Source organism: Chenopodium quinoa, unplaced genomic scaffold (genome assembly GCF_001683475.1).
Source record: "Chenopodium quinoa cultivar QQ74 unplaced genomic scaffold, ASM168347v1, whole genome shotgun sequence".
Classification (NCBI taxonomy): Eukaryota; Viridiplantae; Streptophyta; class Magnoliopsida; order Caryophyllales; family Amaranthaceae; genus Chenopodium; species Chenopodium quinoa.
Genome location: NW_018743697.1, coordinates 857,613 through 909,243, shown reverse-complemented (window position 1 = coordinate 909,243; position 51,631 = coordinate 857,613). Strand labels below are relative to the sequence as shown.

Here is a 51,631-nt window from a genome sequence, read left to right as displayed (position 1 = left end):
AATTTTTAAGGTTTCGGGGCCCGGTGGCGAAAAAGAATTGAGACCCTAAAGCTGTCAAAAACTGACCTGACCCAAGGACCCAACCTTGACCGATAATGTTCTGAACCCAACCTGTACTCGAATAATGGGGTGGATTATAGCTTTCAATTTTGCCACTTTTCGCCACCGGGCCCCAAAACCTCAAAATTTCCTTAAAAAGCGTGAATTACAACCTTCAATTTTGTAATTTTTTGACCTTTTTTTGCCCGAAAATAAAAATTGCCGAGATGTTTACCATGGTCCCTAATACCCTCCAAGAGTCCAATTGGGTCGGTGGAACCATCCAATATGCCCTTAACCGGTCATTTTACCCGTTCACAACTTGTAGTGATTTTGTAAAATCAAGCCTACCAAGGACGTTTATGACAACATATAATGATCATATGTGGTTTCAAACAGAATTATATGACCTGAGATGTATCCCTTAGGGTCTCAAGGCGTTTCGCCACCGGGCCCCGAAACCTCAAAATTTCTTCAGAAAGCGTGGATTATAGCCTTCAATTTTGTAATTTTTTGACCTTCTTTCGCCCGGAACTAAAAATTGCCAAGCTATTAACCATGGTCCCTAATACCATCCGGGAGTACAATTGGATCGGTGGAACCATCCAATATGTCCTTAAGCGGTCATTTTACTCGTTAACAATTTGCAGTGATTTCGTAAACTCAATCCTACCACGAACGTTTATGACAACATATAATGATCATATATGGTTTCAAATGGCATTATATAACCCCGAGATGTATCCCAAAGGGTTTCAAAGTTGTTTTCCACCAGGCCCCGAAACCTCAATTTTCCTCAAAAAGCGTTGATTATAGCCTTCAATTTTGTAATTTTTTGACATTTTTTCACCCAGAAATAAAAATTTTCGAGATGTTAACCATGGTCTCTAATACCCTCCAAGTGTCCAATTGGCTCGGTGGAACCATCCAAATGCCTTTAAACGGTCATTTTACCCGTTCACAACTTGAAGTGATTTCGTAAACTCAAGCCTACCACGAACGTTTATGACAACATATAATGATCATATATGATTTCAACGGAATAATATGACCCCGTTATGTATCCTTTGGGGTCTCAAGGCTTTTCGCCACCGGGCCCCTGTAGGCGTCGTTTGAAGTGCGCCTACGTAAAAGCATGGTGTAAATATGCTTGACACTCATAGGAAATGGGAAGTGACATATACGATTAGGGACAAGGAAAGTAGGGAGTCGCCAACAAGTTTTTAAGGAATTTGTAAACCGTTCACGGATCATAAAAGGCAGCCACGATTAAGGGACAACGATAGGCAACAATGATTGACCCGTGGAGGTTACACCCCATTCATAATCCATGAGATTACTAACTCCATATGGTTCGGAACCATGAAAGAAGGATCGGGGATGATGGTACGAAGTGAGTCATGGAGTCACATTCGCCCGTATTGGCCTCTACTCGATTCTTATTGTGAAAAGTGATTCCTGCGATCTCAAAGGCATACAAACAAAGATTCAATTTGCTCTAAACTATTATTATGCTAAATTGGTTGAATATTAATGCAACATATAATTCTAAAATATTGTGATCACTTGATTAAACAACAAGATTAAAAAGGAACCTAAACCGGTTGTCCAAATTATCTTATTAAGCGTTATTTTCAATTACATATTCCCTTTAAACATGCAATATGGTGATCATAATAAATATAAGAATAAACATTAATATTGGAAGCAATTCAACAATAATAGCGTTAGTAAAATCAAATCATAACTCTAATCATGATAATAGCAACAAGAATAAAAATAAGAGTAACTAAGTATATTAATTACTCACTTTCGGTGTTTCCTTGAATTGCTACATCATGAATAAATTGTTAGTAACTTCAATAAAAATAAATCAAATTGAAATAATTAAATTAAATAAAAGTAGAGTTGATTTGGTCCAAACCCTCAGTTATTTATACCTTCCGCGCCTTGGTTTAAGGACGGAACCTCGGGTTAAATATGGACTTCCTAGAGTGCTTAAGGGAAATATTATGGAAGAATATGGTGGCTAGAATTTAGGCTAAAGAGGGGAGAAAGAATGATTTTTTGGTGTAGAAGAGAGGAAGAGAGAATGATTTGGTGATCAATCTTGTTGATGAATCAAAAAGGAGTGATATGACCTCTATTTATAGGGAAAAAAGAGGGTCGAAGAATCAAGAAAAGATCGAGTTCGAATCGGAATAAAACTCTTGCGATAGACAACAGTTTTTGCGGTTTTTGTTTTTATCATATCTTTTGATCCAGAAATTGGAATAAGATAAATAAGATATAGTTGGAAATCTCTTGAACTCTACTTTCTAACCCAATTAGAATCAGATTAAAATATTTTTTAGAATAAAAGATATGGCCGAAATAGTGGGACGGTGTCAGTTTTGGATAGAGTTTCGTATTTCTATCTTATTTTTTTCGTTATAGCTCGGAATTAATATTATAATATATCATTGGAAAGATAATTTCAAAGGCTATCTAACCATCTAAGATTTAGATAAAAACTATGAAGCACGAAAATAATATCTGACTATCTTTGAACGTCTTTCAATTCGAATAGATTTAGGACTTTCAAAAAGATTAGTTTTATTCAATTTTAAACTCTTTAATCTTATCTTTTCAAAAAGGATAATTAAGATATTTTAGAAACTCATAGAAGCTTATAATTAATCCTAATTGGATTAGAAGTGGGATTAAATCTTTTGGACCCTCCACATGATCATTGGGCCGTAGGTAAGGTGGGCTTAGGTTCGGTTTGGACTCAGTTTAGTATTTTGGCCATAACTTATTCGTTATAACTCAAATTTGGGCTTATAATATATCGTTGGAAAGCTCTTTTCAAACCCCATCCAAATATTAAATTATCGGAACCATATTATGGACCAAAATAAACTGGTCTAAACGTTTTATAAAAAGGACACGAAATGAATGATTTTTAATGGACACGAAATGAATTATTTTGGTTTTAAAGGCACGAAAACAAAAAAATAAGTTATGGTTTGGGAAAATGGGCTAGGAATTGGTTTGGTTTATGAAACGTATTGAGATTGAACTTGGATTTAAGCACTCCAAAGATTACATACTCAACCCGACCAATAATGACGGTGAAAGGTTGTTCATCATCGGGTTTGGTTTTGGGGAGACATTTTTAGGTGTCTACAGCCCCGAAATCTCAAAAATCCATAGAAAGCGTGGATTATAGCCTTCAATTATGTATTTTTTTGACCTTTTTTCGCTCGGAAATAAAAATTTCCGAGATGGTTACCAAGGTCTCTAATATCCTCCGGGAGTTAAATTGGGTCGATGGAGCCATCCAATATGCCCTTAAACGATCATTTTACCCGTTCACAACTTGTAGTGATTTCGTAAACTCAAGCCTACCACGGACGTTTATGACAACATATAATGATCATAAATGATTTCAAACGGCATTATATGACCCTGAGATGTATCCCTTTGGATTTCAAGGCTTTTCGCCACCGGGCTACGAAACCTCAAAATTCCTCAAAAAGCGTGGATTATAGCCTTCAATTTTGTAATTTTTTGACCTTTTTTCGCCCGAAAATAAAAATTGTCGAGATGTTTACCATGGTCCCTAATATCCTCCAAGGGTCAAATTGGGTCGTGGAACCGTCCAATATGCCCTTAAACGGTCATTTTACCCGTTTACAACTTGAAGTGATTTCTTAAACTCAAGCCTATCGCGGACGTTTATGACAACATATAATGATCATATATGATTTCAAACGGGATTATATGATCCTAAGATGTATTCCAAAGGGTTTCAAGATTTTTCGCCACCAGGTCCTGAAACCTCAAATTTTCCTCAAACAGCGTGGATTATAGCCTTCAATTATGTAATGTTTTTTACCTTTTTTCGCCCGTAAATTAAAATTGCCGAGATGTTTACCATGGTCACTAATATCCACCGGGTTTCAAATTGGGTATGTGGAACCGTCCAATACGCCCTTAAATAGTCATTTTACACGTTTCACAACTTGTAGTGATTTTGTAAACTCAAGCCTACCACGGACGTTTATGACAACATATAATGATCATATATGATTTTAAACGGCATTATATTTCCCCGAGATGTATCCCTTTGGGTTTCAGGACTTTTCGCCACTGGGCCCTGAAACATCAAATTTTCCTCAAAAAGCGTGGATTATAGCCTTCAATTTTGTAATTTTTTGACCTTTTTTCTCCTGGAAATGAAAATTTCCGAGATGTTTACCATGGTCCCTAATATCCTCCGAGAGTTAATTTGAGTCGTTGGAACCGTCCAATATGCCCTTAAATGGTCATTTTACCCGTACACTACTTGAAGTGATTTCATAAACTCAAACGTATCACGTACGTTTATGACAATATGTAATGATCATATATGGTTTCAAATGACATTATAGTCACCGAGATATATTCCCTAGGGTCTCATGACTTTTCTCTACCGGACCCCAAATCATCAAATTTTCCTAAAAAAGCGTGGACTATAGCCTTCAATTTAATAATTTTTTGACCTTTTTTCGCCCAGAAAAAAAAATTGCCATGATGTTTACTATGGTCCCTAATATACCCCAGGAGTAAAATAGGGTCGGTGGAACCATACAATTTACTCTTAAACAGTCATTTTACCCGTTCGCAACTTGTAGTGATTTCGTAAACTCAAGTCTACCACGGACATTTATGACAACATATAATGATTGTATGTGGTATTAAACATCATTATATGACCCCGAAATGTATCCCTTAGGGTTTCAAGGCTTTTCGCTACCGGGCTACAAAACCTCAAAATTCCTCAAAAAGCGTGGATTATAGCTTTCAATTTTGTTATTCTTTTGTAATTTTTTGACTTTTTCGCCCGAAAATATAAATTTTCGAGATGTTTACCATGGTCCCTAATATCCTCCTGGAGTCAAATTGGGTTTGTGGAACCGTCCAATATGCCCTTAAACGATCATTTTACCTATTCACAATTTGCAGTAATTTCGTCAACTCAAGCCTACCACGGACGTTTATGACAACATATAATGATCATATATGGTTTCAAATGGAATTATATGACCCCGAGATGTATTCCAAAGGGTTTCGAGGTTTTTCGCCACCGGGCCCTGAAACCTCAAATTTTCCTCAAAAAGCGTGGATTATAGCCTTCAATTTTGTAATTTTTTGACCTTTTTTCCACCCGTAAATAAAAATTGTTGATATGTTTACCATGGTCCCTAATATCCCCCGGATTCAAATTGGGTCTGTGGAACCGTCCAATATGCCCTTAAACGATCATTTTACCCGTTCACTACTTGAAGTGATTTCGTAAACTCAAGCCTACCACGGACGTTTATGACAACATATAATGATCATATATGGTTTCAAACGGCATTATATGACCCCAAGATGTATCCCTTTGGGATTCAAGGCTTTTCGCCACCGGGCTCCGAAACCTCAAAATTCCTCAAAAAACGTAGATTATAGCCTTCAATTTTGTAATTTTTTGACCTTTTTTCGCCCGAAAATAAAAATTGCCATGATATTTACCATGGTTTCCTAATATCCTCCGGGAGTCAAATTAAGTCTGTGGAACCGTCCAATATGTCCTTAAACAGTGATATTACCCGTTCACAATTTGCAGTGATTTCGTAAACTCAAGCCTACCACGGACGTTTATGACAACATATAATGATCATATATGGTTTCAAACGACATTATATGACCCCTAGATGTATCCCTTTTGGTTTCAAGGCTTTTCGCCATCGGGATCTGAAACCTCAAAATTCCTCAAAATGCGTTGATTAAGCCTTCAATTTTGTAATTTTTGACCTTCTTTCGCACGAAATTAAAATTGATAAGATGTTTACCAAGGTCTCTAATATCCTCCATGAGTCAAATTGGATATGTGGAACTATCCAATATGCCTTAAACGGTCATTTTACCCGTTAACAACTTGCTGTGATTTCGTAAACTTAATCCTACCACGGACGTTTATGACAACATATAATGATCATATGTGGTTTTAAACGATATTATATGACCCCGAGATGTATCCTAAAGGGTTTCAAGGTTTTTCGCCACCAGGCCTGAAACCTCAAATTTTCCTCAAAAAACGTGGATTATAGCCTTCAATTTTGTAATTTTTTTGTCCTTTTTCACCTGTAAATAAAAGTTGCCGAGATGTATACCATGGTCTCCTAATATCCTCTGTGAGTCAAATTAGGTTTGTGGAACCGTTCAATATGCCCTTAAACTATCATTTTACCCGTTCGCAACTTGCAGTGATTTCGTAAACTCAATCCTACCACGGACGTTTACAACAACATTTAATGATCATATATGGTTTCAAACGGCATTATATGAACCCGAGATGTATCCCAAAGGGTTTCAAGGTTTTTCGCAAACATGCCTTAAAATCACAAATTTTTCTCAAAAAGCATGGATTATAGCCTTCAATTTTGTAATTTATTGACCTTTTTTCGCCCGTAAAGAAAAATTGCCGAGATGTTTACCATGGCCCCTCATATCCTCCGAGAGTCAAATTGGGTCTGTAGAACCGACCAATACGCCCATAAACGGTCATTTTACACGTTCACAACTTGTAGTGATTTCGTAAAATCAAGCCTACCACGGACGTTTATGACAACATATAATGATCATATATGGTTTCAAACGACATTATATGACCCCAAGATGTATTCCAAAGGATTTCAAGGTTTTTTCGCCACCGGGCCCTGAAACCTCAAATTTTCCTCAAAAAGCGTGGATTATATAGCCTTCAATTTTGTAATTTTTTGACCTTTTTTTCGCCCGTAAATAAAATTTCCGAGATGTTTATCATTGCCCCTAATATCCTCCATGAATCAAATTGGGTCTGTGGAACCGTCCAATATGCCCTCTAACGGTCATTTTACCCGTTCACAACTTGAAGTGATTTCGTAAACTCAATCCTACCACGGACGTTTATGACAACATATAATGATCATATATGGTTTCAAACGACATTATTTGACCCTGAGATGTATTCCAAAGGGATTCAAGGTTTTTCGCAACCGAACCCTGAAACCTCAAATTTTCCTTATAAAGCGTGGATCATATTCTTCAATTTTGTAATTTTTTAACCTTTTTTCGCCTGTAAATAAAATTGCTGAGATGTTTACCATGATCCCTAATATTCTCCGGGAGTCAAATTGGGTCTGTGGAACCGTCCAATACGCCCTTAAACGGTCATTTTACACGTTTACAACTTGTAGTGATTTCGTAAACTCAAGCCTACCACGGATGTTTATGACAACATATAATGATCATATATGGTTTCAAATGGCATTATATGACCCCGAGATGTATCCCTTTGGGTTTAATGGCTTTTCGCCACCGGGCCCCGAAACATCAAATTTCCCTCAAAAAACGTGGAGTATAGCCTTCAATTTTTTAATTTTTTGACCTTTTTTCGCCCGGAAATAAAAATTGCCGAGATATTGACTATGGTCCTCAATATCCTCCGGGAGTCAATGTGGGTCGTTGGAACCGTGCAATATGCCCTTAAACGGTCAATTAACCTGTTCACAACTTGAAGTGATTTCGTTAACTCAAACGTATCACGTACGTTTATGACAACATTTTATGATTATATATTGTTTTAAACAATATTATATGACACCGAGCTAGATATAATTCCTAGGGTCTCAACACTTTTCTCTACCGGACCCCAAAACCTCAAATTTTTCTAAAAAAGCGTGGATTATAGTCTTTATTTTTGTAATTTTTTGACCCTTTTTCAATCGGAAATAAAAATTGTCGAGATGTTTACCATGGTCCCTAATATCCTCCGGGCGTCAAATTGGGTTGGTGGAACCATCCAATATGCCTTTAAACAATTATTTTACCCGTTCATAACTTGTAGTGATTTCGTAAACACAAGCCCACCACGAACATATATGACAACATATAATGATCATATATGGTTTCAAACGGCATTATATAACCTTGAGAGATATCCCTTAGGGTTTCAAGGGTTTTTGCCACCGGGCCCCGAAACCTCAAAATTTCCTAAAAAAGCGTGGATTATAGCTTTCAATTTTGTAATTTTTTGACCTTTTTTTGCCCGGAAGTAAAAATTGCCGAAATGTTTATCATGGTCCCTAATATTCTCCGGGAGACAAATAGGGTCGGTGGAACCATACAGTTTTCCTTCAAACGGTCATTTTACCCGTTCACAACTTGTAGTGATTTCGTAAACTCAAGTCTACCACGGACGTTTATGACAACATATAATTATCATATGTGGTTTTAAACGACATTATATGACCCTGAAATGTATCCCTTAGGGTTTCAAGGCTTTTCGCCACCGGGTTTTGAAACCTCAAAATTCCTCAAAAAGCGTGGATTATAGCCTTCAATTTTTTTTATTTATTTGACCTTTTTTCGCCGGAAAATAAAAATTTCCGAGATGTTTACCATGGTTCTTAATATCCTCGGGGAGTCAAATTGGGTGCGTGGAACCGTCCAATATGCTGTTAAACGGTCATTTTACCCGTTCACAACTTGCAGCGATTTCGTAAACTGAAGCCTACCACGGACGTTTATGACAACATATTATGATCATATATGGCAACACTGGGATTTCATCCCCAACATAGTGGATGAGTTTTAGGCTGGAACAGTTGATGAAAATCTATTTCGGACCACCACCTTGAAACTTGAAGCACTCCAAATTTGGACAGACAATATCGATCTTCTTCTGTTGAAGAATAAACCTTCCAAGTAAGTGTCCCACATTGATTGAAGAAGAGAGAGTTAAACATTTTTTAAGGCTAAGGGGCTACTTCTCCTATTGCTATATGGTTTTGGGATGGAACCTATTTGGATTTATGAAGTTAACTCTCTCTCTAATTGGTTTGCAGGTACGGTCTAGACCCGTATTTAACATCTTCACTTGAATAAAATGTGCTACAAATACGTAAGTTTAGCGACCGTATTTGATCTTAACTCAAAAAAATAATAGAGCACACATCAACATCCCAAAAATTCATTTAACTTCATTTTTTTGTTTAAATTTTTTTTTGCATTTTCCGGTTTTTTCTCTCGTTCCATTTTTTTCTCCTAAATTTTCTTTTCTTGTTCTTTTCTTTTCTTTGATACTAATTATTCTCTTTTAAAATGGCAAGAATCGAAAATTATAGAGTAAATTTGATGATTTTGGTTGAAGAAATCAGTCAAACTAATGATTCGTTTCAACCCTTACAAGGGTGTGGATTTGTTGTCAAGGTCTGTTTAACTACAATTTTTTTTTTTCTGATTTGTTTATTTGACGTAAATTTTGATAAAGATTTTCTTTCTTACTTGTAGTTGAATTGTTCAATTTTCCATAACTCAATCTATGGGTATTAGGGCTGGTGAGTGCACAGCGGAAGCAAATTACAGATGTAGAGTTTGATAAGATAAGTAGAAGAAAGATAAAGGCAAAATAAGTACTCCCTCTGTGTTTTAATAAGTGTTACACTTACCAAATCCGGTCGTGTTTTAATTGCTACACTTCTTTTTTTTGGCAAAAAACTACATTAAAATATTATATTTCTATCCTCTCATGGTCCCCACCCAAACTCACTACTACTTTTTTTATTATATTTTTTTTTCACATTCATTACTTTTCAATAAACTATTAACCCTATTATCTTTCTTTTACAATTTTTTAATACTTCAACTACCCCACTGACCTCTTATTTTATTTAAGTCAATTAATTTGTCTAAAACTATAACTATGTGCTCAAACTATAACACTTAAAAAAACACGGAGGGAATAGTAGAGAATTAGACACACAATATTTAACGTGCGAAAAATTATCAAAAAACCCACCGACGACAAGCACTAAAAAATAATCCACTATATGAAAAATAGGAGAGTACAAGTATCACCCGTAATTTAATAGGGTGAATAGTAATACATCAATAACTCTCACTATAATAATTAAACTCACAAAGAAGTATTACAAATTTACAATGAATAATGGACTATGTAGAGGATTATTACAAGGATAATTGTTAGAAAGGCTTTGGTATGTCTGGCTTTTAATTTTGTGAATGCCTCAATTGAAAGTCCATTGCCTATATATAGAGAGTTATGCTTGGTGGTGGAGTAATGTCGGTGATCATTCTCTAGAATAGTGTAGATTGCTACTAATGTCTTGATGATGTCATGATATAATTTTAGAGCATTATTCACCTCAATTAACCAACATTTACTTTAGTGAACATGTTAGATTTATCTAGCAAATTTTCACATAATTAGGCTATAAAATTTGATCCATAACTAAACCCAACAATGGGAAATTTAATCCAAATGCACCCGTTGTTCCCAGAGAAATTGGAATAAACTCTTCATTTTATATTGAATGTTCTTGTGATCTCAGGTGCGAGAGCAATTGCAGTGGATTATGTGCATGACGAGGGTTCTTTTTTCCGAAACGAGCTCAACTCGTTCCCGTTAATACCTTTACGATGACCCTACGTTACCAACGTGCACCACAACTTATATCCCTTACAATTTACTCTTCGGCAGCAAGAGGGACTGATTTACCTGAAGAAATGCAAAGAGAAATCATCAAAAAGTGTTTGAATCACCTTATTTCAGGAAAGATAAGTTTAGATAAGATAAGTTCAAAAAAAATAAGTACATTTTCCCATGTTATGATTTTTTTCACTGAATTGTTGATATCATTATGTATCTTGCAATGTAAAACAATTAAATTAGCGGTAGTGATTTTTTTTTTCTTAATTAGGTGATAAGGTAGTACAAACCTTTAGAGCATCCCAAGTATTCATTTTACTCTTTTTTTTTTTTTTTTTTTTTTTTTTGTCTCGTTACAAAAACAAAACAAACATGTATTTTCCGTTTTTTTTCCCTATAAAACTTGTCTTTCATTACCCATTTTTGCTATTTTTTCCCACGTTTCTTCTCAATATAATAATCGTCTCCTTTATCTCTTCGTTCCTAAAATTTTCAATCTTCATCTCCTCGTTTTTAAAATCTTCAATCTTTATCTCTTCTTTTCTTGTTATTTTCTTTTTCTTTCATGTAATTTGTTTCATGTAAAATGACAGGAATTGTCGAAGATTACAGGGTGAATTTAATGGTTTCGGTGGATGAAATTAGTCAAACCATTGATACGTTGCGACCAATATTAGGATGACATAATCTTGAATTTGTGGTTAAGGTTTGATCTTCAGAAGTATTTTTTTTTACCCTAAACCCTTGGTTAGCGTTAACTAAGTACAATTTTTTTCTTTTTACAATATGTATTTTAATGCAAAATTTAATACAAATTTTATTTCAAAAAATAAATAAATTTAATATAGACTTTGTTTGTTAATATAGGTGAAATGTTTGGTTTGTTGTAACAAGATTTTCAAAACATTTGATCCTAACGCACCAATTGTGCCCAGTCGGAATCAAATATCCATTCTTTATTCGGTGTCCTTACGGGGTTAACAGTGGTGCTGAAGCAATCACCGTGCATTCCGTACACGAAGAGGACATATAAATATGACACAGGTAATTTTGTCGAGACGATTTGTGTATAAATACACAAATCGCCAACAGAACGCTTGGGTTAAAGGAATAAAGGCAGAAAAAATCATGATGTAAGTCTTGGACTATTACATGTCACGTGCTGACTCTTTGCCCCAAGTCCTTGCACGCGTCCTACTAGAATTACCCCTGCAATTCTAGTCAAGGATCCTAAAGCACCTTAGCAAAGCTAAATACGATGCTCAAAGTTAAGTGAGTGAAGCTTGGAAATGGCTAAGTAAGCAAGTAAGAGAGAGAACAAGGAAGATTGCTTAATAATGCTTTGTATTTCTTGAGAGACTTTACAATTGTGTGGATGGATCTACAAATGAGGGGGAAGCTCTCTATTTATAGTGCTCCCCAAGACATAGAGAATTCTATTCTAGAATGTTCTAACCTCCTCAAATGGAGAGTCTTAGAACAAGGTCAATCTAGAGAGTTCTACACGATTTCTAATATACTTCTCTCTATGTACACCGTCCTGGAATGATTTAGGCTACTCTAGTTTACAAAGAATATACAAGATTGTCCTAGAAGATTCTAGGATCTCCCGCAAGGCCCACGAACCTTGTAGCGCAATCTAGAACGTTGTGAGGCCCATCTCCAAAATCTTCCTCGACCATCGTCTTCATTGGATCCAGAAACGGTGGGCTCCCAAGTTTCATCCCGTCTGAGTTTTATTTGGGCCCCCAAATGGCTTATTATTGCATTATTGTCAATCGGGTGTTCACTAGGAAAATAGTCCTTGGGCTAAATAAAGCTCTATAGGGGGAAGGTGCTTAACACCCATGGGCATCTCCCTTGGCCCGATATGTTGCCTAGTGCTCAATCGACGTTGATGTTGCCTTTGTGGGTGTGGGGACATGCTCCCCCACCCAAGTCTTGACGACCCCGTCAAGGCCGTCCCTCAAACTCGAATATCTGGAAGCTTACAATGTCTCATTTTGTAAGAGTGGGTCATTTTATCTGTTTCCTCTATCACCTCCTCTAAAGAAGCACATGTCACATTGAGCTTCTTTTAAATCGATTTCCTTCTAATCCTTCACTTTGTTGATCTGGTTCATATAATCATTGGTTCATTTTTTTTTTTTGAATAGTAAAAATATTTCATTAATTTAAAGTCATACGACATCTACAATAGAGATTCGACGTTAACAAATGCATAAGATATTGAATCAAATAGAATTTCCCTTCATAAAAACTACGATCGTCGAGTAAATCTTGCACTGCGGAGCATCTCCCGCTTATATCGCTGAAAATTACAGCCTTGTTGGAGAGACAATCTAACGATCCTTTGTAGCCGTGAGGATGTTTTCCTTCTGTTTCATCTGTCCGTATTCGAAAACTTGATAACTTTTTCACCAACGAAATAATTTCACGACAATCCATTAGATATGCTACCATGAAATCAAAACTAAGAAATTTCTCCCTCGAAAAGAGGAGATAAACCTTGTTATTCGAAGGAGGTCGAAAAACCCTTGTCTTTCGAAGGAGATCGGAAACTCTTTCTTTCGAGGGAGAAAAGTTCCTCCCAAAAGGAGGAAGCATTATTAAAAACCTAAAAAACAATAAAGAAACAAGGATTGGGGCTTTTCACCGATTAAAATCGATGGAAGCCCCTTCAAAAACCAACAATGGAGGCTAGGGTTTTTGGAGAGAGAAAGGAGGAGAGAGAAAAGATTTTTGCTTTCTTGTTATGCTAATATCATTGGTTCATATAATCATATCACACTGGGTGTAATTGTGAAAATACCGTATTTTGAGCGGAAGGTGTTTTTTTTTTTTTTTTCAGAAAATAAAAAGCTTGTGGGCAATGTAATTCTGACACGTGTAATAGCGCCAGCTTTTAAATCATGCTTACATTTAAAAGTTGAAATACAACTTCTAATTATTACTTCCTACAATTTAAGTTTTATAATCCAACTATCAATCTATATTCTATCATAGCCGGCATAAACATGATTAAGATCAATAAATGAGCGAGCTCATTTAGAATTTACCTTTTATTTAAATATTGAGTTTTCAATTTATTATAATTTTTGCTTGACACTCTCCAGAAAGTTAAAGGACATACAAAACTTAAGAACGAACATACTCAGACCAAAACTATAGAAATCAATCATAGGAACAAGGCTCGTAGCAACGTGCACCACAAGTTATATCCTTTACAATTTACTCCTCGGCAGCAAGAGGGACTGATTCCACCTAAAGAAATGCAAAGGTAAAACATCAAAAAGTGTTCGGATCATAATGAAGGTAATTTAGGAGCTATCAGATACAAGAAATTGTAAGATGACCCTGAAAATAAAAGTAAAGAGTACCATTACGATTTGCTATACTACTGCTGAAGACGGATAATAAGTGTCATTAATTCTAATTTGGTGTATGTTTGTAATAAAAAATTAAATAGAGGTTTAGATCCCATATAGATGAGCATAATCAACTTACCAACTTGTTATACCCAATGGCCATCAACATCTCAATGTAGCGATTAGCCTTGCTCTTATCAGGCTTAGAAGTATACTTCGAAAAGCCATAAACCCCAGCGAGTGTGAGCAGCTTCTTTGAGTAAATTTTCCATGTATATCTGCATAATTTCGAACAAATCAGATGCAAAATGAGAGTAGGCATAGAGCAATAATGAAAGTAGGGAACGAAAACAATTAAACAAATTGCATTGTGCATAAATGTTGGGCTTACTTCTCCTGGATTCGTTCTAGTCCACCCTTTGAGATAAGCTCCCAATGGGTAGGATCAACCTTGCACTTCTCAAAGAAATCAACTATTAGTTCAGCTGCTTTACCACCTTGGTATGGATCAATATGAAACCCGGACTTGCCATGAGTAATAATCTCGGCAGGACCACCATTACAAGTAGCAAAAGTTGGCAATCCTGAGGTCATTGCTTCAATGACAGTCAACCCAAAGGCTTCGTAGAGAGCAGGCTGAACAAACGCCCCCTTTGTATCTGCTATGTACCTATAAAGTTCCCCATTTTTCATCCTGCTCATCTGAACAGAAATCCACCTAAACTGCCCATTCAAGTTGTATTTTTCTATGAGTTCATACATCTTCTTTAGCTCCTCCCTTTCCTCATTGTCCTGAGACTCTTTACTCCGGTCTCCAGCCACTATTACAAGGTTAACCAATTCCTGAAGCCTCTTGTTTTTTCCATACCACTCAACAAGTCCTGTGATGTTCTTCACTCGATCAAGTCTTGCCATAGAAAATATGATTGGCTTGTTTCGGTCTTTGAGCACACCCCTGTGTCAGATAATGACTTTCAGAATCTAAATAAGTAATGAGATAAGTTTTGTTAAGTGTTGGGGGAAAGATAATTTTACATGTATTCCTTGTTCTCAACAGAGCCATAAAGCATTTCTTCAAGTCCAGGGTGTAGTTGGGTAAATCTCAACTCCTTTTCGGTGTATGGAAAGTATATTGACACATCAGCTCCTGGTGAGACGATGTTGAATTTGGGATCAAAGACATTAATTCCATTGACAACTCGGAACAATCCAGGAAGAGTGAACGCCATGTGAGACTCATACTGTCCTACTTTGTTCTTACTGCGAAATAAAAGGGCATAGATATTATGATATAGCTAGAGTAAAAAAAATTGGTACAGAAGAAGTTGCTCAGAAATGTTAGAAATGAGGGCATTTACTTTCCAGCAATTTCTTGAAATGAACTAGTAATGATGAAATCCGTGTAGTTCATGGCTATAAGATCAGCTGTGAACTGACAGGAAAAGTGGTACTTGTCCTCGAATTCCTTCCAATACACGTCTGAATTTGGATACTTTGTCTTCTCCAGAGCATGAGCAATCGTGCACTTCAAAAATATATATAACAATGATAGATGAGAGAAAATATTCCAACAATAAGTCTATTAACAAAGACAGGATCATATAATCAAGGGAACACACCATAGTAACTCCTAGTTTATATGCCAAAAGCATGGCAACCATGTTCCCATCACTGTAGTTTCCAATTATCAAATCAGGCGTGGTTTGCAGCTCCTTGGAAAGTTCATTTGCCACTTCCTAAGGTTAAAAAAATATGATTCTATCATTAAAGTTTCTAAATTTGAAGGGTGTAAAGAGAAAAAATAATATGAATGATTTATATATGCTATATACCTCAGTGAATGTCTCTAGGTAAGGCCATACTTCAAATCTTGATATCCATTTCTTAACCATTCCTTTCTTGGTTCTGAATGGCACACGGATGATGTCAGAGTTCTGAGTTCCATAAACCCTCTCAAGGCGCTGCCCACAGGTGGTACCAGCCACATTTGGTAGCAGACGAGTGATCTGTTATACATATCGAATTTAGCAGATAGGAGATATGAGCAAGTAGTTTGTATATATTAGGCCAAGAAATACGGGAACTAAAACATAAACGTACAATAAGGATTCGTGGGATTATGTCTAGTCCTTGCTGCTTAATGCGTAGTATCATTTCAGCCTCTAATGCACGAACTTGATCCAAGATATATACCACCTACAGATCATACATAAGAAATACATGAACTGAAAAATATAAGAAAATGTAATACAAAGTATTTATCAATTGATTCTTAGTTGTGATGATGAACCTGGCCACCAGTGTCAGGATAACCTAAGACGTTTTCCTGGGCAAAGTAACCATGAGGAGATAGAATTACGAGGTTGAAAACCAAAGGGATTCTGCTAAGAAACTTCTCGAGACTGGATGGATCAGGAGCATTAATAAGGTCTAGAAGCAGGCTGATCATGCCCAAAGAACGCTCAGCATTGTCACCCCATCCTCTCTCAAATCCAATCTCCTGGAGCTTCTGCTCAAAGTCAGAGTATGGAATAGAAGGAGGTTGGGCGAGTAGATATTCCTGTGCGTTAAGCAATGCAGACTTAAGAGCATTCAGGTCCTCAATTTTGTCATTCAACATCAAAGACTGCACCCAAAAGAAGAAAATCTTAATCAAACATCAAACTTTGGTTAGCCAATAATTAATGAAGTAGTGGGCTTCAATGTTACCTTCCCTTTATAGTGATGAACTCGGAGAAAATCAAGAAGATTATCCATGCCTTTTCCGTCTTGGAACATCTTAGCAGAAAGGTTGCAGTTGAGGAACTCAGCGCCATTCCCAATTGACTGGGGAAGAGAGGGAAGTTTTAATGATCCACAGGATGGTTCGAAATCCAGTTCGAGTACAAACTTTTCCTTCAAGCTGCATTATATTAAACCAAGATTGGCAAAACAATCCTTGTTGAAAAGGAGGTTATAAATAGTGTAATTGACTGTTAAAAGTAAATAATGTTTACTTCTCATCGACCACCATCTCTTTGAGTCTTAGAAACTCTGCCGTTGTCAGTTCCTTAAACACACGACTCTTGATGTCAAAAGAGATGTAGTTCCAGACACCCAGATTCTGACGAATAACAAGAGCAATTGATGGAAGGAAAACTATTGCTTCCTGCAAAGAAAAATAAAATCAGAAAAGCAATTGCTTTCAGCATACAAGAAGGGATCAGTAAGGTTGTAGCACCTGAGTGGACCTAATAACTTCAGCAAAAAATCCATCAGCAAGATTCAGCTCTTCAAATTCAGCAAGCAGTTGCTGACGCTGAAGGATTGCTTTTCCATGGGTCTCAACTCTGCATCAAAGTTTCATTATTTAATAAGCATTATTAAGCATCAAATTTAAACTCATATTATATGCATTAGCATCACAATTATGTAAAGTACTAAGTTGATACAAATATACAATTTATGCCACCACACTACCCTCCCTCATCCCCTTCCACCCCCGTAACAAGATATGCAAAGCAAGGAAAAATCACCTCGAGAAGAACATGAGAATCTCATTTTGGTGAGTAGATAATGCTTCATCTAAACGAGCCTTAAGATTAGCAGACATTTTTATTGACTGAAGAAGGGGGAAATAATAGAGACAGTTGAAATTATAAGTGGCTAAAAAAATATGTATGAACAAGGATGAAAGATTGTAGATTTTATAGCTGATGAGTCCTTTGTCCGAAGAAAACCATCAGAAGTATTTTTGGTAAATTTCTTACCACCAATGCTGACATGCTCTGTATGTGATATTTTAAAGATATTTTATCTACACAGCAAGAAAACTATACGTGTAAATTTTCTACCAAAAAGCTAAAATCTAGTCGGATAATAATATGAAAGTTTCCATATATGCATATATTCCTTTGAATATATTGCCCAAGAGGATTCACTGCTATAGTGCTATCCAAGAAAGAGATAATAAGTCGTGCAAATCTCAATAATTTTTCTATTATTTCTGTCAAAAACTACTTTCCTGTCATGGAGATTTTGCCCTATGTTACTCGAATCCTAGGGGTGTCAATCCTACACCCGAGTGTAATATCACACCTCTCACGTTCTCAAGCTCACATGCATTGTACATGAGCAAGTGAGCTTTTTAGTTTGGACATACCTTTTGGGAGGGCCAAGGATTCAATGGTAATTTTGCCTTCACTGGTAAACTGCTTGGCTGCTCATACATAGCTGACATGTTTATAAAGTAACTTATAAAAAATGATCAGCATAGATTAGTAAATTTTGACTAAGAGAGGCGGTTTCAGATTTATACCAACAGCTTGACAGAGTTTTAGAAGCTAACCAATGATAAAACAGAATGCAACTTTTGACTCAGAAAATCAGTGCACTTCTGATTCATAGCAGCTTTACATACCTGGAGAATCTATGCAATTGATCATTGTCATTTGCATTTTTCACGCAACTTTGAGCAAAATGCTTTCTACAAACGAGCTGCATTCTGAAATTGAAATATGAACATACTGTCATAGAATTAGCACTGAAAGGTGCATATGGTGCAATGGTGTACCACTAACTAGTAACCACAGAGAATGTTTTAGCAGACTTATCAAAGATAATTCATTACCTCACATAAAAAATGTGACATAAATGCCCAAAAAACTCTTTTCTGCTAGCTTGTCTTAGATCAGTTAGATATCGGCAGAACCACCAGGACTGAATGCACTCTGGAAGATCCACATAAGATGGCAGCATCCAGAAACCAAAAAATAAAAAGATAAAAAGTAATCTAGGCACAGGAATCACCAGGTAACTATCAAAGTCACCAATAAGGCAATAATCCTATAAACCAAATAAAAAGACAGCATTGAATTCATGAATTGTCAAACATTTTGAAAGGGAAAATCTGAAAAGGTCAGTATCTTATAGATTTTAATTCAGATTTACCAGCAACATTACATGACTTTGAAATTACTACAAAAAGTTTTGAGTAATTTTGATTTCAGCTATTACTCCTATATTCATTTCTGATGCAGCAGAATGATTAACATATTTTTGGCATTGAATCACAACAGAATAAAATAACATGTTAATGTTCACTTTGATCATTTAAGTAGGTTTCCAACAGGATATGGCAAACAAAATCCTTCCTTTCCAACCCTGAACCAACCAATGCCTGTCTTGCTCCACCATAAAATCCTTCTGGTAATTTGCTCTTACCATTGCCCTTGCTTTATTTACAATTCCTTGATCCAGTGGTATCTGCATGAATCCAGCCCTCTTGTGGCGCACCTGCCACTGCTTGTATGTCTCTGGTCTCTCAATTCTCTCACTCCCCTCGCACGCTACTATGTTCATGGCATCTTTACCATATAAGTAATTTTCGATCAGTTGCCTTTGCTGATCTTCACGAAGCATGGTAGCTTCAAACACATCAAACAAAGAAGAGTAGTGGTAAAGTGCTTCCCTGAACCGAGTGATGAAGAAGGGAGCATTGAATGTTCCATTGACAACACCATTGATGAATAGATCAGGATTTAAGCTCCTTACCAACTTCAAGAAAGTATCCCGCGGGCTGCCAGCATCAACAGTCTCATCAGGCAGCCTTCTTGACTTATAAAGACAGGAAACTACTACAAGCTCATCCTTTTCAATGTTGAAATCTTCTGGCTTTATGGTATGCCACCGCTGTGCAATGGCCTGAAACTCGAAAGGCACCCCAAATCTCTCACAGTAACCTGCTAATCTTCTACCTGTCTCTTCAACTGTCTGTGCAGGTTTGAAACCACTCTTGGGATTATCTACTCCCGTAATTTTAAGCCTTGGAGGGCCAAGAGGTCTTCTTGAGAGAGTTTGAATTAGGCAGGGCCATTGGAAACCCATAAAGATGCCAAAATCAATAATGTGTATTTTCGGTGCTTTTTCAGCCAACTTTGCTATTGTCTGATTGGCTACATAATGAGTGGTCCGTTGGAAAGGGAGAGCAGAAACATATAATCTGTAGCCTCTCAAGATATCATAGGATGAAAATCGCTTCCAATCAGAAGCTTTGTATAGCTCTGAGCCTGTACCGGTCATACGTGCTTCAAGGCCATTTGCAAAATAATGTGCTATCCTCTGGACACTATCACCAAATGGCGTAGCATGCTGCCTAATTTGCTTGAGTAGCTCATTTGCAGTTCTAAGCTCAGCACATGATACAGCTTCTGCACACTGAATGAGGAGAGTCCTAAGATCCACCACTTCTGTACTAGTCTTTTTCTTACCACGCTTAGCTCTACGCTTACTCTTGGACCCTTTTGGTTCTTCTTCCTGCTCTGAATCCTGACTGGCATCCTTAACCGCGTTATTGCTGATACAGGTTAAAATATCATTGTTTTCTTCCTTACTAATCATCAATGCATCATCAAACTTCTCCATTTCCGAATATTCCTCATTGTTAGTAGCTAGTTGTTTTGCACTCCTTTCTTCCACCTGACCAGAATTTTCTCTATGAAGATTCTTCCTTCCCCTAGATCCATAACCCAGTTCTTCCCTACTATCTCCAATACCCTCATAATTCTTCTCCTTACATGCCCGACTAATCCCGGAATTGACTACAGAACTCAACTCATTGACAAATAGTGTGCTGACAGGAGAGTCTGCAACCCCATCTTTCAAATAATTAAAGCTACTGCTAGAGCCAGATCCCTCTGAAGTTGACTCCAACACATGATGAGTATCATCAATGTGTTGAAATCCTTCTGACAGACTTTGATGGATCAGCCAGTTGGATTCAACACCGACACCATAGCAACCACTACTCCCTTGATTGCTGGAGTTTGTGTTGAGATCATCTGACAACGGCCTTTGATCGGGACAAAGCGGGTATGTCTCCCCTGCAAGAACATCATAGAATGACTTCTCAGTGGCTTGGAGTGCATGATAATCCTGCAAAGTAGCAGGGTTATCATCCATATCCTCTTCCATGAGAATATCATTCATGTACTTAAGACATGCATCAGAAAAATCGGGTATCTCTGAATTTTCTTCATGGGTTTGATAGTATTGATCATATAGTGGGTCATTTACAGAGATGGGTTCTTCGTATAAACCATAGTTTTGAAAACACCCATTTTCATTGACACATCTTTCAGAGCTTGAAAAGCTTGGATACTCTTCTTCAGGAACAAAATACATTTTTTTTAAAACCAAAAAAAAATCAATACTTTTCAGAAAATCACGGAGTTTCTAACAGACAAAATATCAAACAGTTGGTGTGCAATGAAATAGCAAAACCAAAATCCAAACTAACATAAACATCAACAGGTAAAATCAAGTAAGAAGATGTTTAAATCGATAAAAGGGGGGAAATTGAGTAAAGTCAAAAGATTAACAACAAAAGATAAAGGTATAAATCTCAACAGAAATATGAAGAAAAGTCAAAGGATAGACATTTGTGGAAGTGTTGACTTTTAACTCATAGATTCAGGTATCTAAAATCTAATCATGCCAAAGAAATGTTGATTTGATTATATACATAGGATTAAACATCCTTAAGGGTGGAAATTCATGAATTCATAGTATGACATAATTTAATACAGAGTATATTATTAATATTAACCAAATAACCAAGAAACTTCCTAGAACATGCATGCTTAAACAAGAACAACGACTCAACAACATTAAGTTGACTCCTACTCCGTACGCCACTTTTGGTTGCATGACATTTTTTAATGAGGAATTTAATTTGATTGATTTAGCTAAACCTCTGATTAATTTAGAGTCAGTTCAGTTCAGCTTCAATCAGTTCAGATAAGTTTCTTATTTCCTTCTCTTATAAACAATTTAGTTCAGCTAATTTCAGTTCAGCTTCAATCAGTTCGGTTCAGTTTAATAAATCAGAACAGGCTCTTAGTCTTACATTTATATTACTGTCAGTGATTTTGTTATACAAATGTAATATGAGCAAAAGAGGCAAGAGATTAGATATGATTCGAACAAAACAGGCTCGAGTTGTCTCCTACGGTTCCTACCAAGTTCATAATATAGATGATATGAAATTGCTAATACTCGGTAATATATCCGTCTTTGAATTTTGACTTTTTTCAAAGTTGTCAGTATCAAAATTGTTATAAACTTAGGAACAGTAACACGCATTTGATTATTCAAACCTTTTTACTAACGTAATGTACCACATTTCAAGTTAAATCATCGAACTAATCTAATGTGGTTATATTTCATTCTAAAAAGTTAATCGACAATAGACCAAGTACAGTCAACCCCAAACTTACTCAAACCAAGCCAATCCTTACTTGAATTTGACATGACCGGATGACCCCTTTGCCAAATCTTCATTGTATATAGAAGGTTGTTATATAATTTTGTTTGTGTGTAACAGTGACGTATTATGACTTCCTCTCTATTATTCCAATAATAGGACATACCAATTATACCACTTTATATGAATAATCTCTTGATTGGCCAATGACCGTCCTCGAAGTTAACGGAATAATTACCGCCGTGACCTCAAACAAGATACAGTACATCAGTACATGTGAAATGTCAAAATGTGCAAGATTCAAGGTTGATGTGTCGGAAACAAAATCTTAATATATGAGCCGCATAATATCTCTTAGGATCTCCATTGATTCAGATCATTTGCTCATTTGCCGTCCATAATGTACTTATCTCCTTTTAATATACCAAATATAATCATCTAGAAATGAAACGACTTCAACTTACCCACGGTATAGTTTCAAAGTACTAAAATGACGCAAAGTGATTGTTATGGGGTGCTATTTTTTCCAAATACGGAGGTTGTTATGAGGCAGAGAGCGCAAGCAGACATACGATACAGGATTCCCAACATTTTAGTAAGGACCTCGATATCAAGTTGGTGATTGGAACCATCTCTTACACTTTTTGAATATCAATACAACATTATCTAGAAATAACTCATTCTCGATACTTTATAGAGAGACATATAGGTAAGCTTATTATAATTGCAAACCAACTTATATAACAAAAAATGAGATGAAACCTCCAAAATTTCTCAAAAACTGTGGATAATAAAAATTGCCGAAATGTTTACCATGGTCCCTAATATCTTCCGTGAGTCCAATTGGCTAGATGGAACCATCCAATTTGCCTTTAAACGACCAATTTACCAATTTACTACTTGCACCGATTTCATTAACTCAAGCCTACCACGAACATTTATGACAACATATAATGATTTTATATGATTCCAAACGGCATTATATCACCCCGAGATGTATTCCCTAAAATCTCAAGGTTTTTCGACACCGTGCCTTGAAACCTCCAAAATTTCTCAAAAAGCGTGGATATAAGCCTTCAATTTTGGAATTTTTTGACTTTTTTTCGCCCAAAAATAAAAATTGCCAAAATTTTTACCATGGTCCCTAATATCCCTCGGGAGTCCAATTTGGTGGGTGGAACCATTCAATTTGCCTTTAAACGACCAATTTAACGATTTACAACTTCCACTCATTTCATTAAATCAAGCCTACCACGAACATTTATGACAACATATAATGATCATAAATGGTTCCAAACGGCATTATATGACCCTGAGATGTATCCCTTAAAATTTCAAGGCTTTTCGACTCCAGACCTCGAAACCTTTAAAATTTCTCAAAAAGCGTGGACATTAGCCTTAAATTTTTGAAATTTTTGACTTTTTATCGCCCAAAAATAAAAATTACCGAAATGTTTACCATGGTCCCTAATTATATCTTCCGGGAGTCCAATTGGGTAGGTGGAACCATCCAATTTGCCTTTAAACGTCCAATTTACTAGTTTACAACTTGCACTGATTTCATTAAGTTAAGCCTACCACAAACATCTATGACAACATATAATGATCATATATGGTTTCAAACGGCATTATATGACCCCCAAGATGTATCCGCTAAATTTAAAGGCTTTTCGACACCATGTCCTGAAACCTCCAAAATTTCTCAAAAAACGTGGATATAAGCCTTCAATTTTGGAAAATTTTGACTTTTTTTCTCCCGAAAATAAAAATTGCCGAAATTTTTACCATGGTCCCTATTTTCCTCCAGGAGTCCAATTGAGTAAGTTTATCTATCCAATTTATCTTTAAACGACCAATTTACTGGTTTACAACTTGAACCAATTTCATTAAATCAAGCTTACCACGAACATTTATGACAACATATAATGAACATAAATGGTTCCAAATGGCATTATATGACCCCAAGATGTATCCCAAAAAATTTCAAAGCTTTTCGACACTGGGCCTCGAAACCTTTAAAATTTCTCAAAAAGCGACATTAGCCTTTAATTTTGGAAATTTTTGACTTTTTATCGCCCGAAAATAAAAATTGCCGAAATGTTTACTATGGTCCCTAATATCTTCCGGGAGTCTAATTGGATGGGTGGTACCATCCAATTTGTCTTTAAACGATCAATTTACCGGTTTACAACTTGCACTGATTTCATTAAGCCTACCACGAACATCTATGACAACGTATAATGATTATATATGGATCCAAACGACATTATATGACCCCCAGATCTATTCCCTAAAATCTCAAGACTTTGTGACACCGGGCCCTCGAAACCTACAAAATTTCTCAAAAAGCGTGGACATTAGTCTTCAATTTTGGAAATTTTTGACTTTTTTCGTCCGGAATAAAAATTTCCGAAATGTATCATGGTCCCCAATCCTCCGGGAGTCCAATTGGGTGGGTGGAACCATCCAAATTGCCTTTAAACGACCAATTTACCAGTTTACAACTTTCACCGATTTACCGGTTTACAATGGCCAATTTAATTAACTTGTATAGAACCCTACTAGAACCGAAATTGACTCAAACCCGTTTTAACTCGTCAAAACCCGAATTTAATCCGACTTGTTACTTACCTGACCTGAATTCAACCCGACCTGAATTTAACCCAACCTGTTACAAACTCGAACCAAAATCAACCCGACTTGTTATTGACCTAACTTAAATTAAACCCGATTTGTTATTGACTTGTCCCGAATTTTACCAGACCTATTACTTACCCGGCCCAAAAATTCTACCTGATCTGTTACTAACTCGACTCGAAATTAACACGACTTGTTATTGACCCGACCTAAATTCAACCCAAATTATTCCTGACCCGATTTCAAATCACCATAAATGCAATTTAGACCACCTTATTATTGTTGATCAAAGCATATTGTATAGGGAGACCAAGTCGGTCCAGGCCAGCAAAAAAAAGGGAGCATCATCCTCAAATTTAAGAGTTAAATATAGTATATATTTGTTATATGGTCAAAGGAGAGAATTATCTTCCTAAACTATACACTATAGTTTCCTAGTAAATTGTCATATATATTATAGTCAAAGGAAATAATTAGCTTGATAAAAATGATAATTATTTATTTATAGTTTGTTGAACCCAAATAAGACTTGACTTGGAAATGACCCCACCTGATTGTAACCTGCAAATTATTGGCTTGAACATAACCCGACTTGGAAATGACCCAACCTAATTATAACCCGCAAATTATTGACTTGAACCGAACCCGACTTGAACCCGAGAATGACCCGACTTGAAAATGACCCGATCTGATTATAATCCGCAAATTATTGACTTGAACCGAACCCGACTCAAACCTGAGAATGACCCGACCTGATTCTAACCCGCAAATTATTGACTTGAACTGAACCCGACTCGAACCCGAGAATTACCTTAACCCGTTTTAACCCATGAACCCGACCTATTGTTCACCCGACCCGAATGTAACCCGACTTGTTATTAACCCGACCTAAACCCGACCCAAACCCGATAAGAAGTATGACCCGGCGTGAACCGACTCAAGCATGACGCAACCCACACTCGACCCGCATAGGTTATGGAAATAATCCGAATTGACCCGACCCGAATTGACCTGACCCACTCTTACCCCAACCCAAACCCGACCCGTTTACCCAAATTGACAGCTTTGATATAACCCCAAGCGATACCCTACACAATTACTTCAATTTTAGAAAGAAAAAAAAAATCCAAAATTGGTTCGAAAGTGTGTATAGTATTAAGTTTTGGACAATTTTGACTTTTTCAAACCTGAAATAATAAAATGTATAGATGTTTTCCATAGACCTCAAGAAGTCATTTGAGTTGCTTAAAACGTCCACTTTGTCTTTACTTTATTAATTTAGCAATTACATATGCACCATGTTTCATTCACAATAAGGCCACCACAGGCCTTTATGTGATCGTCTAGTGGTTGTAACGTATGTTTCTTTCTCCGTAACAAGAGATAACATCAACTTCTTAAAATTTTAGATTAACAAAAAAAATAGCCAAAAAAGATGATTAATTTGTTTATTAACATTGACCAAAACTGCATTACCCAGACCAATAATATAGCACTGACCACTCACTTGACTGAGTCTGAGACAAACGAAGAAACGTCAACAGTGACGCATTCTCATTCATCTGGCCGAGTTGACTCAACCACCTGAACAGTCAACTGCTTTGGCTTAACTCTCAAGCTTCCTTCCAAACATGGGCACCCACCACTACATTCTAGAATCTCCCCTTTATTTTATTTATAAGCTTGCTAATCATGTTATCTTATTATCATTTTAGGGTATCTTAATCATTGAAGTTTTCTTTGGGACACTAGTTTGATTTCTGTTAACAATGTTATTGACTGTAATGATTTGATGAGACTGTGAGCCTTTACAATTTGAGTTAATGTTTCAAAGGCCGAAACTAAAGTAGATGCAGCCACATTGCATGCCATGCCGCCCTTGAAAGGCACACGGAGCCTAAGCAAGCTGTGGAATAAGCACACAACGTCACGACAGCATGTCAGGGCACCCTACATGGGCTACATCAGTAACAGCAAGTGCTCCTTCCAGTCTTGCTGCTTTATCTAGCCCACAGAGACATGAACAAAACAAGCACAACACATTCTCTCAAATTGGCATAAACTGCACCATAGTTGAATTTTAGACTCTTCAGAATATACAGCTGAAAATTTCACTGAATATCAGCAATGTCAATTGATTCTTGCAGAGTAATAAATCACAAATTTTTGGACAAGGAAAATGCTTTTTATGTATCATCCAATAAAAAGTTTCCTTGACAAACTAACTGGTAAAAATACACGGTGGTGGATAACAACACAGTGAACAAACTTTTCTAAGTCACATAAAAGATATGCGACATCATTCTAAATGTCAATCTGTGAAAATGAGCTGACTAACCTCTCCTCTTGCTTTGAGACTTTGGGGGCACCAGTACGTTGTAGTCCAGTTTATCTTGCTTTGATTATGAGCTGATTAACCTCCCCTTCTCTTGCTTTGAGACTTAGGGGGCACCAGTACATTGTAGTCTAGTTTATCTCGCTTTGATTGCTTGTGAGAACTGTTCTCACTTGGAGAAGGCTGCTTATTCCCTTGACCATCTTTCTGCAATTTCTTGGGCTTGTTTTTCTTTGACAACGTCTCAGGTTGTTTCCGTTTTAGTTCTTCATCAACATCAATGGTGCCCTTATTCATCTCAGTACGATCTGATGTGTCATTTTCCCTGTCAAGGCAAATATATGAAGGCTCACATTTTCTATGAAAAGCCAAATATGATACTTGCCTAAATTATAACTTTAAGGTACAGGTCTAAAATATAGCTTCAAGTCTTTAAGGTACTTGTCTAAATTATTCATTGAGAATAGAGCTGCTTTTAACACACAACACAAACGATATTTTGGGTCTAATGGACTATAAGAGGAGTTTTTTTCGGGTTTAAAATTGGAGTTTCAGAGGAAGAATGTATAACAGATAAACACATGTCACAGTCATTAGTTATGAACATGTAGAAACAGTAATCAATCACAGTTTAATTACTCTCTATAATTTTGGATAACAAAGAGTCACCTCTAGTATAGGTCTGTTTTCTAAGGCCCAACAATACAGCTACACTTCATGAAGGTCAGGTTTCAAGTTCTTGATATGTTTCATGTTTCAAAAAACTCAGGAGAATCCTCCTTTAGAGTTTAGACACTATCACTAGGCAATTCCCACTCTAAGACCTTTGTTGCAGTCACCTTAAGTTCTACCAATATAATCTTTTAAGTCAAAATATAACAAGGTGATTATCAACATTTTTTCTTATTCTAGTTCCCTATAACTTCAGGAAGTCACTTATCTCTTTCCATGCCATATCTACATTGCTACACAGATAGTTGACAGTGAAAAAAACATTATACCTGTCCAAATTTCTTCCTGTTTGAAAACTTGACGATGTTGATGCTTCTGCTTCATGACCGTTAGCCGCTTCATCTTTCAGTTTCTACAAATTCAAGCTTTAAAATGAGAGTAGAAGGCAGAAAACAAATGCAGGAGAACAATAGGATGATAATTCTTGAGAAATATAAGGCCATTCAACTATTATACTCACATCAATAGTTGGATTGAAGTTCTGAAATGACATGCGACCTCTTACAGTCCCTGGATGGGGGTCTCCTTCCATGATGACCACACTGCGAATTAAATTGAAGTCAATGCTTCTGTATCAGCCACAAACAAAGGGAAAATCTAGATAAATGCTTTTAATCAAATCTTCATGCTCAAAACATCCAGGTCAACCAGCCTAAACTCTTAAAAATAAAAGATCACAGCCAAAATCTGTTCATCAAGCTATGATGGCAGCTAAACCAAACTTCAAGTCTCGGCAGCAATCACCTCAGCCACCAACAGCTCAACAACCCCCCCCCCCCCTCCACAAAAAAAAAAAAAAAAAAAAAAACACTTCCCAACATCTTTTATTCAATTTTACTCCATGTATTACATATTTTACTCTTATCACATACACATATATGGTAGCCAATATGCCATCCAAGTTGTTGATAGCCAAGACAAGCCACAATATTGACATGCATAGATAGCCTGAAATAATTCTAACCAAAGCAATCATGGGTGGAAATATTAAACAGCCCAAAATAAATTGTCAATCAGGAAACAGACCCAATCAGCAACAAGGAAACAGACCCAAGCAGTAAAGGTTCTAGATCTTAATCATCTAAGGTTCTAGATCTTAATCATCTAAAGGTTCTAAACATAAGAAGTTTAGCAAGACCCAAGAATGCGGGCAACAAGACTAGGCAAAAGTCAACATGTAATGGCTATAATCCCAAAATACAAAAAATTGGGGTGAAACAATAACCCCCTTTGCTGGATCAAGATGCAGGAAGGGTGCAAGACAGAGCATGGAATTCAACTTAATTGATTCCAGAAAAGACATAACAATTATAGAAGGGAAGCAAACACAAGGAGAGCATCAACACAATTCCCAGTAAAAAAGAAAGCGGCAATCGAGTATTACAAGTAAAACGAAGAGCTATAATATCAATGCAAGATTATTCAGGAAAAACAAAAAGTAAGATGGAGTTGAGCAAAAACTGTACATGTATGCAACTCTTGTTTTTCAAGATTAAGGGGAAGTGTTCAAAAAAAGTAATCTAGAAAATCTTCTATGTCTAGAAGTACGTATGTAAGATTGTTTTCAATACAAATGAAAATGACTAGAAAAGTCTAGCATAGGAAATGATACAGTAGGCCTAGAAAGAATTGAAGCGAAAAGGGTACAATTCACTAGAATTCAATACAGTTTACAACAAACACCACCACATAGTATTAACCATGTAATTACTCATTAAACAAGTTAGGGAGTTATAAAGATCTCTAGATGCAATTAATCAACCACCCTTACCCATTACCCTTACAACTTAACTGTTTGGACACAGTCACAGGACCTTTCAGTTCCAAGGTCAAAAGAAAAAAAATGCATGGATTGTTCAACCATCTTCCACAAAACTTGAAAACTTGAAGTCCCCAAACTTGTTTCCTACAAACTACAGAAGTAGCTTACCCAACAAAAGTTAGGAAAGTTGAACCAACATAGTTCATCCTTTGCCCAAGTTACATAGTGTATTTAACTTGTTAACTTGTTCTATTGACTCAAAAACAGTTGTTGAAAAAGTTCCGATGGCTAAAAACTGACAAGTAAACTGACTATTTAACACATAAGAAATTCATTCTCGTCGACTCAATGCCTAGAAAATATTATCCTATGGAGCAACTTCTCTCGATTAAGTCATTGCTGGATATGACCATAAAACCCAATAAGATTAAGTTACCTCTCCCCCAATCAAACCTATTTCCAGCACTCTTCTCTTTCAATAGAGGCAGCATTGCAAACCATAACAAGTCCACAAAAAGTCTCCTCCAAAACAAACCATAGTGGTGGTACCAACGATTAAATCTAACTGACTCTTCAGGATTATTCAACAATTAAAACTTTAAAAAAAAACATGCAGTGGTAACGAAAACACAGTTCATCAGCTAAAAAGTAAAACAATGTTGAAAGTTAAAATAAAATTAAATAAAAACACCCCTACCATTTTCTACTAACATTACTAGGGAAATTAAATTTCCCATCCGGCTTGGTTTCCTCCACTTCCTTCTTAGGTTTCTCCTCTTTCTGAGCTCCCCTTTGCATAAACTTTTACACAGCAAATTCCCAAGATAATCACACAAATTAGCAACCCAAAAAATACTGTTCACTTTATAACACCAATACAATAAAAATAAAAATTCAAGACCTAATCTTTACAATAAACCTCAACTGAAAACACTATAATAAGACATTCCCAGATAAAATCAAGAAAATAAAAAAACCCAGTTCAAATCTCAAACTAATATAGCAAATTTAAAAACATAAAACACATAATTACATAATTATCAGTATAAATTTACCTTCAAGTTCTTCAAAGTAGCCGACATCTCCCTTTTCGCCATATTTTATCCCTCCTAAAGATTCAATCTTTCTCCCAAAACCTCTGATTTCTCTGGTTACAATCAAGGGTTTTGGGTTTTGAGATTGCAGGACCAAAAATAAGGGTTTGGTTGCCCAAAAATCCTCGATGCAAAAACACTTCAAAGTTTCCTTATTTACCAAAATACCACCTTTTTTATCTTCTGTTACGCGGCTTATTTTAAAAAATATGGAAACACTATATTATTAGTTGATTTGGAATCCCAAGTATCACAATAAAAAATCAACGGTTATAAAAGATATATATACTAATTCGCTATTTTAGGAAACACAGACAATAAAATTTTGAGAAACTATAAAATCCTTAACACCCTTATTTTCTCTCTCTACCTCTCATATAAAGGGATCTTTACTTAAAAATTTTCTTCTCACCGTCTTCTTCATCTTCATTAAGATTAATTTAAAATAAATTTCTGGGTAATTTTTTTTTAATTCCCTCGTCATTGTATAAAGTTTAATTTTTGTGGGGTAATTTTTTTTTTTTTTTTTTTATAGTACTTCATGATAAATTATGATTGATTACTGGAAATTTTGATTTTAAGAATTGAACTTTATTGTAACTGTTTTTTTGTTGCAATCAACTCATTTGATTTAAGTTTTTCTGTGTTTTTGACAGGAATTGATTGGTGCAATTTTTGTGAATCTTGGAAATCATGGTATGTGAAGGTTTAAGGGTTGATGATTGATTGTTCTTGTTGCTTAATTTTGATTGTTTTATGTTGCAAAATTTAGTATTTGTTGTTGGATTGGTGATTTAATTGGAGTTAAGAATGAAGTTACTTGTAATAAAGTACTGAAATTAGAGTTATGTTGTTGTAATCGGATATGATCTATGTAATCTGGATATCAGTTTTTGAAGCACTTACACTAGATTGCTGGTGACCAATTAAGTAAATCAATGACAAATTGTAGTTAGAATGCTTGAGATTTCACCGTTGATGACGGGTTTGTTTCGATTTTTGCAGTCTTATAATGAAGATTATGGTCGACACAATTCGATATTTACACAAAGTTACCGATGTTACCCTGCCTCTTTTATTGATAAGGTTTGTCAAATGAACAGAATTGCATTGTTGTAACTTCTCTTGTTGATGAAATTCTAGTCATACAGATGATTAATCATCCTTGTTATATGATTCGTGATGTCGTCTTGACCCTCCTTAAGTTGTTATGTGTTCTTTCAAATTGGTGAATATGATTGAATTGACCCTTAACTAGACTAAAGAAAACTGAATACTTGTTTTCTTTCCCCTTTTACTTTCTTGTATCTAGTAATTACTTTGGATTAGTACACTTGTGCATATTGTGGTCAGCTACGCTTTTCCTATATTATGATCAACTCATACAAGTCTTCTTTTCTTGCAGCCGCAACTGGAGAAGGGCGATAAGAGTATGTATATACATGACAGATTTCATGACTTGCACATTTTGTTTATTTACTTGGATGAGATAACATAGTTGTGACTTTTGCTGCATTTCTAGTTGATTTTTATGAAAATTCATTTTGTGAACTTACGACCTTCTTTACTGCAGTTATAATGCCTCCATCAGCTCTTGATCGACTTGGTAAAAACTGTTTTCAAGTACTTCCCTTTAAAATTGTGTGCAAAATGTGCTTTCTGCTTGAAATAACATCTGTTGTTCTTTAGCTTTTCTGCACATCGAGTATCCAATGTTGTTCGAGTTGAGCAATCCATCTGCTGATCGTGTCACTCATTGTGGGGTGCTGGAATTTGTTGCTGATGAAGGCCTAATTTATCTTCCATACTGGGTAATTCTTGCTTGATCTTGTTGACTTGAGCATGAAAGATAAATCGGGGGGGAGGGGGGGGGGGGGGAGGATTGAGAGCTATAGAACAGTCTAATGTTGAGTGTTGTTTTTGCATAGAGTGTTTTATTGTAGCTTTAGCACTGAATGCCTTCTTGTCTTGCATCAGATGATGCAGAATATGCTTCTCCAGGAGGGAGACATTGTTCAAGTTAAGAATGCTAGTCTATCAAAGGGAAAATTTGTGAAACTCCAACCTCACACCAAGGACTTCCTTGATATATCCAACCCCAAAGTCGTGTAAGCTGCTAGCCTGAGCTCGATAGTTGATTGGAAGACAAGCTTTGGATCAGTTTTTCAGTGGTTGTTTATTTGTCTGCTTGCAGCTTAGAGACTAGTTTGAGGAGCTTCTCTTGTTTAACCACTGGAGACACAATCATGGTTGATTATAACAACAAAAGATTTTTCATTGATGTTGTGGAGACCAAACCCTCATCAGCTGTCAGTATTATTGAGACTGACTGTGAGGTCGACTTTGCACCACCCCTTGATTACAAAGAACCTGAGAAGCCATCACGTCCAACACCAACAAAGAGATCAAGGCCAGAAGGTTATTTTCCTGTTCATAAAATTGGGCACCCCCTGGAAAGATTTTCTTTTCGGGGTTTTCATGTCTACTGTCTAGAAACTAATTGTTTGATTTTTCTGTAGTTGAAGAAGAGCCAGATAAGAAAGTTGCCAAATTTAACCCATTCACGGGACCAGGGAGACGCTTGAATGGAAAACCTTCAACAACAACTGATGAAACAGCTGAAAATCCAGAGTCTAGTAAAACTAAAGCAACAGAAACCCCTGCTTCTACCCAGTGCAACAAGAATGAAGCACCATCGAGCTCCACTAGTTCTACTCGAAGTTGTGGGAAGCTTGTTTTTGGTTCAAGGTCAGACCAACCTGCAAATGGGACGCCAAAAGTACGTATATATAATTTGGGCTATCTTGTTTCCGTTGTGTGTATCATCTTTGCTTTGTTCTGTTATGTGATTCATTTGGCTGATCAAATTCGTTTTCTGTTTTTTAGAGCAATCAGAATGTGAAAAAGGAAGAGCCACCTGTAAAAGCAGAAGAACCTAAGTTCCAAGCATTCACCGGGAAGAAATATTCACTGAAAAGCTAAGCTTGGAACGAGGAAATATAATTCAGTGCTGAGCATGAATCCCCCAACTTACTGATAGTTTGACTCCACCTCTTTTGTTATAATTTGGCTAGGTTCTAAGAACTTGATCTAAACCGATAATATACATATGATAGGTTTATAACCGTGTTGTTCAATGACTGTAAAAAATCGTAATTGGTTAGAGCATTTGGCATACAGCAATTCATAACTTTAATTTCCTCTCTGTAATTTATTTTTTTTGGCTACAGCCGGCAACACCAAAATCATGACTCGATCAGTTTACATTATAGTGCCAATGCATGTTTATATCAATATACTTGCCATCTCGCTGTTAATTGCAGATTGTTCAGGCTGTTTTCTCCAGCCTAGTGATGTTCTCAGATATTTCCCATCCTTCACCAGAAACACAACTTCCCATTATTCATCTCACCTTCAACAATCACTATCTTGATTCTTGACTACGATATTACAACTATAGGGATAGCAACCGCTTTCCCTTTAACTTCTAGATAAATGGTTAATAATGCATTGAATTGTTGTATGAAAAGTAGTTGATCAAAGATCCAACATTAGGAAGAAGAGAATGTGTGGCATGTAAACTTAATTGTTCAAAGTGTAATATACAAAAGCCAAAAAGTTGAGCAAGAATGAACTTTTTCCAAATAACTTACTGTAAACTGATCATAATTTAAGTTGACTAAAATCAACCTACAGTAGGTAAAGAATTAATGGATGTTGCCATCTCCAACTTTCTTATGATGACAGTGACAATTACATAAGCGCCTAAGAATTCAACACCAAGGAAAGTGGAAGCACAGAATGTCAGCCAAATCTCCTCCTGTCTAAACTATACAAGACAAACCAAGTAAAAGTCATTCATTCAAGAATTTTTCATAACTGAATTCCAACCTTACACACAGCACATCGAAATTTCAACATCCTAAATCGTGGTCGCAGTAAAATGTTTCCTACCACTAAAAATGTCAGTCGCTATCGTCAATCTTTATCGTCTGTGTATGATGGTCTAACCGTGAGCCAATTTTCGTTGAGACTTTTATACGAAGCACAAATGATGTGCAACTTCGACCTTACCAACATATACTTTGTAGAATGGAAATTTGCAATGTAAGTTGCTAAACTCTTGAGAATTTGAAAGTGAAGTGATGCTACATTTCTACACATGACTTAAACCATTGATGTGCAGATCAAATAAGAAGAGCTACAACATAGAATGAGATACAATATGAGAGAACTTTCATTATAATAACAATGAATACATTGAGCCAAAAGGCAATAGTAGGTTTATATTGACACCAATTTCAAAGGCTACTCTACCTCCACATAATTATATTCTTTGTAGTTATATGATAAGACATTGCAGTTAGTAAAATCAGAAACGAAGGAGATAACCTAGTTCATCTTAAATTCTAAAAGTTAAATTAAGCCTCCACTGCAATCTTCTTTGGATAACTAACATTCTCCAATCTATCTTCAGCTACTAACAGCTCTGGGAATGCCTCTTTGATGTTGTGTATACTTTCTAAGGCATAATCTGCGCCTACAGATTTTTCAGATTTTCCAACCTGCGTTTGAAAAGAGCGAAAAGAAATTAGCTAACATCAAACAAGCATTAGCTTCATCACATTTGCCAAATTCAGATGAAAAATCAAGCTTACCAAAACAGTATGAAGACCCAAATTTTTACCAGCACTAATATTGCGAACACTGTCATCAAAGAACAGCTGTGATACAAGCAACAATATCAGTATGTTAATCCATGCAAATAACAACTCTACACAACAAATAAGACTATAAGATCGAACACCAGATGAAAGTACAAACTTACTGTTCTTTGAGGGTCAATTTCTGCTATCTTAAAGGATTGTTCAAATGCTGTTTCAAAGGGCTTACAGACAACTGGTGTTGGTGGAAGAGTTACACCAGAACTAGGCTGATATTCTAAGATATCGAAAATTTCAGGGTTGGATACCGAGCTCTGCAGGTCTGAATCTCCAACAACAGGAGAATTCTCTTCAACTGCACTCACAGCCACAGGCACTTTACCCTTGTCAGTAGGATTAAGTGTCTCAAAACAGATAATCTTTTCGAAACAATCCTCTAAACCAAGCCTACGTAGAACCTCCGCAGCATGACGCTCATCAGAATTAGTGAGAATCTGTGCACACCACGCCACCATAGTTAATACATCTAAACAGCTATGTAAACACTTCATATTCCTAATTCTGAAGCTCATTAGATAAACAAAGGAAATTACCAGTTTGCGAATAGGGAGACTGAGTAACAGATTCCTCAAAACTGGATCAGGTTTCAGCAAATCATAAGGTAACTTTCCATGAACCAAACTGCAAACCAAAAAATTGAATCAGACTGATATTCTGTTTCAGATAATCAATCTGTTTCTGAAAAACAGTCTAAAACAATGCTATCTATTACAATGATAGTAAAAAAGTAAAGTTATACCTGTGGTAGTGATCATAGTCAAAGTTATACCCGACTGCCTGAATGACAAGAAAAGTTTCAAATTAACGTGATCATTATACAAGTTTCCCGAAAATACTAAAAAAAAATTTTGACAACCAACAAGAAGTTCAAAAGGCAGATTGAAATCATACCCTAAGACCAGCCATTGTAGTTCCATAATACTTGTACAGAACATAGCACATGTCAGGAACTTTACTCTCTTCTATCCCAAGCTGATGAATCATATAATCTGAAAATATTATCAATAAGATTAATTATAAGCTACATTAATTAAATCCCTAGTAATTCATCCTTTCTCTCTCCTTCTTTCACTCTCCAAAACCCTAGCCTCTATTGTTGAATTTTGAAGGGGCTTACATCGATTTTAATCGGTGGAAAGCCCCAATCCTTGTTTCTTTATTGTTTTTTTTAGGTTTATAATAATACTTCCTCCTTTTGGGAGGAACTTTTCTCCCTCGAAAGAAAGGGTTTCCGATCTTCTTCGAAAGACAAGTTCGAAAGACAAGGGTTTTTCGACCTCCTTCGAAAGACAAGATTTATCTCCTCTTTTCGAGGGAGAAATTTCTTAGTTTTGAATCCATGGTAGCAGATCTAATGGATTGTCGTGAAATTATTTCGTTGGTGAAAAAGTTATCAAGTTTTCGAATACGAACAGATGAATCAGAAGGAAATCATCCTCACGGCTACAAAGGATCGTTAGATTGTCTCTTCAACAAGGCTGTAATTCTCAGCGATATAAGCGGGAGATGCTCCGTAGTGCAAGATCTACTCGACGATCGTAGTTTTTATGAAGGAAAATTCTATTTGATTCAATATCTAATGTATTTGTTAACGTCGAATCTCTATTGTAGATGTCGTATGACTTTTAATTAATGAAATATTTTTGCTTTTCAAAAAAAAAAAAAAATTCAATACTTACAAAAAAAAAAAAAAAAAAAAAAAAAAAGGGAAACCAAAAATTAGAAAGATAATTCAAGAATAAAGTACCTTGGATATTTTTGGAACAATGACCAGCAATTCCAGAACTTAGGGGATAAAGGGTATCATCAAGATCTGAATATCAAACAGTATTTAAGTTTTCAGTCTTATTTAAGTGAAAATCAAATTAAAAGATTAAAAGAAAAATGATCTACCAAATAAAAGACAATCATATTTGGCAGGCTGGTTTCTGTGCTCTAATTCGAATTCCATTTTTAATTAATATCTGCATTCAAACCAAAATTTATACAGAATCAACAATCATTCCCCAAGAAAAATAGTGTATTTTCTCATAAAAAAATCCACACAATTACACAAAATGGCAGCAAAACATTTTCTTTAAACGATCTTCGGAAAAACATAACTTTGTAAACAATAGGTTTTGTATACGAGAAGTGTATCGTATTCAAATAATACTGTATAAGATGTCACCACACGCGATACTGACATTTTCCCGTATGATTTAGGGTAATTAAACACGTTGTATAGTATACTCTAGGTTTTGTAAGAATAAAAATGCAATAAAAAACTTTAAACGCACAAAAAGAAGTGCCAATAACAAAACTTTCCTAGATCAAACATACGTAGTACATTAATAAAAAAGCAAATTCATATTTTTATCAAATAACTATTAAAAAGAAAACCAAAAAAAACCCATATTCCCAAACATAATATAATTCGAAACCAACATCATTGATTTTCATAGCAATTTGACAATAATAAATCAAAAAAAATTAACAAAACGAAAAATAAATACAGGGAATTAATTCAAAGAATTAAAAGGTAGAGTACATACCAGATCTGAAATGTCGGCAATGAAAAAGCAAGGAAGAAGAGAGAGAAACTTGAGATGATAAAAGAAGGAAGGCAGAAATTAAATGCCTTGAAAATAAAGGGTTTAAAATTTAAATAGAGAAAATCAGAGAAATAGGAAAAATTGGGGTTTAGCCGTTAAACGTAAGAAAAGTTTCATGGATATAAATTTTTGTTCCCTCCTTTTTTAATTATTTTATTTTATTTTAATTTGGGTATCAATCAATACTGAAAAAATAAAAGAGAAATTATCAAATGGGTTAGTTACATGTGTCATAGTCAAAGAATGGGTGCCTTACACGTTGTACTATGTATGGTTGAGATTTTATTCAATTTTTCAGAACTCCTGCATGGATGAGTTTATTAATTAAAAACTAGCCTTCTCACACAGGATGTTTATAAGGGGTACAATAGTAACTTTTGTTTTATAATATGTTTTAATTGGAAAATGAATAGTTTATAAAGAAGAAGAAGGGGTGATAATCTATATTATAATTGTAGGAAATTTACAAATTGCAGTCATTTAAAGTTCGTATTTTGCAAATTGCAGCCATTTAAATTTTTTTTTTGCAAATTGCAGCTCAAAAGTTCGTAAACATTGTAAATTGCAGCCCGATTCAATTTTTTCATCGGTTTACATGTTGAAAAATCTTCGGTTAAGGTTTTAGGGGTCATTTTAGCCCTTAGGGACCCGAATTGAGCTCGGAATCAGCAAAAAAAATAACGTAAGTGTCTCATATTTACAGTTTCCCACAAATCGGTACATTTTTGTTACGCAAAACAAGATACTTACGTTATTTTTTTGCTAATTCCGAGCTCAATTCGGGTCCCTAAGGACTAAAATGACCCCTAAAACCTTAGCCGAAGATTTTTCAACATGTGAACCGATGAAAAAATTAAATCGGGCTGCAATTTACAATTTATACAAACTTTTGGGCTGCAATTTGCAAAATAAAATTTAAATGGCTGCAATTTGCAAAATACGAACTTTAAATGGCTGCAATTTGCAAATCTATATTATAATTGTAGAGTCGTTTTTCCTAACTTTAAACCACAGCTGTTCAAAACCCCAACCTTGCCCTCTCATTCACTCCCTCCTAAATAACTACTCCCTCCTTTTTATCTAACAACACAATTTTTAAATTTCTTAAAGAAACTACTAAATCAATATACACTTACAGTTTATTCTTCCTCAATCATCATCCCATACTCTCTTAAACTCCTACACTCCCACATCTCCAATAATATGTATTGTACGTTATTTTGCTTGGTAAGATTACTTGCAACATGAAATTATTTTAATCACACTGCAATAGAATTTTATCTCTTCTTTTCAAATTCTTTGTTCAACTATGATTTTGATTTGCTAATGCATTCCTTTTGCACATGATAATTATCTTTCTTATGGTCATAAATTTTAATTCTTTCCATATATACTCTATGCAGCCACCCACTGTTATAATTGGGTACGAAAGATTAGGAAAAAAAAATATTATACTCCATGACAGAGAAAGAGTAACATTGTTTTTTTTTTTTTCCTAATTTAATTAGTGTTTTCTCGAATTGTAGGCCCAATCAAAAACCCGAAGTCGAATAGAAAGTGATCGGCAAATTTGCCGGCATCAGAAAATTGGTATGTAATGCAATTTTTACGTCTTTGATTATGTTTAATTTGTGGGCACTTGAAATTGAAGAAAGCAAGTTATTTTGAATAATTGGACTTTGTATAATAAAGTTAGTGAATAATTGGTATGTTATTTTGAGTACATATATTGCTATTCCAATTTTACACTCAATTTACAAAAACAATAATTACATTGATTTTTTTTTTATTTAAAATTAGTGGGTTTGTAGTGTCCGCGAGAAGTATGACGGGGTTTTCTCTACTAAATTTTCTTATGTTTAAAATTAGTGAGTTTGTATAGTAGTATTTTTGTGAGAAGTATATATGGTGGTTTTGTTCTCTTTCATGAGATATTGGATGTGAAAGTTTGAGAGACACATGAGTTACAATACTACAAGTACTACGTAGGGTTGTATCTACAATTTTAGTCTTGCTAGGTTACATATAAATCGGTATATTAGGGGAAGATTGAGGATTGTACAAAAAGCATATTGAGAATTTTGAGATTACACAATCATTATAAACATGTGACATCTGTTATTTTGGATCTATAATTTAGTGTTAAATGTTTGTTGGTCATTTTAATCAAATGCTTTTTTTTTCTTCGATTTTATTCCGTTTAGAGTATAGCAAGCAAGCAAGGTATTAGACTATTAGTATGCACATGCTAATTAAGCATGCAATACACGTATGTGCTTTATCAAACAATACTTTTGTTAATCATATATTCATATGATGTTATACTTTGGATACGAAGTATGTCGTAGTGTATATGTAATTGAATTTTGTTAATTTGTACTCTATTAGTTTGTGATTGATTTTGTTTTAGCTATCACTGGCAGGGAAGCATGACAACTACAAAAGGCATGTCAACAACATAAGCTTAAGAAGTATAGAAGGGGATTTGAAGATTTAATCATCCTGGTCAAACCAACTAACAATTGAATTTTATTTTTTTTTTTTTTTTGGGGGGGGGGGGGGGGGTCATTATTATTGTATGATAGATTTATTTATAGTCGATACTTATTCATGTAAATGTAATAATTATGGCTTCCTACATTCTTATTAGTAATTTAAAAAGTAAAATTCATATTTAAAGTGGCTGATTTGTTATGTGTTTAGGATGCTAATTGTCCTTTTGTTTTAATCATTTTAACTAAGATTGTGTTTATATTTGTCAAAAAAAGTAATCTTGCACTTAGATCAACAGAGTAGGAAATACTGTTTAATTTGTCCATCTATGCTTATGATATTAATTCATTTTAACTAAGATTGTGTTTATATTATCAATAAGTACTATTGCACTTGAGCACTTGGATTAACAGAGTAGGAAATACTATTTATTTTTATGCTTATGTCTTATGATATACAAAGTACCAAATCAATATAGTATATGCATATGATCATATGTCTCCAATCTTTGGTCGCTTTATATGATCATATGTATAGATTTCAAGACTATTATTGTAATAATGTTTCTTAAAATCTATACACTAGAAAAATTTCTTATTAGACAACTTTTATATGTGGCAGGGGTTACACGAGTTACTTGGTCAGGGGTTACCTGAGTTACTTGGTTATGGATTACTTGAGGGGTTAGGTTAGGGGTTACTTGAGGGGTTACTCGGTCAGTGGTTACTTGAGTTACTCGGTCAGAGGTAACTCGAGTTACTCGGTCAGAGATTACGTAAGTTACTCGGTCAGATGTTACTCGAGTTACTCGGCCAGGGGTTACTTAAGTTACTCGGTCAGAGGTTACTCGAGTTACTCGGTCAGGGGTCACTCGAGTTATTCAATTCGGTGTTACTTGAGTTACTCTGTCAGGGTTACTCGAGTTACTCGGTCAGGGGTTACTTGAGGGTTACTCAGTCAGGGGTTACTTCAGAGATTACTCAGTCTGGGTCTCTGGGGTTACTTGAGGGGTTACTCGAGTTACTCAATTAGGGGTTCGGTTAGGGGTTATTCGGTCAGGAGTAACTCGAGTAACCCATGACCGAGTAACTCAAGTACCCCTACCACACGGTGTGGCCATCCACAAAGAAAAATCCCCCTTCTTCTTCTTCTTCTTCTTCTTATTATTATTATTATTATTATTATTATTTGGCTTACGGGGTTTAATTTGATGTCAACTAATTTTTTTCACCTAAAAGTTACATGTAATTTTATTATTAGTTATATCCCGTGCATTAGCACGGGCACATACTAGTTTTCCTAATTGTAGAGACACTTTTCACCAAATCCTCCAAAACCCAAATGCTCAACTCTCATGCATTTAAGGGTTTTTTTTTCTAATAAAAATAACTACCTATCCAACAACTTTATTTTTATTTATTTTTTATTGTTTTTTTTTTAAAAAAAAACAATAATTACCCATCCAATATTTCCTTTTTGTTTTTTTTCAAGAAACTACTACTAACATTTAACTTTATGTTTTTTTTTTTGGTACGTAGTATAATATATGACATGCATTAGCACAAGTATCCAGTTCCTTTATCAACAATTCACTATAACACTCAAAATCCCCAACATTTCACTTTTTTAAAAACAATATGTACTAACATTTCACTTTGTTTTACGAGTATGTTTTTGGTACATAGTATAATATATGTCATGTATTAGCACGAATATACAGTTCCTTTATCAACAATTCACTATAGTACTCTAAATCCCCAACCCTTCAATTATATGCATTTTTTTAGGCACTACCCTCTCTAAACAATTTCCACTTCTCTTATCATAAAAAAAAAAAAAAAAAAAAAAGTACATGTAATTACGCAACTGGCCTCGCCGAATAACTATTTGCAACAGATTAAAGTATATAACTCTTAGAGCAAGACATGCACTAACCAATATGACACTACCCGAGTAACCCCTATAACACTAAACGGGTAACCTCTATAAATTTGACAAAGTAAACCCCATAATATCTAGCTACATTACGTTGCCACCGACATAAAAGAGTAAGACCCTGTTTTTTGAGTTTCTAAGCAAAGCAGGGAATATCATATGCAGAGCAGGTGTCAGCACGACAGAACAAGTGTCAGCACATTGTTAATACGATTATTAATACTCACTAGAGCAAAGATAAACAGGGTTCAACAGAGTCGACCAGTCCAAAACCGACCATTGCAGCTCAAGTATAAGTTATAACATCAAGATCAACTTTTCATATTTTAAATATATTTTTTCTTATATATTTCGTGCATTTTGCACAGGTACACTCTAGTTGAATGTAATTGTAGAGATATTAAGTTGGGGGAAAATAAATCAGATAACATTCATGTATGTATTTTTTTTTTTTTTTTGAAGGGAACATTCATACATGTATTGAATTAAAACTAGTTCTTTTTTAAAATAATGAGAAAGGGGATTAATTAATAAAGGGAGGTGACATGTGGCGTTGGTGAAAAATAAATTTTAATTACATGTGGCATGATGGTTTGTGTTTTTAAATACTAATAACTAAGTATAGATAGATTGGTGAATTTTATTTAAGTTTTTTATTATGAAGAAATGATAAATCAAATTGTATAGAATGGGAATTCACATGGGAGGTTTGGACGGTGTATTTAATTGTCAAAGTATAAAGTTAACATTAAAACATAATATAAAACGAATTTTAGGTAGTGTTATAAGAATATTAGATTTGATTCCCGACTTTTTACAATGTCTAGTTCTTGTTAAATTCATCAGTACGTTTTATCTAGAAACAATAATTTCTTATTCACGTTTGTTTGTATTCAAGAATATTAGAATTGATTTCTTGAATGAAATTAAAGTATAATTCTTGCAACAGAGTTCACAAAAGTAGACTACTATTTTCTGAAAAACTCAGATGGACTTTGTTTGACGGTTAACAAAGAACATTCGGAAATAAAAAGTGACTTTATAATAAATCAAGGAATTGTTGTTAACCCTCGTCCATCAATGATACTGATGATCTTCCTTGTCAATAAAACTTGACAAAATGCCAAAACCTGTGGTTTTTTTTTTTCCTCGCAATTGCATTGGAAACCCAGAAACAAAACATGTACAATACAATGAGTATTCAATGATTCATTTCATTTTATTAGAGCTAAGAAATTCCAAGCGCAAAGATATGCATCTCACGCCCCTATAAGATGCACAATCAAAGACAGTGATCTACACAGTCAGGGCAACCATTATTTCTTCGCCATAGAATTTCTTTTCTATCCGAAAACATGAAGAAAGCAAGAACGGTGGAGAAGGTCAGCAGCAAACACCAAATTTATCTCATTGAAGAAATAAGATATCTCAGTGTACAATGCAAAAAATTTCATTATGCACCTTTTTAACGAACAAGAGAAACATAACCCATATACAACACCAAAGAAAGCGTTTCTAACTACTATGTGGGCACCACATCTGGTATAAGAGGCGACGATCCCTCATCCTCTGGCGTCCATTTCTCTGTTTCCTGGCTAGTTTTGTCACTTTCGTCCAGGAAACCTTGTTTGAACCTATCATAGTTTGTGAGCTCCGCGGACTTGAAAGGACGTTCCCCTAAAACTTTAAGCAAGTCCTCTTGATGGAGGACTTCTTTTTCAAGCAACATTTCAGCAATTTTTGCAACAGATTCCCTGTGCTCCTCGATCAGTTCAACAGTCCGCTTGTATGCCTTGGATACCCACTCTCTGACCTCTTCATCGATGATTGCACCAGTCTTGTTACTGTAGGGCTTTGACATTTCAAAGCCATCCTCCTTTTGGGGGAAGGAGAGAAGACCCACTTTGTCACTGAAACCATAGACTGCAACTTGGGCGTATGTCATTTTGGTCACCTTTTCCAAGTCATTCTGAGCTCCCGTTGATATTTTACCAATCAGAACCTAACAAACCAGAATTATAAAAATTCATGTCATATGCCAAGCAAAACGATTTCATACCACATTAGCTCATTTCCTCGTAACTAGGAGATTTATATCAAGTTCAGCTATCATCGTAAACCCCTTTCACCCTTTGATAGGAATTGATAGTCACATATAAAAACTCAAGTACTATTGTAGTTTAGAAATAGTTGGCAGCTTTCCTAATACAGTATTTTAAATTATAGCCACAAAGACAACGCATTTCAAAAATACTCCGTAATTCAATTAAATCTGCCAAAATCTATCATATAAGGGGTACCTAGGTAGGGACAATGTGACAATGAATTCCAGATACAGGAAGTATAATTGTACTAAATGTAATTTAGCACAAGGGAAAGAGGACCAAGTACCTGTTCAGCTGCTCGGCCACCCAGGGTCATGCATGTCATGTCAAAAAGCTGCTCTTTGGTCATAAGAAGATTTTCATTTGGAACATATTGTGCAAATCCTAAAGCAGCTGTTCCACGGGGAACTATTGTGACTTTCAACAACGGCTCTGCATGTTCTAGGAACCACCCGGCAACAGCATGACCTGATTCATGGTAAGCAACAGTCCGTCGTTCAAGCTTGCTTATTACCTGCACAGCCCAAAAAATATAGATTAGGGATTCCCTCTCTTCTGAAGTGAGCAAAGCTGCAATTCAGATAAACTCAAACTTTACCCTGTTTTTCTTCTCTAGGCCACCAATAACTCTATCTATAGCTGATTCAAAATGATCCATAGTAACCACTGTCTTCTCGTTCCTTGCAGCAATCAATGCAGCTTCATTAACGACATTTGCTATGTCTGCTCCAGCAAAGCCAGGAGTAAGTGCTGCAAGCCTTTGTGAGTAGTATGAAGGTTCATGATCAAGCTTAACCTTTTGCAAGTAAATCTGAAAGATTTGTTCCCGGCCTTTGATATCAGGTTTGTCAATGGAGATCTGGCGATCAAACCGACCAGGTCTCAACAAAGCTTTATCCAATATATCTGGCCTATTTGTTCCAGCAAGAACCACCACTCCAGTGGTAGTACCAAAACCATCCATCTCAACAAGCAGCTGATTGAGAGTGCTTTCTCGCTCATCATTAGAACCAGAAAACCCTCCACGTCCTCTAGCCCGGCCAATAGCATCAATCTCATCAATGAAAATAATACTAGGTGCACATTGTCTTGCTTCCTGGAATAGGTTTCTTACCCTGGATGGTCCAACACCAACAAACATCTCCATGAAATCAGAGCCAGATATGGAAAGAAAGGGCACACCAGATTCCCCAGCAGTTGCCTTAGCTAGAAGTGTCTTTCCTGTCCCTGGTGGGCCAACCAAGAGAGCACCTTTAGGAATTTTTGCACCCAAATCTTCATACTTCTTCGGATTCTGAAGGAAGTGCACAAACTCCATGATTTCTTGCTTTGCCTCATCACAACCAGCCACATCCTTGAAGTACACCTGAACAATGGCTAGTAATTTGTAAGCGTTGAAAAAAAATGCCAAAATGTAGAATTAAAAACTTCAACAGTCACAGGCCTTGCAGCTTCCCCATCAGTTGGGAATTGGGATAGTGTTCATATAATTAACAATCATACATCCAAATTCAAATTTAAAAAATAAAAATAAGAATCTAACCTTATTCTTGGCATTTTTATCCACTTTTGTAATTTGGGCTTTTCCAATATTAAAAATTCCACGAGCTCCTCTTCCACCAGTGCCACCAACACCTAGTCCGCCTTGCATCCTCCTACCCATGAATAAAAGTGATCCGAGAATTAAAAGTGTAGGTGCAAATCTCATCAATTCCTGATACCAGACCATTTCATTCGTATACGTAACAGGCACATAATCATGGGGATCAATCCCCAAGGCCTCCTGGGCTTCCTCCAACTTTTCTTCAAAGTTTTCAACACTTCCAATGGTGAAATAGTACTTGTACTGGCCTGACTGACCTTTTGAAGGTGAACTACTGGTAGGCCCTTGTACTTCATCATTGCTTGTCAGATTCCGTGGTGAGCTCCTCACATAAACTTTAGCGACTGATTTATTGGTGACAACTATATGATCAACTAGACCAGGTTCCAGAACCTTATTTTTAAATTCTTGGAAACTAATCTGCAAGAAATAAACCAGTATTACCATCACACAAAAGTAAACTGAGAGTATACATTACTTAATAAAAGCATACACAGAGGTGGGGACATAATAACAGCAACAACAAAGCATTGGTCCCAAAATGATTTGGGGTTGGCTAACATGAAACGTCGTAAAGAATCATACGATATAAAGAAACAGACATAACAAAACTTCATTTAAAAGAGTTTGAAAAAAGGAGAGTAAAGTGAGTTAACTTTCTACCAAAAAAAAAGTGAGCAAACGTAAGAGCATTTTAAAACTAGTAAGGGAGTTTTAAAAGAGAATCAAGAATAAAATTCAATAAAGTTTTAAAAGAGTGGTTAAAACGTTCACGTTGAAAACATACAGGTTTGAGAAAACTTTAGCAAAGGAAAACAATACAGTTAACAAAACATTGGTGGGCTAAAAATACAATTAAACACAAAAAATAAGTTTAAAAACATTGGTGGGGACATAACAATATAACATAAATCAGGTGAAAAGCCGTCCATTAAATAGCAAAATTTAAAACAACCAGTCTCAGCAATAAGCACATAACAGGACAATTAAGCAGCATGAAATACATTGTATTAAGTAATACAAAATAAACAATATCATAAAATCAGCAGTTAGGATATTGGCAAAACTAACGCTTTCTTCAAGATATTGTGACATGTAAAAGGTTCTATATAGAGATAGAGCAGAAGAAACACTCAAAATGACTGAAAAATATCCTAAGCACACTGAATTAACACTCTGTAGTCTGTACAAGAATTGGTGCTGAAAGAGATCAGTGCTCACATCAAATTGATCAGGGATAATAAATAAATAAACAATGAATAAAAAAAAGGAAACCACAAAAGATAGATCAAGCAGAAAGTCGATTCCGGAAACTACATCAAAGAGCACTCTGAAAATGTAACTTGAAATCCCCTCTACTCCCAAACAAGTCAATGACTAATATTTGCGCCTTTCAGTTCCCCACATCTTCATAAGCCAAATCCAGGTGTATAGCAACTATAACATTGACAGAAATACTCTACAAAGTTGCAACTCTTGCAAGAGTACACCATACACTATTCTAGCAAACTGTCACCTTTCAACAACAACAGTTTGTACATATATGTAAGTTTTTAGGATGAAAAGAAATGCAATACTACATAGTCTGACAATAGTTCCATTTTTACCAAATGAACACTATGATAGTTTAAGCACTAACAAAACATTAATGTTTTTCTGACATGTAGTCCTACTAATTGCCTAAATGGCCAAGCAATACAGGTTTAAAAAAGGATTAAAGATGATATTCTGGCCATGGTATCGCACAAAAGGGTCTAAAATGAATTTGCTTGGGGTTGAAGATTATAAGTTTAAAATCTATACACAGATAGCGACGTGTCAGAATTTATCTGGGTCATATGCAAGATACTGAGAAAACAAAGTCAATGATATTTCTTACCTGCTGCTGCTCACCAGGACCAAAAGAGAATGTTGAGAGGAGAAGCCCGAGCATCAAAAGAGGAGTGAGCAAATTCTGAAACTGCTTCATAAATGCTTCTTGAAAATTTCCTTGATCATCGGTGTTTGAGTTTGATTCCTCTAAAAATATGAAGTAACAAAGAATTCAAATTAGAATGGATTGGTGATTGATAGATATTATATTATGATAATATTTGTCGCAGATTTAGGATGTATTTTGTATCATTATTGCACTAGGTTTCCTAACGTGATTAGGACTAGTCTAGTAAACGCTATATATATTGATCAATGGTACGCAGTCCAATTTGAGGAGCTTTCCTGGAATCTAACATGGTATCACAACTTGGTTTTCCTATCCCAATAGAACACTGGGTCAATTAAAACTCATCTAGCTACTATCTTATCCTATTACAACTTCCCATTGTTTCTACTTTGACACATCACCTCCACCAGTCAACCCGGGCAATCAAAACCCTGCCTAAAATTTTATGGAGCCAATATACCTAGAAAGCTACATAATTTTAATCCTATGAGCCTACAAGCAAACAAAAACCATCATCACCATAGCCTTAATCAACTCCACTTCACTGCCTGCGAGTTGCAAACACTAAAATTTTGTGGATTGAGACAACAGATAAGAGTAAAATCAGCAGTCACAATGGTTATTGATTATAAATCATAATCTTCAGCCGGAATGGTCATAGTTCCTTAAGTCTAATGTTTCAATCTTAAGATTACTGTCCCCTTTATACATACAAGATTATCTACAAGGTTTCCATTTATTAGATCAGCCTATCTAAGACAGCACCAAGTAATCAACTCATCCACATCCATAACAGGAGCCAGATTATTACCATCTGATCTTTCATTCAGCTCAATGATTCAGTTCATATAGGTCGGGGATAAAACATCCATTGTAACTGCTTTCACAGGAACCAGATGGTATACAATATAGTCGGAAAAACCTAAGATGGACTGCCAACAAACTGAAAGTAGATGAAATCTGCTACGCACCTTTGCCTAAACTCAAGTTTCCAAAAGTGTATAATATCCCAACCCCTGGATTCTATATATCTTAATAGTTAACATAGGATGACATGAAATTAAGAGACACTCCATCAAAAAGCTCTATGTAAATAAGTCTCATAATGTAACCTCTAGAGAAATAAAAAGAAGTGACAAGAACGTAAACTACTTCAGGTCCCAAGTAGATTTTAACATAGTAGGAACCTGGAGATCCTGAAAAATATGACAGAAATGATTCCATACCTACTAAGTAATATTATGAGCTCATATGATAGTGATTTGTGTTAAACAAAACCTGATTCAGGGAATAAACACAAACATCTTAGGAAAATCCTATAAGAGCAAAGTCAGCATACTATTTTTACATGACATCCAATGATATCTTTCTTTTCAAAATGGTAATCCATTCTAAGCAAAATGTTATGGTATGTAAGCTAATTTAATCACTCCAAAATTCCAAGTGATATGAACCTAGAGGCTGGAGCCATCCAACCCACTAATGACACAATCTTATACAATACTGCTATAGAAGCAATAGTCATTAGCTGTCATTCATAACATACCAAACCTTCACAGCTAGTCAATCTGAAGACTGAACAACTAAAGAATGAAACTCAAGTTCAACCCTAAAACTTTGCATGATAAAGCTAATAAACCCAAAAGGTATTGAACCTTGCTTCGGAAACTCAGGTGCACAAGCAGCACAACTGTATGTGAAGACTTGCTACTCCCCAAATTTATACCTCGAGCAAGAGTGATACTTAACTAATCAAAAGTGTTAATTATTCGATACGCCAACAAGAGGGTAATCCAAACAAGGTTTCTAGCTATCTTCTACTTGCATTACAATACCCCTAAATACAACTTTTTCTCCAATCAACTATCTTCATATACAAGCAACATTATAGAGAAAGTGAGTATACCTTTAGACTCGGATTTCTGCTCATCCGTTTTCGGTATTTCCTTCTTATCCTTAGGATAAAAGTTTTCATAGTCTGCAAACATTCAATTCAACAACAAGATTAAAACTTGACTACATAAACTAGAACATAATCACAACTTCAGAAATTAACCAAAAAAAAAAAAACATACTCTTTTTCTTAGGGGCTTCGCTTGAGAAAAACCTACAGAGTCTAGGATTTGCAAGCATATATTTAATATCAGATAAATATTCTTTATTTTGAGCTCCAATTGAAGCCAAATAACTCCTCAGAAACCCTAAATTAGGATCAAATCGATTTACAGAGGAATTAACATATGGAATTCTTAATACACTTTCATCAAGAATCGCTGGCCTCCCTTTGTAGCATCCATTGATAAGATTCTGCAATCAAACCAACAACAACCAAAAAATAAAAATCCCAAAATCAATTCCCTTCTAAAACCCACATTTTGAGCAAATTAATAGTAAAAAAAAATCATTGAAAAGGAAGAAAAATCAATACCCTTGATCGAGAAGAACGAGAAAAAGAACGACCCAACTTAGAAAATATCATAATTATTGTTTTCTGTTCTTGTTTTTTTGGATTGGGTTTGATATTTTGGGAGATACCCAGAACAGATCTGATTGAGAAAAAAAAAAGGTGAGAAATGTGAAATTGGATGAAATGAAGGAAGAAAGTATAGAAATTAATGGGTGAAGGATATTAATACAGAAAGGCCTGAAATTTCATGAAATCATGGCCATGGAGATTTTTTTTTAAAGACGAATAGGGTTTCATAACTTCATAACTTCGGTAGTTCTACGCTTAAGAAGAGAATTGTTTGTTTTTTTTTTGGGGTTTTGAGAAATTTTTTAATGCCTTTTAAATAATTTGATTTAAAAAAACAAGTAAATAAATAAAATTGGTAGTTTCTTCCCCCCCCCCCAAAAAAAATGATTTTTCACTATAAAAAAAAAATTTTCTACTTAAGAATTTCGGGTTCGTTTGGCATTGCTGTGGTTTTCTGTTTTTTGATTTTTTGTATTCTAAGAGTATAAGATATGTGTCCCATAATGAATCAAAAATTATATAAACTTATTAAAATTATGATAGTTTTGAAAACTGACAACAGAAAAGTGGAAACACCTTTTTCTTGTTTTCTGTTTTTGGTTTTAAAAAAAAAACAGGAAACTGAAAACCAAAATTGATGTCAAACAAGCCCTTCGGTATTCATTTTGTCATACACTATATTCGGTACTAGACATTAGCTAGCTAAATAAAAGACAAATATTAATTGGCTTGATCGACTAAGGCCAGTTCATTTCAGCTTAATTTCAGTCCAATTCAGTTCAACTCCTAATTTTCTTCTCTCATAAAATATTCATTTCAGCTCAATTCAGTTTAGCTCCAATCAATTCAGTAAATGTGAACAAGCCCTAAAACGTTCGATCAGACCATTTGATAAGAGACCAACTATGAGCTATATCTACTTAATGTTCTTTGTATTTGATTGTAAGATATGCATATTTGGATGTTATTTTTGCGCTATCAACTAACTTGATAGGGAAATTGTGAATTTAATTTTTAGCCCTTTGAGGTTTTATAGGAGTTTAACGCTA

General features: G+C 35.4%; 6 protein-coding genes across 7 annotated transcripts; 1 reads left to right on the top strand and 5 right to left on the bottom strand.

Annotated features, from left to right (window-relative positions):
• Nucleotides 1–13,417: 13,417 nt before the first annotated feature.
• Nucleotides 13,418–17,949, bottom strand: LOC110684034 (sucrose synthase-like). The gene is made up of 13 exons (XM_021860426.1): nt 17,424–17,949; nt 17,129–17,237; nt 16,905–17,056; nt 16,618–16,810; nt 16,199–16,534; nt 16,009–16,104; nt 15,741–15,914; nt 15,528–15,644; nt 15,267–15,433; nt 14,944–15,168; nt 14,300–14,863; nt 14,048–14,186; nt 13,418–13,804 (listed from the first exon to the last, which is right to left on the bottom strand). The coding sequence occupies exons 1-13, from the start codon at nt 17,498–17,500 to the stop codon at nt 13,772–13,774; spliced, it is 2,382 nt and encodes a 793-aa protein (XP_021716118.1). The 5' UTR covers nt 17,501–17,949; the 3' UTR covers nt 13,418–13,771.
• Nucleotides 17,950–18,523: 574 nt separating this feature from the next.
• Nucleotides 18,524–21,582, bottom strand: LOC110684032 (scarecrow-like protein 33). The gene has a single exon (XM_021860425.1). The coding sequence runs from the start codon at nt 21,067–21,069 to the stop codon at nt 19,000–19,002; it is 2,070 nt and encodes a 689-aa protein (XP_021716117.1). The 5' UTR covers nt 21,070–21,582; the 3' UTR covers nt 18,524–18,999.
• A 5,231-nt stretch (nt 21,583–26,813) lies between these two features.
• On the bottom strand, nt 26,814–30,858 carry LOC110684031 (M-phase phosphoprotein 6-like). Its single transcript, XM_021860424.1, has 5 exons — nt 30,672–30,858; nt 30,314–30,417; nt 28,315–28,396; nt 28,124–28,206; nt 26,814–27,447 (listed from the first exon to the last, which is right to left on the bottom strand). Exons 1-5 carry the CDS (start codon nt 30,711–30,713, stop codon nt 27,201–27,203), a joined length of 558 nt encoding a protein of 185 aa, XP_021716116.1. The 5' UTR covers nt 30,714–30,858; the 3' UTR covers nt 26,814–27,200.
• Nucleotides 30,859–31,055: 197 nt separating this feature from the next.
• Nucleotides 31,056–34,002, top strand: LOC110684029 (ubiquitin recognition factor in ER-associated degradation protein 1-like). Its single transcript, XM_021860420.1, has 10 exons — nt 31,056–31,167; nt 31,367–31,406; nt 31,716–31,796; nt 32,116–32,140; nt 32,284–32,316; nt 32,400–32,521; nt 32,688–32,818; nt 32,905–33,128; nt 33,230–33,489; nt 33,597–34,002. The coding sequence occupies exons 2-10, from the start codon at nt 31,404–31,406 to the stop codon at nt 33,690–33,692; spliced, it is 975 nt and encodes a 324-aa protein (XP_021716112.1). The 5' UTR covers nt 31,056–31,167; nt 31,367–31,403; the 3' UTR covers nt 33,693–34,002.
• Nucleotides 34,003–34,924: 922 nt separating this feature from the next.
• Nucleotides 34,925–38,157, bottom strand: LOC110684030. Of its 2 annotated transcripts, XM_021860422.1 has the most exons (9): nt 37,969–38,157; nt 37,328–37,398; nt 37,182–37,247; nt 36,326–36,423; nt 36,174–36,211; nt 35,968–36,055; nt 35,539–35,868; nt 35,369–35,434; nt 34,925–35,275 (listed from the first exon to the last, which is right to left on the bottom strand). In XM_021860422.1, the coding sequence occupies exons 2-9, from the start codon at nt 37,383–37,385 to the stop codon at nt 35,132–35,134; spliced, it is 888 nt and encodes a 295-aa protein (XP_021716114.1). In that variant the 5' UTR covers nt 37,386–37,398; nt 37,969–38,157; the 3' UTR covers nt 34,925–35,131. The 2 variants fall into 2 exon arrangements, with proteins under 2 accessions (XP_021716114.1, XP_021716115.1); XM_021860423.1 differs by lacking the exon at nt 37,328–37,398 and having other exon boundaries at nt 37,969–38,156.
• Nucleotides 38,158–43,830: 5,673 nt separating this feature from the next.
• LOC110684028 (ATP-dependent zinc metalloprotease FTSH 10, mitochondrial-like) lies at nt 43,831–50,585 on the bottom strand. Its single transcript, XM_021860419.1, has 8 exons — nt 50,535–50,585; nt 50,182–50,413; nt 50,013–50,084; nt 48,044–48,183; nt 46,105–46,584; nt 45,160–45,927; nt 44,848–45,075; nt 43,831–44,458 (listed from the first exon to the last, which is right to left on the bottom strand). Exons 1-8 carry the CDS (start codon nt 50,583–50,585, stop codon nt 43,979–43,981), a joined length of 2,451 nt encoding a protein of 816 aa, XP_021716111.1. The 3' UTR covers nt 43,831–43,978.
• Between the last annotated feature and the right edge of the window lie 1,046 nt (nt 50,586–51,631).

Coding starts and splice junctions, on each gene's coding strand:
- LOC110684032 (XM_021860425.1), bottom strand. CDS start 21,069: ATGTATTTTGTTCCTGAAGAAGAGTATCCAAGCTTTTCAAGCTCTGAA.
- LOC110684029 (XM_021860420.1), top strand. Junction 32,317..32,399: donor ATCAGCTCTTGATCGACTTG/GTAAAAACTGTT, acceptor GTTGTTCTTTAG/CTTTTCTGCACATCGAGTAT. Junction 32,522..32,687: donor TAATTTATCTTCCATACTGG/GTAATTCTTGCT, acceptor GTCTTGCATCAG/ATGATGCAGAATATGCTTCT.
- LOC110684034 (XM_021860426.1), bottom strand. CDS start 17,500: ATGTCTGCTAATCTTAAGGCTCGTTTAGATGAAGCATTATCTACTCAC. Junction 15,434..15,527: donor ATAAACTAGGAGTTACTATG/GTGTGTTCCCTT, acceptor ATATTTTTGAAG/TGCACGATTGCTCATGCTCT. Junction 15,169..15,266: donor TTTCAAGAAATTGCTGGAAA/GTAAATGCCCTC, acceptor TTTATTTCGCAG/TAAGAACAAAGTAGGACAGT.
- LOC110684031 (XM_021860424.1), bottom strand. CDS start 30,713: ATGGCGAAAAGGGAGATGTCGGCTACTTTGAAGAACTTGAAG. Junction 30,418..30,671: donor CTACTTTGAAGAACTTGAAG/GTAAATTTATAC, acceptor GCTGTGTAAAAG/TTTATGCAAAGGGGAGCTCA. Junction 28,207..28,314: donor ACTTCAATCCAACTATTGAT/GTGAGTATAATA, acceptor TTGAATTTGTAG/AAACTGAAAGATGAAGCGGC.
- LOC110684028 (XM_021860419.1), bottom strand. CDS start 50,585: ATGATATTTTCTAAGTTGGGTCGTTCTTTTTCTCGTTCTTCTCGATCA. Junction 46,585..48,043: donor GTCCTGGTGAGCAGCAGCAG/GTAAGAAATATC, acceptor TATTTCTTGCAG/ATTAGTTTCCAAGAATTTAA. Junction 45,076..45,159: donor GCCTAGAGAAGAAAAACAGG/GTAAAGTTTGAG, acceptor TGGGCTGTGCAG/GTAATAAGCAAGCTTGAACG.
- LOC110684030 (XM_021860422.1), bottom strand. CDS start 37,385: ATGGAATTCGAATTAGAGCACAGAAACCAGCCTGCCAAATATGATTGT. Junction 36,424..37,181: donor TTGTTCCAAAAATATCCAAG/GTACTTTATTCT, acceptor TAATATTTTCAG/ATTATATGATTCATCAGCTT. Junction 36,212..36,325: donor CTACAATGGCTGGTCTTAGG/GTATGATTTCAA, acceptor CTTGTCATTCAG/GCAGTCGGGTATAACTTTGA.